General features: G+C 34.2%; 3 protein-coding genes across 3 annotated transcripts; 1 reads left to right on the top strand and 2 right to left on the bottom strand.

Annotated features, from left to right (window-relative positions):
• The first annotated feature begins 12,718 nt into the window (after positions 1-12,718).
• Positions 12,719-15,785, top strand: LOC139857320 (peptidyl-prolyl cis-trans isomerase CYP38, chloroplastic). The gene is made up of 7 exons (XM_071846058.1): positions 12,719-12,973; positions 13,187-13,477; positions 13,572-13,771; positions 14,386-14,621; positions 14,724-14,866; positions 15,174-15,245; positions 15,328-15,785. The coding sequence occupies exons 1-7, from the start codon at positions 12,791-12,793 to the stop codon at positions 15,553-15,555; spliced, it is 1,353 nt and encodes a 450-aa protein (XP_071702159.1). The 5' UTR covers positions 12,719-12,790; the 3' UTR covers positions 15,556-15,785.
• Positions 15,786-16,540: 755 nt separating this feature from the next.
• On the bottom strand, positions 16,541-23,925 carry LOC139857919 (senescence-specific cysteine protease SAG39-like). Its single transcript, XM_071846769.1, has 4 exons — positions 23,915-23,925; positions 18,369-18,421; positions 17,227-17,595; positions 16,541-17,133 (listed from the first exon to the last, which is right to left on the bottom strand). The coding sequence occupies exons 1-4, from the start codon at positions 23,923-23,925 to the stop codon at positions 16,541-16,543; spliced, it is 1,026 nt and encodes a 341-aa protein (XP_071702870.1).
• On the bottom strand, positions 18,725-20,615 carry LOC139856886 (protein NUCLEAR FUSION DEFECTIVE 6, mitochondrial-like). Its single transcript, XM_071845603.1, has 3 exons — positions 20,385-20,615; positions 20,180-20,298; positions 18,725-18,956 (listed from the first exon to the last, which is right to left on the bottom strand). Exons 1-3 carry the CDS (start codon positions 20,546-20,548, stop codon positions 18,937-18,939), a joined length of 303 nt encoding a protein of 100 aa, XP_071701704.1. The 5' UTR covers positions 20,549-20,615; the 3' UTR covers positions 18,725-18,936.
• Positions 23,926-72,089: the final 48,164 nt, after the last annotated feature.

Raw genomic sequence — 72,089 nt, forward strand, 5'->3', positions numbered from 1 at the left:
ACGAAATTAGGGTTCAGATGTGGTCCTGTCAGACCCCTCATGCGACTCGCATGGGGTATAGTTGAAATGCCATGCGACTCGCATGGTGTTCGGATCCAGGCCAAAAGTTGGGCTGCTACAGTACCTTGGCCCGATTATTATTATTATTATTTTTTTTTTTTTTTTTCTGTTTTTCTATTTAATATAAAATATTTATATAGTTTAAATAAAAACTTATATTTTTATAAAACTAAAAATAGAAATATTTGATAATTTTGTAAATAAAAATCTTAAAAATATATATAAGTATATATTTTTTTTTTTTCTTTTCGGTTTTTTAAAAGCTCTTTTTTTTTTTTTTTTTTATTATTTAAACAAAAAATATAAATTTTACAAAAACTAATTATAACTTAAAAATTAAAAATATGGCGTTTCGCTTCGAGCAGTCCCCGGCAGCGGCGCCAAAAATACTTGATGTCGAACGAGGTGTATATAAAATAGCTTATATTTTTCGCAGAAAATACTATTAAATACGATACAATTTTACACAAGATATTTATTTATTTATAGAATGGATATACTTAAACCTTGCTACAACACTTATAGGCAGTGTACCTAATCGTACAGTAGTGTAGTTTTTAGTAAGTCCGGTTCGTTCCACAGGGAGATCTTTAAGCAAAGCTCAACGCTATATTAGTTTACTTTTATTAAAAATACAAATATATATATAAGTAATATTATTATTATAAAGGGGGGTTTTTACCGTTTAATGACCGGTTTGTCGATTTTAAAACTTTAGTCGCAGTTAAAACCTAATGTAAAATATAAAATAAATACAAGACTTTAAATTAAAGCGTAAAGTAAATAACGATAATGAAATTGCGAATAATAAAAATGCGATAAAATAAAATTGCGATAATTAAAAGTACGATAATTAAAAGTGCGATAAAATAAAATAACAATAAATAAAAGTGCGATAATTAGAAGTGCAATTAAATATAAAATAAAGAAAATTAAATATGAAATAAAAGAATTATGCTTATTTAAACTTCCGTAATCATGATGTTTGACGTGTTGATTTTAGTTTTATGCCCATGGGTTAATTGTCCTTTGTCCTGGATTATTCAATATGTCCGTCTGGTTTTTGTCCATAACAGTCCATCAGTCATAAATATAAATTGCAAGTGTCCTTGTCAAATTATTATTATACCCGAAGATAAATATTCCAACTAATTGGGGATTCGAATTGTAACAAGGTTTTAATACTTTGTTTAATGAATACACCAGGTTATCGACTGCGTGTAAACCAAGGTTTTACTACTTTGTTAACAATTACACCAATTACCCTTGAATGTAATTTCACCCCTGTTTTAATTATTCTAGTGGCTATTAATCCATTCCCGTGTCCGGTTAAATGAACGATTATTCGTACATATAAATACCCCGCCCATCGTGTCCGATCGAGTGTATATGGTAATTTATAGGGACGCCCAATTGTAAATCTTTATATCAACATTAACAAACTTTCATTTAGTTAAACAAATATAAAGCCCATTAATAGCCCATAGTCTAGTTTCCACAAGTGTCGTTCTTTTGTCCAAACCCCAATTATGGTACAAAGCCCAATTACCCAATTTTAGTAATTAGCCCAACATCATGATTACTTCGTTTTAAATAAGCATAATAATAACTTAGCTACGAGACATTAATATAAAAAGGTTGAACATAACTTACAATGATTAAAAATAGCGTAGCGTTACACGGACAGAATTTCGACTTACACCCTTACAACATTCGCTAACATACCCTTATTATTAGAATTATAATTAAAATTAAAATATAAATTATAAATATAAATATATATTACTTATGAAGAGGAAGAGAAAAAGGATCATAAAAACTCGTCAGAAAACTGGCTATTTATAGGACCTGACCAGCAATCTCACACCATGCGACTCGCATGGTTTTGTGCTTCTGGCCATGCGAGTCGCATGGCCACCCTGGATTCAGCCAACTACTTTTGTTTTCTTCTTGCCGACGTAATATAATAATAATAATATATATAATATATAATTATATATAATTATATATATATTATATTATATTCTTGTGCATAGTAGACTAGATATTTTTGGTCCGTTGCGTCGGGCGTTTCTTCTTGGCTCAGGTCCCGGTTCCGGATTTTCGGACGTCCTTGCGTATTATTTTAAATCGCGTACTTTGCGTCTTGTAACTTGTACTCTTGTCATTTTGAGACGTTCCTCATCAATATTTTGAACCTTTTTGATTGTATCTTGTACTTTTTAGCTCTTTGGACCTTTTTGTCTTCAATTTGTCGAATCTGCCTTTTGTCTTCACCTTTTATTATTTAAACGAATATCACTTGTAAATAGAACAATTGCAACTAAAAGCTTGTCTTTCTTGAGGAATAATGCTATGAAATATATGTTCGTTTTTAGCATTATCACAAATCAATCTTAAATGTTTCGCTAACCAGTTTAATTTCTCGATTCCGACATATATTATCTGCTGAAATTAATTTACCATTTGCTAATTCGAGTAAAAATTTACTATCCAAAGGCGTCAATGGACAACTTAATTTAGCACAAAAATCTCTACTCATATAGCTTCTATCCGCACCCGAATCAAATAAAACGTAAGCAGATTTATTGTCAATAAGAAACGTACCCGTAACAAGCTCTGGGTCTTCCTGTGCCTCTGCCGCATTAATATTGAAAACTCTTCCGCGGCCTTGTCCATTCGTGTTCTCCTGGTTCGGGCAATTTCTAATAATGTGGCCCAGTTTTCCACATTTATAACAAACTACATTGGCATAACTTGCTTCGACACTACTTGCTTCGCCATTACTCGTTCCGACACCATTTGTTCCTTTCGTTCTATTAACCCCTGGTCCGTAGACCTCACACTTCGCCGCACTATGACCATTTCTTTTACACTTGTTGCAAAATTTGGTGCAGAACCCCGAGTGATACTTTTCACACCTTTGGCATAGCTGCTTCTGATTGTTGTTGTTGTTGCGGTTATTATTGTTGTTGGGATGATTGTTGTAGTTGCTGTTGTTGTTGTTGTTGGGCCGTTTGTTGTAGTTGTGATTGATGTTGCGATTGTTGGGATAATTGTTGCGATTATTGTTGTAATTGCTATTGTTGTTGTATTGGTGATTCTTATCACCGTTTTCCTCCCACTTTCTTTTGACTTGCTTCACATTGGCCTCTTCAGCAGTCTGTTCTTTAATTCTTTCTTCAATCTGGTTCACTAGTTTGTGAGCCATTCTACATGCCTGTTGTATGGAGGTGGGCTCGTGTGAACTTATATCTTCTTGGATTCTTTCCGGTAATCCTTTCACAAACGCGTCGATCTTCTCTTCCTCATCTTCGAATGCTCCTGGACACAATAGGCACAATTCTGTGAATCGTCTTTCGTACGTGGTAATATCAAATCCTTGGGTTCGTAACCCTCAAAGTTCTATCTTGAGATTATTGACCTCGGTTCTGGGACGGTACTTCTCATTCATCAAGTGCTTGAATGCTGACCACGGTAGTGCGTACGCATCGTCTTGTCCCACTTGCTCTAGATAGGTATTCCACCATGTTAACGCAGAACTTGTGAAGGTATGAGTAGCGTACTTCACTTTGTCCTCTTCAGTACACTTACTTATGGCAAACACCGATTCGACCTTCTCGGTCCACCGTTTCAATCCGATTGGTCCTTCGGTTCCATCAAATTCCAAAGGTTTGCAGGCAGTGAATTCTTTGTAGGTGCATCCTACACAATTTCCTGTACTGCTAGATCCAAGGTTATTGTTGGTATGTAGCGCAGCCTGTACTGCGGCTATGTTTGAAGCTAGAAAAGTACGGAATTCCTCTTCATTCATATTCACGGTGTGTCGAGTAGTCGGTGCCATTTCCTTCAAAATAGTCAAATGGAACAAGTTAATCATACAGAATATTAAGAGTGGTTAATAGTATTTCGTAGCATAATATGAACTCATTTATAAAAGCTTTTTCTTCATATTAGCGTTTTATAAGTTTAAATTCGGGTAGTACCTACCCGTTAAGTTCATACTTAGTAGCTAATATACAATTCAACTACTACAATTCTATATGAAAAACTGATTATAATAATATTTCGCGTTCAAACTTTTACACAATATTTTACAAACTTACAATACCGCTTATTTTACATATAGCCTGAAATATAGCACACAATAAATTTGATACATGATGGTTGTGAAGATAATTCTAGCTAGTACACAAGTCGTTCAGCAAAGTCAATAAAGACACGTAATTCATACGTCCAGAAACAAGTCATGCATTCTGGTTTTACTAGGATTACTTCCCATCCTTGGTCTTGTGGAACATAACCGTTATGGCCGTTGATAAGACAGTGTGTTGTAACGTCGTCAAAGGGACGAGGGTTACGTAATGTCCAACAGTCCCGTAACAATCTAAAAACCTCATTTCTTACCCCAATTACCGACTCCGTCACTTGTGGGAACGTTTTGTTTAATAGTTGTAGCCCGATGTTCTTGTTCTCACTTTGGTAAGAAGCGAACATTACTAATCCGTAAGCATAACATGCTTCTTTATGTTGCATGTTAGCCGCTTTTTCTAAATCACGAAGTTCAATATTCGAATATATTGAGTCAAAATAATTTCTTAACCCATTGCGTAAAATAGCATTTGGGTTCCCCGCAATATATGCGTTAAAGTAAACACATCGTAACTTATGGATTTCCCAATGTGATATCCCCCATCTTTCGAACGAAAGCCTTTTATAAACCAAGGCATTCTTGGAACGTTCTTCGAATGTCTTACAAACTGATCTCGCCTTAAATAGTTGTGCCGAAGAATTCTGACCGACTCTAGACAAGATTTCATCAATCATGTTTCCGGGTAGGTCTCTTAAAATATTGGGTTGTCTATCCATTTTGTGTTTTTATACTGTAAAATAGACAAGAGTTAGATTCATAAAAAAAAATACTTATTAATACAAGCAATTTTTACATATATCATAAAGCATAAGCACACTATATTACATATATTACACCACACGAATACAACTATCTTATTCCGACTCGCTTGTTTCTTCTTCTTCGGTTTTGGTTCGTTTTGCCAAGTTTCTAGGGATATATGATGTTCCCCTAATACGAGCCGTCGTTTTCCACATTGGTTTAGAAAAACCTGGTGGTTTAGAGGTTTTCGGGTCATTGTTACAACTTAAGGACTTCGGGGGTTGACGATACATATAAAGTTCATCGGGGTTGGAATTAGATTTCTCTATTTTTATGCCCTTTCCCTTATTATTTTCTTTTGCCTTTTTAAATTCAGTTGGGGTAATTTCTATAACATCATCGGAATTCTCGTCGGAATCCGATTCATCGGAGAATTGGTAATCCTCCCAATATTTTGCTTCCTTGGCGGAAACACCATTGACCATAATTAACCTTGGTCGGTTAGTTGAGGATTTTCTTTTACTTAACCGTTTTATTATTTCCCTCACCGGTTCCGATTCTTCTTCCGGTTCCGATTCTTCTTCCGGTTCCGACTCTTCTTCCGGTTTCGACTCTTCTTCCGGTTCCTCTTCGGGAACTTGTGAATCAGTCCACGAATTATTCCAATTTACATTTGACTCTTCATTATTATTAGGTGAGTCAATGGGACTTGTTCTAGAGGTAGACATCTATCACATAATATCAAACGCGTTAAGAGATTAATATATCACATAATATTCACATGTTAAAAATATATAGTTTCCAACAAAATTTGTTAAGCAATCATTTTTCAAGTAAACACGGTCGAAGTCCAGACTCACTAATGCATCTTAACAAACTCGATAAGACACACTAATGCAAAATTCTGGTTCTCTAAGACCAACGCTCTGATACCAACTGAAATGTCCCGTTCTTATTGATTAAAAACGTTCCATATTAATTGATTTCGTTGCGAGGTTTTGACCTCTATATGAGACGTTTTTCAAAGACTGCATTCATTTTAAAACAAACCATAACCTTTATTTCATCAATAAAGGTTTAAAAAGCTTTACGTAGATTATCAAATAATGATAATCTAAAATATCCTGTTTACACACGACCATTACATAATGGTTTACAATACAAATATATTACAACAAAATAAGTTTCTTGAATGCAGTTTTTACACAATATCATACAAGCATGGACTCCAAATCTCGTCCTTATTTAAGTATGCGACAGCGGAAGCTCTTAATAATCACCTGAGAATAAACATTCTTAAAACGTCAACAAAAATGTTGGTGAGTTATAGGTTTAACCTATATATATATCAAATCATAATAATAGACCACAAGATTTCATATTTCAATACACATCCCATACATAGAGATAAAAATCATTCATATGGTGAACACCTGGTAACCGACATTAACAAGATGCATATATAAGAATATCCCCATCATTCCGGGACACCCTTCGGATATGATATAAATTTCGAAGTACTAAAGCATCCGGTACTTTGGATGGGGTTTGTTAGGCCCAATAGATCTATCTTTAGGATTCGCGTCAATTAGGGTGTCTGTTCCCTAATTCTTAGATTACCAGACTTAATAAAAAGGGGCATATTCGATTTCGATAATTCAACCATAGAATGTAGTTTCACGTACTTGTGTCTATTTTGTAAATCATTTATAAAACCTGCATGTATTCTCATCCCAAAAATATTAGATTTTAAAAGTGGGACTATAACTCACTTTCCCAGATTTTTACTTCGTCGGGAAGTAAGACTTGGCCACTGGTTGATTCACGAACCTATAACAATATATACATATATATCAAAGTATGTTCAAAATATATTTACAAAACTTTTAATACATTTTGATGTTTTATGTTTATTAAGTCAGCTGTCCTCGTTAGTAACCTACAACTAGTTGTCCACAGTTAGATGTACAGAAATAAATCGATAAATATTATCTTGAATCAATCCACGATCCAGTGTATACGTATCTCAGTATTGATCACAACTCAAACTATATATATTTTGGAATCCACCTCAACCCTGTATAGCTAACTCCAACATTCACATATAGAGTGTCTATGGTTGTTCCGAAATATATATAGATGTGTCGACATGATAGGTCGAAACATTGTATACGTGTCTATGGTATCTCAAGATTACATAATATACAATACAAGTTGATTAAGTTATGGTTGGAATAGATTTGTTACCAATTTTCACGTAGCTAAAATGAGAAAAATTATCCAATCTTGTTTTACCCATAACTTCTTCATTTTAAATCCGTTTTGAGTGAATCAAATTGCTATGATTTTATATTGAACTATATTTTATGAATCTAAACAGAAAAGTATAGGTTTATAGTCGGAAAAATAAGTTACAAGTCGTTTTTGTAAAGGTAGTCATTTCAGTCGAAAGAACGACGTCTAGATGACCATTTTAGAAAACATACTTCCACTTTGAGTTTAACCATAATTTTTGGATATAGTTTCATGTTCATAATAAAAATAATTTTCCCAGAATAACAACTTTTAAATCAAAGTTTATCATAGTTTTTAATTAACTAACCCAAAACAGCCCGCGGTGTTACTACGACGGCGTAAATCCGGTTTTACGGTGTTTTTCGTGTTTTCAGGTTTTAAATCATTAAGTTAGCATATCATATAGATATATAACATGTGTTTAGTTGATTTTAAAAGTCAAGTTATAAGGATTAATTTTTATTTGCGAACAAGTTTAGAATTAACTAAACTATGTTCTAGTGATTACAAGTTTAAACCTTCGAATAAGATAGCTTTATATGTATGAATCGAATGATGTTATGAACATAATTACTACCTCAAGTTCCTTTGATAAACCTACTAGAAATGAGAAAAATAGATCTAGCTTCAAAGGATCCTTGGATGGCTTGAAAGTTCTTGAAGCAAGATTACTCACTAGTCACTTACATGTAATTGTCCTAAAAGTTGGTTATTAAGGGTGTGTTCATGGGGATAAGGTGCAAGTATCATGTAACTAGATTCTTTCACATAACTAATCTAGTTAATCCTTAATCTTAATACTTACATGAAGGTAGTGGGTTAATTAATCCATTAAGTGTGTAGTGTGGGCTTCTAAGTCCACTAATCATGAGCCCAAGTCCAATTAAGTAATAATCCAATCAAAAGCCCAAGTAATTAACTAGTAGTCTTAGTTAATTAAAATGATTAATAAAACTTAATCATGAATGTAAATAATATTCTAAAAATATTATTCGTGTAATGTACGTGTGTCACAAAGACGTTTCGGGCATTTAAAGTCAAGTATGGTAATATGTAAATGTATATAAACAATACATTCATTAAATCACAAGTATTAATAATAATAATTATTATTAATTAAACGTTGGAAAATCCAGGGTCGTTACAGCTGGTGCTGGTGCTGGTGCTGGTGCTGGTGTTAGTGTTAGTGTTAGTATTAGTATTAGTATTAGTATTAGTATTAGTATTAGTATTAGTATGTAAATATGTTTATGTATGTATGTTTGCTTACGTATGTAGGTATGTAAAGATGTATATATGCTTATGTATCTTTTTTTTAAACATGTATGTATCTTCATGTTGAGTGATTTGTCTATTTCTAAAAAAATTTCTTTTACCCGGACTTCTTCCTAGTATGTGTTTTGTATGTGTGTGCATGTATGTATGATGTATGTATGGATGTATGTGGTATGTATGCGCGCATGTTAATCTATGTTGTGTTGTATGTATGTATGCTTATGTTTGTTTGTAGGTGGGTATATATGTATGCATGTATGTATGTTTGGTGTATAGGTTTACGTACGTACAGCCTAAATCGACCGTTTGCTTTGAAAAAGAAAAAAGCAGTACAGGGAGATTAGACTCTCGGATGTATGTATGTACGTACGTAATGTACATATGTACTTACGTACGTAATGTATGTATGTACGTTATGTTTGTATATAGGTATGTATGTATGTAGGTATGTATGTTATGTATGTATGTTTATATGTATGTACATAGGTTTGTATGTAAGTAGGTATGTTTCATTTATGTATGCATGTATGTTTTATGTACGGATGTATGTATGTATGTATGTATGTATGTATGTTATGTATGTATGTATGTATGTATGTATGTACGTACGTATATGTATGTATGTATGTATGTATGTATGTATGATGTACGTACGTGATATGACTAAAATGGACGGTTTTATTTGTGCGGTGTCGTTAGGTCGCAAAACGTCAGAATCAGTTACCAAAAGATAGTAGTGGTTTTATTATTTATATTTAGCTGGGTTTCCTGGCTATAGTTCACCTACTTGTCTTTCTTTTAACGAGTAAGTGGTAAATAAAACTCATGTTCGTATTTTTGTATGTTTGCTCAGTAATGTGGGACAAAAGTGCCTATATAGGCAACCCTAGTGACAAGTGGTGATAGATTAAGATTAACTAAAGGTAATATAAACTAGAAAGAATAAAAGGGATAGGTATGAAGAATAGAATCCTAACGGGGGACTATTACGAGAGTTTAACTTCCTAGAATAAACACTAAACCTCAATCAACTGGGCTATGAACCTAATTGATTTGTCACTAAGAGTTTAGGCTTTGAAGATTCTGGCTAAGATGGATATCCCTACTCCCAACGTTAACCTTAGAAGGTTTAAACGACCTTATGGAAAGAATTCTAGGTACATGAATAAAGTGGTATATCCTTAAAGGAAAGTCTCAGCTTTTCTTAATCGTAGTTGGTCTAACTACAGTAATATTCCACCACTTAATACTAAGTTATGCCTTAACATTAACAGATGTGCAATCTTAGATATGCTAAGGTACTGCTAATTGGATTAGAGGTCTATCCTTTGCGATCACTTACTCAAACCCGGATCATCTTACAACATCTCAAGAACATTGCTTCTGACGCGAATCATGCTTTTGAGCAAGCCAGTGTTCACTGAACTCTATATTGCCTACTCTAATCACAATCTAAATAGGCAGCTCTTCTTTGACGAATAAATAATTATTCGTACGTAGGTACTATATCCCTATTGTGTCGTTAAGCACACATAACTACTTACCTCGTATTCTAGGGTTGATCAAGTCCTAATACTAGGTTACAGTCACGTGAATAAGCGGAAAGGGTGATCCGTAAATTAGATTTCTAAACCGTCAAGGTTTCAGCATAACAATAGCATAAGTTTCAGATAAAGTATTCAACGCATAATAAACATTTCCAACGGATAGATAAACATGCAAGATGAAAGCAACTTAAAATAACAAGATAACTTTATTAAGTTAAGGAAAGCGTTCACCGTTTACAGATGAGATCTGGACCATTACAAGTGCTGACATCCTCTAGACCGCTCCTATTACAATCTTCGACGTTCGCCTCCGGGTACTTAATTTCCCCCTCCTCTAGGCCGTTTGGCAAGCCGTTTGCAAGGCCTATTTGGCAAGTCAGCCCGTTTTTTATGGCCATTTGTGTGGGTCGTTTGGCAGGCCGTTTTCAATAGTGACAGGCCGTTTGGCAAACCGTTTGGCCTGCATGTTTCCTGGATCGTAACTTGATTTCTTGTCTTTCACCGTTTTCGCTCTAGAATCTTCGTTTTAGCTCCGATTCTCTTGATTCTTTTTGCATCGTCTTCGTAATAACTTAATCTACAAATTTAACCGAAAAAGCAATTATTTTGCCTACATAGTTTGGAACTTTATGCTTTTTGGGACTCAATATCGGGGGTAAAAACGTGACTTTTTAGCCGATATCAGTATGTATGTATGTATGTATGTATGTATGTATACATGTATGCATGGATGCATGGATGCATGCATGTATGTTTGTTTGATTAGGTCCCGCGCATCGTTCGGTGCATCTTGGGGCCATTATGGTTGAGGGCGACTTTCCTTGCTCCCGAGCTTGGTTGGTTTTCACTTAGTTGTGTGGTTTCGGGGATGTCTACCGTAAAGGTGCATGAGTGGTGTTCGGTTTGTTACCGGTGGTTGGCTCTTTGTTTGCGCAACAACTTCTACTTGGTAGGTCTTTCGAGTTCTGTTTTCATTTCCTAATGGCTCTAGTAATTGAGGCAACAACAAACGACGATTTATTAGTGACTTGACTGCCGCTTAGATCCTAAATTGATTTTCAGGCAGACTTTCAAACTCATGAAATTTGATTCCACTATTTTCATGGCGTCTTTCGTATTTATTTTTTATTTTTATTTTCTTAGTTTTAATTTTTATTATTCTTTAGTCTTGTTTATTTATCTATTCTTTATTCTTTACTTACTTTTCATCATTCTTTATTTATTATGCTTTATTTTTATTTCTTTCATTTTTATTTTAGATTATTTTTATTTTCTTGGTCGGAGGTCCTTACGGAAGCAATCTTTCTACATTAGAGTAGAGAGATGGATGACTTTTTCTTTCTGGTGGGTGGAGGATTTCTCTTAACTCATGGTTAGAGAGACGACTTCTCTTCTATTCTAGGGTAGAGGAATGATTGTCTACATCTCATCTCCCCTATACCTCGCATGTGCAAGATTGAATATTGTTGTTGTTGTTACTGTTGTTGTTGCTGTTGCGTTTTATTGTAGTAAACAAGAGAAGCTTTTGGTATATGAATATCAGCCTAATGGAAGTCTCTTCAAGCTCCTTCGTGGTACCTTTCTTGAATCTTGAAATCTTAAAGCTTGAATCTTGAAATCTTGAACTCCAGAAATCTTGAATCCTGAAATCTAGAAATCTTGAATCTTGATTTTGCGAGAAGAGAAGAAAGCTAACATTTTTTTAAAACAACGATTTGCAGGAATGGCAACGGGTCAAACGTTTGACTAATTGACATTCACATCTAAACAAACCGGACGATATTGAAACAAACATAAAAATTACAAGCAACGAGCACCACCTATCAAAAACCTAAGACATACATATAACTCCGATCTCGTATCCAACCCCACATTCGTCATAACCTGTAAACCGCTCAACCAAAAACGTTCACCGGGCAACCCAAGAACACCTAACCCGAGGCCTGCAAACTAAAGAACCCTCTCGTATCCGATAAACCCCATGTCTACCCCAAGAAAAACCAGAGAAACACCGAGTACATCGAGTAAGTACAAATCACCGTTCGAGCAGACAATACAACCCCGAGAGAAAACCATTGCCACATCAATTTTCCGAAGTCAACCAAGGACAACGTCGACAACGACACCAAGCCCACTCGAATAGACTCGGCGACAGGATAGATGGAATGAACGAACTGCACGAGCAGCAACCGATCGGAACAAAACGCAAAATCACACCGTAAAAAAAACGAGTAACTTCACCAAATTTTCTAAGGACGATAACAAACCCCCGGACCCAAGCAGCCAACAATACAGCGGCCAGCTACCGCCGGTAGCCACCAACAACAGCCAATGACAACCACCACAGCCGACCACTATAATTCGCTGCCTGCAGCTACCAAGAGTCCGGTGGCCACTGTTAGCAGCCACCAACGGCCACCAACATCAGCCACCAACCCTCCAGAGTCGCCGGCTGCATCACGATTACTAATCCTTTTTAAATTAAACACAGTAGAAGTAAGAGATTTTTTTTTTTTTTTTTTTTTTTTTTCCTTCCAAATAATAGCAACATGATCTTCATTCTGATCTCATTATCCACATCTTGAGGCTTATATCCGTTCATGTCTTTCCTCTTCAAAACCTTATCTATACACTCCCATTTCTAAATCCTACTTTTACTTACTTTACTATCTTTGCTACCATTATTATTTTTAAGTTCTTTTGTTTCATCAACAACAAAATGACATCCATTTTCTCATGTTCATCTCTATACACTACTTCTAAATCATCTATTTTTAACAACTCCAACCTTAATCAATCATTTATCAATTACATTCCTTTATCACATTCCCCTTCTACTCGCCGCTTCACCCCAATTTGTTCTTCCCTAAACCCTAATCGGTTTCAAGTCACCGACAAACAGGTTAGTATATAATTGTACCATCCTTTTAAATACTTATTATATGAAATTTGATATGGGTATTTTATTATTTGTGTAATTAATGAGAAAAGTTTCAAACTTTATATGAATCTTGAAGTAAAAGGTGTTTCTTGTTACTTTCTAGATTAGGATTTTATTGATTGTTAATGAATTGTTTTTTTTTTTTTTTTTTCCTTCCTTTTTTCAAATGGGCAGAAGGATAGGTTCTATGGGATAAAAGAATGTGTGATATCTGTAGCTTTGGCAGTTGGACTTATAACTGGGGTGCCAACATTGGGTTTCCCTTGCAATGCTAATGCCGTTAATCCGGTTATGCCCGATTTAGCAGTGCTTATATCCGGGCCTCCGATTAAGGATCCGGGAGCTTTATTGAGGTATGCTTTGCCAATTGATAATAAAGCTATCAGGGAGGTACAGAAGCCTTTAGAAGATATTACTGAGAGTCTCAAGGTTTCTGGAGTAAAGGCTCTCGATTCTGTCGAGCGTGTAAGAATCTCATTCCTTTGTTTCATTATTTTTGTATTTTTTTTTACCAATAAGGGAAATGCTGATATAATTGATAAATTATAATTGATTGTAGAATTTGAAACAAGCGTCGAGAGCTCTTAAGCAGGGGAAGAGCATGATTATAGCAGGATTAGCTGAATCAAAGAAAGATCATGCAATCGAATTGCTTGGAAAACTCGAAGTTGGAATGGAAGAGCTTCAGAAAATCGCAGAGGATAGAAAACGAGAAGCTGTAGCACCTAAACAGAAGGAGCTTCTGCAGTACGTTGGAGGGTGAGTTTAATGCATTATGTTTTCGGCTATTTTGATGCGGAACATAACCATAGATGTAAATCATGATTGCTGCTGATTATATCATAGTAATAGTAATATACCATATAGTTCTCCCAATTAGTGCCTTATAAAGATAACTACCGACCAGAATAGTGGTACTTATAACTCCAAGCTGGACTTGAGTTGGCAATATGGGTGGGTTTTTAGTACGGGTCACAAAGAGTTGGGCCAGATACTGCTAACAATTCAAATTTTGTGAATTTATGATACTTTCTATTAAATATGATGATTACACGATTTTTCTAAATAAAACAACTTAGGAGTTTGAATACACTTACGGGGACCTTAAACCCGTGTGGCTCATTTAAACCCTTTTGCTTTTAGCCAATATTCAAATTCTTACAAATTTGACCTTTTACATGTAACAGAATAACTCAAATAAATCCTTTTAAGATTCTTGAATCGATAAGATTCTTATTAACAATAAGATTCCAACAGGGTAATTTCGGAATCGTGCTTGTTACATTTCGATATAGGGAAAAGCACGTCTCTAAAAATAGCAATTTTCTTATTACACCCTTGTCATTGACTGCAGGTGCATTGCATTTCTGCAGTGTTGAAGAGGACATGGTTGATGCTTTCCCATACGACGTACCAGAAGAGTATCAAAACATGCCTCTTTTGAAGGGCCGAGCTACCGTGGATATGAAAGTCAAAGTCAAAGACAACCCTAACCTTGAAGAATGCGTGTTCAGAATCGTCCTGGACGGTTATAACGCACCAGTAACTGCTGGAAATTTTATAGATTTGGTGGAAAGACATTTTTATGATGGCATGGAAATTCAAAGAGGTAAGACGCTTTTTCTCAATCTAATATAGGTTTATATTTAATTTCCCGTAGCTTGTTTCGATCACGTTATTCAAGTTTCTAACATGTCAATTTTTTTTCTAGCTGATGGATTTGTAGTTCAAACCGGAGATCCGGAAGGTCCTGCAGAGGGTTTTATCGACCCAAGTACAGAGAAAACACGTACAATACCTTTGGAAATTATGGTAGAAGGTGAAAAAGCACCTATATATGGAGAGACCCTGGAAGTAAGTTAATTAACAAAATTATGATATAAATGAAATAATGTTAATTTTTAAGTTGTAAATACTAGTGTATTCATAGAGTTCATTCAAATGATTAATAAAAAGGTTCTTGTCATTCAGATCAGGTTCAATCTCAATCAGAACCTTTGAATCATTCATATTTTGAACCATTCAACACCTAATCATTATGTTCTATCAAACGCCCCGTTTAACTTTTTGGCTCACTAGTAATAAACGACAACCTAAAATGACCAACTTTTACATATGTTTGCTTCTCTATTAAATTTGGTGTTATCGGCATATCATGCAGGACATTGGTCTTTACAAAGCTCAAACGAAACTGCCTTTCAATGCATTTGGAACTATGGCCATGGCAAGAGAGGTACGACTACTAAAGTACCATCTTTTATAATAATAATCACATAAAAAGATTGCTAGATTTTATTGTCTGTTTTCATTAACAGGAATTTGAAAACAACTCGGCCTCAAGCCAAATATTTTGGCTTTTGAAAGAGAGTGAATTAACGCCAAGCAATGCTAACATTTTGGACGGTCGTTATGCTGTCTTTGGATATGTAACCCAAAATGAAGACTTTTTGGCCGATTTGAAGGTTGGGGATGTTATTGAGTCGGTCCAAGTAGTTGATGGGCTGGATAATCTGGTTAATCCAAGCTATAAGATTGCAGGCTAATTCGTCAACTTTCGTTGCTTTCTGAGGATTGGTTTCAGAAGTATGAGTGTAAGATTATATTGAGTAAATTAGTTGTTGTAAGGTATTGTATTCATGTAAGATCTTTATTGCATCATTGTACAATAATGGTCAAGATATTTGACATTTTTCTACAGAAGTGTTTTTTTTTTATGTCTCTTGATTCAAATCAACGATTGATGTTAACTTAATTGAATTGAAATTAAACGCAACACGTTGTCTTGTTTTGTAGTTGCTAAGATAATTATGTCTTACTAAAAAGATTTAACTTTATTAGGATGCCTTCCTATTGGAGAGTGACACCACCAGTTTTTAACCAAACACAACTTATTATGCTTTATGATGTATTTGTACAACAATTTAAAGCATATTTATTTGTGTATGGCAAAAAATTAGATGTGTACGGATCATCACCGCTTCCTATTTTTACCCCTTCGGAACTCTTGGCTAAGGTAATTTTTTTAGCATCTTGTTAAAAATTCACCGTCAAAATTTGATGAATTTTTCCCCGCCAGTTACGTGGAAGGGCGAGTATTATTATTCTGGTGTACACGGTCTTACCAAATCACATTAATCCATAACCGTTTTCAAACCCTTCATTGTTACCTTATGTACATGTCTCTGTTATCGTTCAACTCAGACATGCACTAGCCACATCCTCATGTAGCTAATTATAATCTTGACATTTACATCCACATTTTCATGTGTCTAATTATTATAAATTTGACATTGACATTGACATTTACATAATATGAAAAGACTAGCTCACAACTTTTTTTTTCATGTACATAATATGTTAATTGCAGCTCATACAACAATTTAACTATTTAAATACATACTATACAAGTTCCCTTGTATTAACATAATCATAAATATGTATACTGTTCAAATATATACTATACGAGTTTCCTTGTATTGACATAATCATATGTATATTGTACAATAATTACTTTCGGTCGTCCTCTAATCACGCAGTAGGATAGGACGCCTGCATGGCGATGCCACATATGCCTTCTTTAGCATCAACATCTCTTTGCATCATTATGTAACCCTCTTGACCCCAACTTGTTCCCCATGAGTTCTTCACCAGCCAATACTTAATCCCGTCAGCACTCGTTCCATAACCAACTGCTGTAACACCATGGTCCAGTTCCGTACCACATTCTCCAGTGAATACACCACTAGAGTAGAACTGGAAATCAGACCCACTAGCATCAATGGCTACAGATACGGGCTGACTCGCTACAGCTTTCAACAATGCACTTTCACTATTAGCCGGGACATTTTCATAACCCGTGATTGTTGCAACGTTATTAGATTCCTCGTTGCTATTGCAGGTGCCGTCAACTCCTTTGTATGGGTAGTTGCTCTCTGTAGTAAGGCCTTTATTGCTTATGATGAATTTAAAGGCGTTGTCCATAAGCCCGCCCTCACATCCTTGATCTACACCGCTAGTGTCACAGTCCACGAGCTCTTGTTCAGATAGTGACATTAATTTACCCGTTTTCAGTTGAGTTATTCCTTCCATGGCCTCCACTGCCGAAAACGCCCAACAACACCCTGCATATCATCATCAAAAACCGATGTAAACAAATCTAGAATTATGTATCGTATCATGTTTAATTTATATAGTTCTCAAATAATGTTGCTTACCACATTGGCCTTGGTCTTTGATAGGTGTTACCGCGCCTTTTTTTCTCCAATCCATTGATGATGGAATTGCGGTTACATTTTCATACATGAAAGCAGAGTTTGATGGGGAGCATTCATGTGCCAAGAATCGGTTTCTTGCACTCGTGAATTCTTCATTTTTAAGGTCTGCAAACTCGTTGACTGCTAGTTTGTAAGTTTTACTCATGTCATTGTTGAAAGATTGTATGTACCGAACGTTCTCTTGAAAAATTTTAGAACGTAGTTCTTTCTCATTAGCGTCCTTGTATACACGTCCATAACGAGCCATCCATTGTTCATGGTTCTCGTAAATTGAACTTTCTGGTAACAATCGGGATGCAGCTCGTGAGACTAAGATTGTGGACATGAATAGTAAAATCAAAGAAGATAGGGTAGTTTGGCTTTTGGATGACATAGTGTTGGAGGTAAGAGACTCAAAAGAATTGTATGTGTTTTGGTGAGTTGTTCTCCAAAAGATTGGGTTTATATAGAATAAATGGTTTTGTCCTCGTATAAAAGTTAGAATAATTCTCTTCAAGTTCGTTTAGTAAAAAGTTAAAATAGTTCTCTCTTCATGTTCGTGGAAGACAATATGATTTGAAAATGATATATCAAATAGCATGTTTATATAACGTAGGTTGGATGTTTAGATTGATGATTTATTAATGTAAATTGCTTGGATTTTCTTATGGATTGTACTACTTGGACTTGTTAATATAATTTGCTTGGATTTGACTAAGGTTTTGTATATTTGTTTCTTTTTAGTCCAATTTAAGATATGTGTAAACGTCTTAAATTTGGTTTTGTATGTATTAGAATCAACTTTTACTTCCCTTTGATTGCATCTTCATTGATACATTGATTCAGTTTCCAATAACTGTTTTCAACTTTTCAAAGTGGATAATCTTGAAAGTTAATCATCCTGTTGAAGCAAATATATTTATTAACGATTTAAGGATGAGAACTAATTATAATTAACACTAAATGTATTTATGCGCGGTCAATATAAGTTTATAATTCGATATACAGTAGTAAATAACGTTTTGTGTTAATTCTAGTGTTAGATGTTGTGTCTGGCAGACTAGCCATCACAAGACTAGTAGGCAACAACAATGTATTTCTGCAGGTGAACCCAACATCGAAAAGAATTAGCACAACTAACACTTGGTTTCGAAACCTTCAAAAATGGCCAATCAAGAACGCAATAGCTAAATGCTTGCAGTAATTCTAACTTATTGTGAAACTACAGAAACGAGCGAAAAATAAATGCACCCACACCAACAATTCCAATGGAGGCAAGAGTTGAAAAGGCTCTTGATGCTATACATGTTTGTTATTTTGGATGAGATCCTACAAAAGATGATGTGAGAGTATTGTTTATCATGATCAAACTTGTTTCCCTTATGTTGCACAACAATAGATAGATAAGCTTGTGAAAACCAATGCTGAAACAGTTGCTAAAAGAGGCGAAAAAGAAAGGTACTCAGACTCTAAACTTTTGTCTGAAGAAGACAAATAGTAGATTTTCTAAAATGATATCATGAATGTACAACAATTAATTTAAGAAAATTTTGGAAGCAAACATGTTCCGTTACAAAAGCGTATTTAGTTGTGAGATTATTTGGAAATTGGAATAGAACGGCTTCAACTTGCATCTGTCTCGGGAGACTCATTTGTTTTGTGGAGTCCATGTTATAGTGGTGTCGCAAATCCTGTCACAGAGAACTGATATTAGAATGCATAAAACTGAAAGTTATAAAAATAAGAAAAAATTGAAACTAGAGCAGTTCACATGTGTTGAATGATATATTCGTGCCAAGAGTAACTACATAATAGTTAAGTGCTTTTAAAATGACTTTTACTTATGTATCCTACTTTAAAACTTGTTACTTATGAGCATACCTTTAAATTATTTCTAATTTATGTACCCCATGACTTATTATCAATACCTTGTATTTCTAATGACTTGGCAACCATATAAATTCCCACATCATCAAAACCGGTGCCACCAAATAATACAAGGTCAGATACATCATCATACATACTAGCGCTTACCGAAAGTTTGGTACATATTAGTAATTTTTTAGAGATGGATATGGATACGGACAATAGACTTTTAGGTAAGGTTAGATAAATTTAACAACAGTTACCAATTTTATATCTAGATACCACATTCGCAATATAATTTCTGTCTGCCATCATAAAGATTACCACTTTCCTCTTTCTATAAGGATCTTCTACTAAGCAGAAAGTGTTACTATCGAATTACTACTGCTACTAGTCTACTACTACCTATTCGCAGATGATTCTAGTCTCAGGCACATAGAATGTGTATTGCATCGTAGATTTCAATGCAATTGAAATTGTGTAAAGTTTGGTGATGGACTGATGGGCCATGTGAAAAGCATTACACATGCTACATACATTCATTCAAAATGAATTAGTACTCCTTCATAGCAGTTACCGTGGACTGTCATGTCTTCCAATCACAAGTTGATACCTTCATATTAGTTTCACTCTTTATTATATGTTAAGAGTCAAAGCTCATTTTATAAAAATATCCTCGACCTATAAATGGATAACAGGTTCAAGTGCTCACAATCTCTTATAAGTTACGACTCACACTCTACAATTTGTGAAGCATTACATGTCAAAACCCTTTTTAGCTTAATTACAAGTTTATAACTCCGTTAGTCTATAACAGAAAGATAACATCAGAGATAGAATCCATTCATCATCTGCAAATGATACATATGCAATCACGTGTTTCTAAGTCACCCACGTATATAGTTCTAAGTGAAACTACCAGCAACACTATAGAATATTTTGTGCATACAAGACTCTAACATTAACAATTGCACATTGCAACATCGTGTTACCAAAATCAAGGGCCTTAAAAGACAAATAATATGAAGAATCAAGGTTAAAAAAGCACCTTCGGATAAAGTACCCCACTGGCCAACCTTTGAAGACAGCATAGATTTAAGCAACGATGAGGCCGTAGCAGAATGAAGAGGCATCAGAGACTGTGCGCAGCTCAGCTCCACAGGTTCCCTACATCACAGAACACATCACAAATACAACTTAATAAATGATTGTATAAATTTATGAATGAATGAATGAAATGTGTAAAAATGAACCTGGAAGAAAAAATAGGTTTCCGGCGAGACGAAAAGCGAGATGACGGATTACGAGTCGCCGCCGGTGAGGTTCCGATGAAGGTGGACTGAGATTGAATCCTGCGTGTGGAGCTGATGAATGACCTAGCTCTCTGTAGAACTTGCCTTCCCGAACTGGACGCCATTATTGTTGAAATTGAGATTTCAGAACCAGCGTCTTAACCCTAAAACCTGCTTACACGAATGATGACGTGTCGCGGGTGAGAGCGTGACGTGGTTAATGTTAATGGGCCTGTAGGTCAGTGACAAGGCCCAATGCACATTGAAAGGTTTTGTAATCTGTATCAATCCTTGAACCGTATGGAGGACCCCAATCGTACGGATGAAACCTAACGGTACGGATTGACCCTTTTGTTAATAGACGTTTAAGTGTTGTTGAATTGTTTAATAGTTGGTATATATATAACCGGTATATGATTACTTACTTGAATTGTATTATTCTCAGATGATAAGAGTAAGCAGAAGACTCAGTAATATTAGACCACTGAGTACTTGAGGATATTGGTGAGTGTAACTATCATTTCGGATATTAATATAGAGTAGCAAGTTGTGCTACTATCTTTATGATCACCTGACCAGATTTTCATGATTGTGTATTGTTGATATGCGGTGTTAATTATATGACTGTATGTGCACAAGTTAATTCGACCTTGATTTGTGAGGTTGGATACCAGGAGTCGGTCTTGATTTGTGAGGCTGGACTCATGAGGTCAACCTTGAATTATGAGGTTGGGTTCGAGTGTTACTATTTGTGTAGTATAGCTTTGAATGACGCATACGTTGCATCTGGATTAGTATGCAAAGGAGTCAGTAAGAGGAACTATCGGTAGACTAGCCTAATCCGTTAGGGTCGTAGGTCAGGTCTGGCAGCCGGTCCTCTAAGAGGCAAAATTTGTTGTGATTGTTGTTAGTTGTTACCCATGGTTGTATGATTTGATACCGTAATGTTAATGTTGTTAGTATAAATTTTATTCACTTAGCTTCGTGCTAATCTCACACATCTTTCCTGCAGGTTGTTGATTATTGCATGCTAGTTTTTGGGAGAAGATGGGATCTCTAGTGGATATGTTTGACAACCTTTGGAACTCCGATGTCGTGATGTTGTAATAATAAAACCGTTTTGTTAAGTAACACCATATTGTGGGTTTTTGAATAATAAGTACTTGTGTTTAATAAATAATTATGTTATGGTTGTTTTAATTACTTCCGCTATGATTAAAAAAAACCTAGGGTGTTATAAGTGCATATGAGATACTTAGGTGTTCCATTGCTTGCTAAAAGATTGTGCATTAATGATTGCAAGCATTTAGGCTGTATTCTCGAGTTTTTTTCGGTTGAAAAGAGGGAGTGGAAAAGAGTAGAGAGAAAAATGATAGAAATGAATGTAATGTAAAATATGTCATGTGTATTCTCGAGTTGGAAATAAAGTAAATGAAAAGAAAGGTGAATAATTACTTATTATATTTAGAATTGAATAAAAAACATAAAATAATTAATTTCTTAGAAAAGTATTGGATAAACCGACGATAATAACCGGCCAATCCGAGAAAACTTCGGATTTCCGTAGGCGTAGTCGGCCGTTCCCAACTCTTCACCGTCTCTATCTTCCCCGGATCCACTTGAATACCGTCCTTGTTCACAATGTGACCAAGGAATTTCACTTCCCTTAGCCAAAATTCACACTTGGAAAGTTTAGCATACAACTTCTCCTTCCGCAACGTCTTCAATACTTCGCGCAAATGACGTTCATGTTCCTTCATACTTTTCGAATAGACAAGTATGTCGTCGATGAACACAATTACCGACTTGTCCAACATAGGTTGGCACACTCGGTTCATAAGGTCCATGAATGTCGCCGGTGCATTCGTAAGACCAAAAGGCATAACTACAAACTCATAATGTCCATAACGCGTTCAAAAAGCCGTTTTCTCAATATCTTCCTCACGGACCAGCATTTGATGATAGTCGGACCGCAAGTCAATCTTAGAAAAATACGTTGCACCTTGGAGTTGGTCAAACAAATCATCAATCCAAGGCAATGGATAACGATTCTTGATCGTCACTTTGTTCAACTCCCGATAATCGATGCACATCCACATACTACCATCTTTCTTTTTCACAAATAAAACTGGAGCGCCCCATGGCGAAGCACTCGGTCGGATAAAACCCTTCTCAAGTAACTCTTGGGTTTGATTTAACAACTCTTGCATTTCCGTTGGTGCTAATCGATAAGGAGTTTTAGCAATGGGGTAGCCCCCGGAACCAACTCGATGCGAAATTCAACTTGTCTTTCCTCCGGAACACCAGGTAATTCATTCGAAAAAACGTCTTCGAATTCATTAACTACCGAAATTTAACGAATGGATGGTGGCTCTTCACGAGTATCAACCACATGGGCAAGAAAAGCCATGCCACCACTACTAAGAAAATGACGTGCCCGTGCAATAGTGCATAATGGCACAAGTCTTCTACGTTTCTCGCCATGAATAATTAACTCTCCCCCACTTGGGGTCTTCATAAGAATAGACTTTTCATGGCATGCAATATCGGCCCTATAAAGATCGAGCCAATCCATACCAACGACAATATCAAACTCACCCAAAGTCATCGGAATGAGATCAATTTTAAACGTTTCGGCACCAAATACAATATTACAATCATTACACACATCAACCCTTAGCACCGTCTTACCATCCGCTATTTCAACTTCTACCGGATGACTTAACTTAGCTAGCGGTTTATCAAGCTTAGACACAAAACGCGGAGACACAAACGATAAATTAGCACCGCTATCAAATAGTATCCTTGCCGGATTAGAGTTAACCATGAAAGTACCTGAGACAACTTCATTGGATTGCTTGGCTTCATCATTGGTCATTAAATAATTTCGTCCTCTAGCCGTACCCGCCACCTTCTCTAACCGTTTAACATGATCGGTGTTCAAATCGGGACACTCCGTCCTTCGATGCCCCTCCTTTTGACAATTGTAACAAGTAAGCTTGTTCGGCGCCTTGGTACAATCACGGGCCATGTGCCCTCTTTGGTTACAATTAAAACACGTGTGCCTGTAACTCGGAGTACCACCCTTCTTCACACTATTCACATTTTCGGAACCCTTTTTGTACTTTTTGTTTGTAAGGTTCGAATGACTAGAACCTTCGAACTTTCTCTTGGAAAAAGAGAAATCACTTCTTTTCGGGACTTCCGGCTCAAAACCCCGAGCCAACTCATACAACTCTTCAAAAGACTTAGCCATTCCCAGACTAATCTTACGTTTCAACTCATCGCTCAATGTGCGGTAGAAATCTAGCATCAACATTCGGACATCACCAACATACTCCGGACAAAAACGAGTCTTTGACAAGAATGTAGACTTAAGAGTAACCAAGTCCATAGAACCTTGTCGCAAATCGCGCAACTCGTCCCGAATTATGTTTAGGTCAGCTTGAGTTCGATATTCAACAAAGAACTCCTTTTTAAACTCCTCCCACGTCAAGCTCATACATTGTTCCTCCCCATACAATTGAATTTTATCATCCCACCACAACTTCGCCTCTTCACGCAACATGCTAGAACCGTACCTCGTTTCCTTCTCGGGAGGACATTCCGCGGTACGGAAGGCCCCCTCGATGTCGGAAATCCAACACGTGCTCTTCAACGGATCTCTCACTCCATTGAACATAGGAGGTTGAGCGTCCTTGAAGTTCTTATAATGGAAGTCTCGCCTTCCATGTCCACCATTACCATTACCCCCTTCGTCATGAGAATTTAAGTTTCTAGCCTCGAGTGCCTCTTGGATTACGGCATTCATTCGTTCATTAATTAATTCGGTTACTTGCCCATCAACCGAGTCTTGGAAAAATTTTCGAACATCGTCGAGAAATTCCGCTTTTTGCTTTTTAATGATGGCCTCAACTTTGGTCTTGAATTCGGAGTCCTCGCTCGGGCCTCCATTTTCGGTATCAAGACCATTTCTCATCTTCATTCTACAAAACGGAATAGGTTAAACAACGAAACGAAGGATAAATATACCACACCGCTCCATCTTGCTCAACAATCGTCGTACATCGCTTGCTTGACACGACTTGAACCCGTAACAATGGTAGCTAATCATTATTACTCGAGCACGTCGCACTAACTTGCTAGTACAATGTCTATCACGCTTGATGATTGCAAACACAACACAAAACAATTAGCGCAAGGTTAGTTCACATAAACCTAGGCAATAACCAATCCCGGTCCGACCCGTCTCCTACAAGTCCCGCATAAAACGCATACACAATAAAGTCTAAGTCTAGGCACCTATCTCAAGTCGCCTAAATCCCTTAGACCATGCTCTGATACCACTTGAAACAACCCAACCCGTAATCAACAGGATAATTTTTAAAAAAAAAAATTAATAAACCATTAACGCCCAATTAAATGGTTACATAACGTAAACCGTTCCATACAATCCGTTTAAACCAATACAACAAGTTTAATGTTTACAAAGGAGGAACGAAGGCCCTTAATCAAATGTAATATAAGTTCGACCCATTAACATGGTAGTTTTAATCCAAACAACACACGAGCATGGTTTGGGGATAAACTACCCAAAACGCTAGGTTGACTTCCAAAAGCTTCAACAAGCATCCAACAAGGGGAAACTAGTTCCCAACAACCCCCTTCCCTTTCTTCGCACCTGCATCTAAAAAGTGAACAACGAGAGGGGTAAGCTAACGCTTAGTGAGTGCAACATTTATACATACACATATATAACCCATCTATTTGCAAGTACACCCACCGAATACCTCATACAAACTTATAACTCAAATAGCATGTCATCATACTCATAATGCTAACAATTGGTATCATCTCACAAAACCGCATTAGCATATATTCATCACAATATATATAATATGCTAAACAATCAACAACAACAACACAATATGGTTAACCATAAACGCTATGGTGCTAACGGCTCCATACGTAATGCTATGACGCTTGATGTTTGTGAGGTGTAGTACGAAATAGATTATATTTTACTACGAAATACTATTAAATACGATACAATTTGCACAAGTTATTTATTTATTTATTGAATGGAATATACCTAACCTTGCTACAACACTTATAGGCAGTGTACCTAATTGTAGAGTAGTGTAGTTTTTAGTAAGTCTGGTTCGTTCCACAGGGAGCTAGCTGAGTTTAACGCTATATATATTTTAAACTATATTTGTATAATATATATATATATATATATATATATATATATATATATATATATATATATATATATATATATATATATATATATAAGTAGTATTGTTATTATTATAAAGGGGGGTTTTTACCGTTTAGTGACCGGTTTGTCGATTTTATGTCTTAAGTCACAATTAAAACCTAATGTAAAATATTAATATAAATATAACTTAATTTAAAGCGTAAAGTAAATGACAATAAATAAAAATGCGATAAAATAAAAGTACGATAATTAAAAGTGCAATAAAATAAAAGTACGATAAATAAAATGACGATAAATAAAAGTGTGATGAGATATAAAATAAAGAAATTATGCTTATTTAAACTTCCATAATCATGATGTTTGACGTGTTGATTTTAATTTATTACCATGGGTTAATTGTCCTTTGTCCTGGATTATTCGATATGTCCATCTGGTTTTGTCCATAATAGTCCATCGGTCATAATTATAAAGTGCGAGAGTCTTCGTCAATTTAACCTTATACCCGAAGTCAAATATTCCAACTAATTGGGGACTTAAACTGTAACAAGGTCTTAATACTTTGTTTAATGAATACACCAGGTTATCGACTGCGTGTAATCCAAGGTTTTAATACTTTGTTAACAATTACACCAATTACCCTTGAATGTAATCCACCCCTGTTTTAATGAGTCCAGTAACTATTAATCCATCCCCATGTCCGGTCGAATGAACAATTATTAGTATTTATAGATATTCCGCCTACCGTACCCGATCAAGCGTATGTGGTTATATATAAACATGTCAAATTATAAATCTCTATATTAAATCAATGAGATATCATTTAATTAATATAAAGCCCATTAATAGCCCATAGTCCAATTTCCACAAGTGTCGGTCTTTTGTCCAAACCCCAATTATGGTTCAAAGCCCAATAACCCCGTCTTAATATTTAGTCCAACATCATGATTACTTCGGCTTAAATAAGCATAATAATAACTTAGCTACGAGATATTAATTTAAAAATGTTGAACATAACTTACAATGAGTATTAATCGCGTAGTGTTACACGGACAGAATTTTGACTTACAAACTTAAAACATTCGCCACTATAACCTTATTATTATTAACTTAATATTAAAATTATAATTATAAAATATAAATATAAATATTTCGTATGTGATCAGACAAAGGAAAAGAAAAAGGTGTACATAAAACGTCGAGCAAACTGCCTTTTTATAGCACCTGGCCTCACTGTTACAGTTATGCGATCGCATGGCTTTTCTTTGCATTCTCCATGCGATCGCATGGACAGGCTGTCTGTGACAACCCGGAAATTGCCAACCAAATTTAAACTTTAATCTTTATATGTTTCCGACATGATAAGCAATATTTGTTAAGTTAAATTTCAAGAATTTTAAACTATGTTCATACATTCATTCAACCTCGACCAAGTTCCAACGATTCGCGAACCATTAAACGAATATGATTATATATGTATATGTGTATATATATTATAACTTGAAACGTAAACAAAATATTAGATTAAATACTTTATATGATTGTATCTGTTTCAAAATATTTATCAATGGAATTAGAAGATAAGATCAAATGATTGAATTATCAGATATATTGAATTATGATTACAAGTCTCTGTTGAAAGGCCCACGTTGATTTGAGAAATCTTTCCATTTTAACAATATTCGAAAAATGGTAAAGTGATTTATAAATAAGAACAAATTATCAATCATTGAGAACTAGACAAAGGATAGTGGAAGATTGAATCTCATAAAGACTCGATTGATCTATTTAGTTTCAAACGTACAAAAACATTTTCTGTTTAAAAAGAACTTTATTATTAAAACGTATATAACTTTTATAAATATTTAGAATCACTTTTGACAACTCATTACTTAACTAGTATGATAAAGATAACGATATTTATATTTTATTTTATTAAATATATATAACGATTTAAATTAATATTATATATATTTATACGCGTATTATACGTACATAGTTTTTATACTTTTAATATACTTAAACTTTACCTTTACTTTATTTTTACTTTACTTTAACTTTAATAATTCATACTTTAATAATTCACTTTAATAATTCATACTTTAATAATTCACTTTAATAATTCATACTTTAATAATTCACTTTAATAATTCATACTTTAATAATTCACTTTAATAATTCAAAAATCTATTATAAATAGAATTCAATAGGTTTCATTATTTCATAGAAACTTGAAAATATTTTTCTCTAAACTCTCTCAATCGATTTACATATATATATTTACTCCGTATTATTTCAAGATATTATTAGTATACATAAAATATTAGGACAGAGTGCTATCCGAGTAATTTCGAAATTGTTTTTCGAGTAGGATAGGATTAAGGAAATTATGGGTTATAGCTATGGAGGTAATTGAGTATGGTTCATGGGTATGCTCGTGAGGTCAATATAGTGTTTATCATTTCCGTTGCGTCTACGTACCTTTCCTGCAATATTGAATCTCAATATTGATACGTGAGTACTCATAATTTAACTTTTACATACTAATAGTGTATCCCTGACTAGTGCTCGAGTATTTAGGATTATGCATGCTTGTACTTTTGATATTGCCCTTAGACAGGTTATGTTGAATCTTGAATTAGTTACACTTGCGGTTGAGATAAGGTATAAGATATGCATGTCCTTGGAAAGCTAGCGAAAAATTAAGAACTTTTCCTTTAAATATCGAATGGTTTCGATGAACAGATTAGAAGTTATAATCAATTGAATTTTCAATATTTTTATTAAAAATGATTATTATTATCGTCGTTTTTATCGTCGTTCTAGTTTTATCTTATTATTATCATTATTATTATCTTTATCAATAAAAGGGATTTATCATTAAAAATTGTTATTTTTTTATTATTACTATCGTTATTATCGTTAAAGTTATAATTAGTATTATTATTATTATCTAATTATTATTATTAGTATTATTATTATTATTATCATTATTAATATATATATCATTATTTAAAAATGGTTATTATTATTGTTATTATTATTATTACTATATTATCATTAAGATAATTATTAGTATTATCGTTAATAATGTTATAGTAACTATCATTATTAATATTAGTGTAATTAAAACAAATATTTGTAACACCTAATTATTTTGATTACTATTATTATCATTATTATGAATGCGATATAAAAGACGATTAAAAGCTATTAAACGAAATGATTAGGAAATAATGAGTAAGAGTGTCATGATGAAATTAAAATATTATAAGATATTGATTTAGATAAAATTATCGTTCTTATTATTTTTATCATTACTATTATTATTAAAAGTATCGTTAGTATTAAAACTATCATTTTAACAAAAATTATCATTTTAATAGAAATGTCATTGTTACTATAAAATATCATTATTATTATTATTTTAAATAGAATTATTATTTTAAAGATAATATTAAAAATTATCGTAAATATTAAAGTTATCATAATTAGAATTATCGTTTTATCATAATGTCATCTTAGTAATTATAAATATTGATATTTTTATAATAATAATTATTATTACAAAATAATACAACTTTTACTTACTATCATTATAGATATTATTTTATCAAATAAATATGTGATACAAACATATTTTACTACGTGTAATAACTTATTTTAATAATACATATCATATTATCTTTATGATATTAAATGAACCCTATAAATTTTATTACTTAATATATATAAAAGTATATTTTATTATATAAATTTAATATAAAATTTTATTTATTAATAAATAAATTATGTTATTTACTCTAATAAATCTTTAAAAATATTTAAAAATATAAAACGACGATATTTAAACTATATATTAATCATGTATAGATTTTTGGAAATTATTTTGAGTCAAATTTACTTTTGTTGACTTTTGCATATTAGTCTCGAGCATTAGGATTGTGGTACACTATGACTTGACCTAATTTGTTAGACAAATATTGACCAACACATAAATATATATATAATTAATTTAGGTTCGTGAATCCGAGGCCAACCTTGCACTTGTTCAATGACGTTATATGTATTTTTACTACGAAATACAGTATGGTGAGTTTCATTTGCCTTTTTACCCTTTATATTTTTGGGACTGAGAATACATGCGCTTTTATAAATGTTTGACAAAATAGACACAAGTAATTGAAACTACATTCTATGGTTAAATTATCGAAATCGAATATGCCCCTTTTTATTAAAGTCTGGTAATCTAAGAATTAGGGAACAGACACCCTAATTGACGCGAATCCTAAAGATAGATCTATTGGGCCTAACAAACCCCATCCAAAGTACCAGATGCTTTAGTACTTCGAAATTTATATCATGTCCGAAGGAGGATCCCGGAATGATAGGGGATATTCTTATATGTATCTAGTTAATGTCGGTTACCAGGTGTTCACCATATGAATGATTATTTTTGTCTCTATGCATGGGAAGTATATTTATGAGAACTGGAAATGAAATTCTTGTGGTCTATTAAAATGATGGAAATAAATGATTATGATAAACTAATGAACTCACCAACCTTTTGGTTGACACTTTAAAGCATGTTTATTCTCAGGTGTTAAAGAAATCTTCCGATGTGCATTTGCTCATTTTAAAGATATTACTTGGAGTCTTTCATAGCATATTTCGAAGAACGTTGCATTCGAGTCATTGAGTTCATCAAAGATTATTATTAAATCAATTTATAGGTGGATAGTGGATATTATGAAATGGTATGCATGCCTGTCAATTTTCAATGTAAAAAAAGTTTGTCTTTTAAAAACGAATGCAATGTTTGTAAAATGTATCATATAGAGGTCAAATACCTCGCAATGTAATCAACTATTGTGAATCGTTTATAATGTATATGAACGGGTCCTTTCAGTTGGTATCAGTGCGGTGGTCTTAGCGAATCAGGTCTGCATTAGTGTGTCTAACTGATAAGTCGATAGGATGCATTAGTGAGTCTGGACTTCGACCGTGTCTGCATGTCAAAAGTTTTGCTTATCATTTTGTGTCGAAAATTAACTACTTATCATCCTCAGGAAATTACCTGCTTATCATTTTTAGTCTAAGACACGTCTTGTTGCATTGATTGCATGAATAGTGTATAGACAAAAATTCATATCTTAGCATATCTGCTAAATCATATCTTATCGTATCTGTTAATTTAAACTTTGTCTGACATATCCCGCAAAGTCCTCCGTAATCTATGAAATCTTTTGATCTATATATCTATATATATATATATATTCTATGTAATTAGAATACCATCCGTTAGCCAAAATCATTTCATATAAGAAAAAAAAAATCCTTTATCCAATCGTACGAAATGGAATTCGTCATCAGTTCAAGTCACTCAGGTTCTGAAATGGAATCACATTCAAGCTCCAAAAACAGTGTGACCGGAATAGATCAACCAATCAGTCATCACATATTCTAGATAAATTGGGGATGGGTTCGTAGCCTCCTCAATCATTAGAGATAAGAAGAAGGTGATCCCTTCCATCCACCACATTGCCCTCTTGACGAAGAACCTGAAACACTTACCGGCGAACCTGTCCGAAACACCATTTTCTCGCTCATTTCCAGAGTATCTCGTCACGATTATATATTACATCAAATTTTTGATTTTATTCATCCGCTCGTCCGAACCGACAATCACCCCGGTGTAATAGAAGAAGTCAACGAGCTTAGCGCTCGGGTAGTGGCTTTGGAGAATATGGTGCAGAGATTACAAACACCAGCAGCAGCATCAGCAGCATAACCAATACCACTATCATCAACGCCAACAGTACCATTACCACCTCCAACCACAACCGCGTCGTAAACCTCAACTTCACAATCTGTCCCACGAGCATCAACGTCATACGCACCATAGATACCAAGGAGTACCAACAACAATAACTGACGAAGTATTAATTCATAACTTCATTGGAGAAATATTCCGCGGCGATTATGTAATCTCTAAAGTCTTAGAGATTATCTAATCTAGCCCTAACCATAAATCAGTTAAGCGAACCAAAATGATAGAAGGAAGAGTAAAAACCCTGACAAAAATGGTGTGTGATTAATAAGCTAAACTTGCTTTACCAACAGCATCAACAGTACTGTCAGCGTTACCAGCATCGTCAATACAGTCAACATCCGAATCAACAACACCGATAACATCACAAACTCCGTCAGTTCAAGAATCACTGTGGACATCATTACGAATCAATAACGTGTATATTTTATCAACTTGTTATGAAGAATTAACTAATTCCCTCTGAAGAAATTATATGTATATTATATATATATATATATATATATATATATATATATATATATATATATATATATATATATATATATATATATATATATATATATATATATATATATATTGAAATAAATCTTTCCGTGCTAAGCTATTGTGTGTGAATCTTAACTACTCGGTTAATTCATATTACAAATATACAATAATGTACGTCCTTCGGCCGCAACTTAACCAGCGTTAACTACAATCTCTGTCGCAATTCAACAAATTCCAATTCATAATAAATCAAGTATATATTTGATTTTACACTTTCATCATCGATGTACCCGAATCTTTTCAGATAACATCATTCGTACTTTACGAAATTCACAAGAATTCCACGAACCGAACATCATACATCAACAAATAACGAAGTATTGATTCATAATTTCAATGTCATTAAAGAAATACTGCGTAAAAGTTATGTACTTTTTAAAGCCTTTAGGGATTATTCAATTCTAGTTTCAACCGTAAATCAAATGAGTTTAATTTAACATTAACTCATTAAATCTATGTTACATCTGAAGAAAATATACATATATATATTTTCATAAAGACTGTAATAAAATTCTTTTGTACAAAATATTAATTGTGAAATTTTTTTTAACGGGTAGGTAATACCCGAGAGATATATAAATTCACAATTAATATGTTACATTCTTCGAATCTGATTCAGCAAATCATCCATTATACTCCCTACTTTCACAACAATATACATTCTTTTATAGAAATCAAAACAACCATACTCATTCAAAATTTAATTACATATTCTAATTTTGAAATCTCAAAATTCAACTTGAGATATGACCAAAATCATCACTCATAGATCCTTACATCTTTCACAAGCTATATTTTGACTTCAAAACTGTGTTAGAACATCAAATGTATGTTAACGATTACAATCTGTGTTCAAACCCTTCGAAAATTTCTGAAGACACTTCGAATGATGAGCAATCGAGATGATCCAACCACATGTTACCCACAGTTATGTACCCGAAAAACTCTTGAAACCAAAGTAAAAGTTTAAACAACGTACCCGCATCAGATTCTTTGGCATTTATTAGCAAAAATAACTTTGCGACTCCTATTCAAAGTAGCTAGTTTTGTCACAGCTCCAGCAAGTCAACTTTGACTTTTCAGTCAGACTAACCTTATTATAACCTTGAGATATACACCATCGTTACCAGGGAACCTTTTACATTCCACCACATTATTAGCAGATGTACCAACAACTTCATTACCCTTTGACTTTAGCCTCTCCAAAAAGTCATTATAATTATTCATTGAAACCCCGTCATTTACTCATTCGCATCTTGTAATGAGAATTGCCATACGAATCATTGAGAATTAGCAATCAGTATTTTGAAATCTCGCAGCATGTCTACGCCAACAGTTATATGTGTATATATAACGTCTATCTTCTGGACTTAATTTGAATGTGAAGTTTCTGAAAAACACTCCGAACTACGAATTGGTTCTCCGAAAATGAAAAAAAAAATACTGATGAAGCAGCAAAAACTATAAACGACTTTAAACGATAAAAGCTGGATGATAATGATGAAGTGTGTTGGCAAAGCGTAGAAAAATAGAAGTTTTGGAACTGGAAAACGGATTGAGCAAAGTAGAAAGGAGGCTGTGGACAAATTACAAAGACTGAACCTGACTTCAAAGGATTCAAATGATTCAGTACCTGCTGAAGTCATTAACGAATACCTTGCTCCTGACTCTAAACCCCTGCGGACAATATTCTTCATCATCCTCTGATATTAGAAATTCTAAAATATCATCATATCTTTCATTATAAATATCCTCCATATTTCTGAAGGTATTTTCTTAATTTTTCTTATTTGAAATCATTTACCTCTTCGCGCTATCTGTATTACATCATAAAAGAAACTATTTTAGTTTCTAAATTCTGAAACATTCAAGTTTAAAATAGGAATATTTTGAAGTAGTGTTGGGAACTGAAGCATGAATTAGTATAATATAATGACACTTGATCAATGTGATTATATTACAGTAAGTCATGCTGAGTTTCTAAATGGAACGTGATGATTCACAGATCATAACATCATTATGTGCCATGTTATACGACTCTTGTATTCTATTTAACCTCTAAAATATCAAGAAAATATTTCTTGATGATTCGGCCTTTTTCAAGGTATTCTAGTAATTTGACAAGTCAAGATCGTGCCATCACAATTTCCTTCCTAGAACATTAACAATGTTCATTCCGAAATTCATATCTGTGAATTCTGGACCATTACAAGCGGTGCTTAATCGCAAGAAGAATAAAACGAAAGGACAAAACTCCGAAATAGAAAGTGGGGTATAAATTGCAGCAAATAAAAGAGAGCATTAACTGTGAATGATAATGATTATAGAAGACAGAAGCAGAGACTTTGAAATATAAGGGAACATATAAAGCCCAACGACAAACCAGAAATTATAAACCATATATATCGATGCATATAGCAATATAAAGACACGGGAGAACTAGAAACACTATAAACCCAAGAGTATAGTAGAAGTAAATATATTCTTCCGGTGGTAGATGAAAAAGAAGAATGACCGATATGAAAGTTAGAAGTATATCGAGAATCAGAACTGGATGGAGCATATTGATGAATACTTTAAAATATGAGTTGAGGGGGAAAGAATAGAAGGTGATGAAACATGACTAGGAACTTAGAAATCAACAGATTTAACTCACACAATGGCGGAACAAGTGAATCAAACCCTCTAGTGAATAGGTTAAGTTTTTTTTTGATTAATTTAGTCAAACCACAACTAAATCAAGTGTGATTAGATCAACACCTAGAGCTATTATTCACCACCTGGGTGATTTGGAATGAGAGAGAATCGGAGGAGCTCACTAGATCTGAGTGTGTGTAACAAATGAGAGGCTTAACCTAAAATGAAGAACATAAGACTTTATATACCCCTACTGTTGACTCACCCATACGATTCATTCATCACACATACGAGTTGGCTTCATCAGCCGTACGGGTGATCACTCACTCGTGTCTTCTCATTTAGGTTATAATTGTGACTTAGCTCAGCATCAACCGTGCGTATGAGCCTGTTAGCCGTACTAGTGAGGCTTCACTCGTACATCTGACTAAGTCTAACATAGTCAAACATCTAAATCTCGTTCCTGTAGTTCCTGTAACCACATACAAACATGGATAGGATAATAACGAGCAATCATGGTGGCCTGTAAACTGTTGTACCTGCAATGGACGTGGGTAAATGTCTAGGGACTTGTATAAAATGCATCAACAGAAGGTGTGAGTTGTAAGGAAACGAAGGAGGTGAATTTATAAGAAAATCTTCGACAGAACAATTAAAATGGACGATCGCATTTAAAGCGGATCCTAATTCCCTTGATTACCGGAGAGTCAAATCTTATTAAGAAGATTTTCTTCAAATCCCTTGAAATCTGGGAATCAATCATATCTACGTCAAATGATAAGATGAATCTACACTTACTCATTTCACTCTTCTTTGTTAGCTTCATTCGTACTCTTCATATAAATGAATTGTTTATCCAAATTATTCGCTGATGATAAAACTCCAATTTTCAGCCCGTATGCATCATGAAAACATACTTATTATCATTCATGACCTTTCCACTCAAATTTCGGGACGAAATTTCTTTAACGGGTAGGTACTGTGACAACCCGGAAATTTCCAACCAAATTTAAACTTTAATCTTTATATGTTTCCGACACGATAAGCAATATTTGTTAAGTTAAATTTCAAGAATTTTAAACTATGTTCATACATTCATTCAACCTCGACCAAGTTCCAACGATTCACGAACCATTAAACGAATATGATTATATATGTATATGTGTATATATATTATAACTTGAAACGTAAACAAAATATTAGATTAAATACTTTATATAATTGTATCTGTTTCAAAATGTTTATCAATGGAATTAGAAGATAAGATTAAATGATTGAATTATCAGATATATTGAATTATGATTACAAGTCTCTGTTGAAAGGCCCACGTTGATTTGAGAAATCTTTCCATTTTAACAATATTCGGAAAATGGTAAAGTGATTTATAAATAAGAACAAATTATCAATCATTGAGAACTAGACAAAGGATAGTGGAAGATTGAATCTCATAAAGACTCGATTGATCTATTTAGTTTCAAACGTACAAAAACATTTTCTGTTTAAAAAGAACTTTATTATTAAAATGTATATAACTTTTATAAATATCTAGAACCACTTTTGACAACTCATTACTTAATTAGTATGATAAAGATAACGATATTTATATTTTTATTTTATTAAATATATATAATGATTTAAATTAATATTATATATATTTATACGCGTATTATACGTACATAGTTTTTATACTTTTAATATACTTAAACTTTACCTTTACTTTATTTTTACTTTACTTTAACTTTAATAATTCACTTTAATAATTCATACTTTAATAATTCACTTTAATAATTCATACTTTAATAATTCACTTTAATAATTCATACTTTAATAATTCATACTTTAATAATTCACTTTAATAATTCAAAAATCTATTATAAATAGAATTCAATAGGTTTCATTATTTCATAGAAACTTGAAAATATTTTTCTCTAAACTCTCTCAATCGATTTACATATATATATTTACTCCGTATTATTTCAAGATATTATTAGTATACATAAAATATTACGACAGAGTGTTGTCCGAGTGATTTCGAAATTGTTTTTCGAGTAGGATAGGATTAAGGAAATTATGGGTTATAGCTATGGAGGTGATTGAGTATGGTTCATGGGTATGCTCGTGAGGTCAATATAGTGTTTATCATTTCCGTTGCATCTACGTACCTTTCCTGCAATATTGAATCTCAATATTGATACGTGAGTACTCATAATTTAACTTTTACATACTAATAGTGTATCCCTGACTAGTGCTCGAGTATTTAGGATTATGCATGCTTGTACTTTTGATATTGCCCTTAGACATGTTAGGTTGAATCTTGAATTAGTTACACTTGCGGTTGAGATAAGGTATAAGATATGCATGTCCTTGGAAAGCTAGCGAAAAATTAAGAACTTTTCCTTTAGATATCGAATGGTTTCGATGAACGGATTAGAAGTTATAATCAATTGAATTTTCAATATTTTTATTAAAAATGATTATTATTATCGTCGTTTTTATCGTCGTTCTAGTTTTATCTTATTATTATCATTATTATTATCTTTATCAATAAAAGGGATTTATCATTAAAAATTGTTATTTTTTTATTATTACTATCGTTATTATCGTTAAAGTTATAATTAGTATTATTATTATTATCTAATTATTATTATTAGTATTATTATTATTATTATTATTATCATTATTAATATATATATCATTATTTAAAAATGGTTATTGTTATTGTTATTATTATTATTACTATATTATCATTAAGATAATTATTAGTATTATCGTTAATAATGTTATAGTAACTATCATTATTAATATTAGTGTAATTAAAACAAATATTTGTAACACCTAATTATTTTGATTACTATTATTATCATTATTATGAATGCGATATAAAAGACGATTAAAAGCTATTAAACGAAATGATTAGGAAATAATGAGTAAGAGTGTCATGATGAAATTAAAATATTATAAGATATTGATTTAGAAAAAATTATCGTTCTTATTATTTTTATCATTACTATTATTATTAAAAGTATCGTTAGTATTAAAACTATCATTTTAACAAAAATTATCATTTTAATAGAAATGTCATTGTTACTATAAAATATCATTATTATTATTATTTTAAATAGAATTATTATTTTAAAGCTAATATTAAAAATTATCGTAAATATTAAAGTTATCATAATTAGAATTATCGTTTTATCATAATGTCATCTTAGTAATTATAAATATTGATATTTTTATAATAATAATTATTATTACAAAATAATACAACTTTTACTTACTATCATTATAGATATTATTTTATCAAATAAATATGTGATACAAACATATTTTACTACGTGTAATAACTTACTTTAATAATACATATCATATTATCTTTATGATATTAAATGAACCCTATAAATTTTATTACTTAATATATATAAAAGTATATTTTATTATATAAATTTAATATAAAATTTTATTTATTAATAAATAAATTATATTATTTACTCTAATAAATCTTTTAAAAATATTTAAAAATATAAAACGATGATATTTAAACTATATATTAATCATGTATAGATTTTTGGAAATTATTTTGAGTCAAATTTACTTTTGTTGACTTTTGCATATTAGTCTCGAGCATTAGGATTGTGGTACACTATGACTTGACCTAATTTGTTAGACAAATATTGACCAACACATAAATATATATATATAATTAATTTAGGTTCGTGAATCCGAGGCCAACCTTGCACTTGTTCAATGACGTTATATGTATTTTTACTACGAAATACAGTATGGTGAGTTTCATTTGCCTTTTTACCCTTTATATTTTTGAGACTGAGAATACATGCGCTTTTATAAATGTTTGACAAAATAGACACAAGTAATTGAAACTACATTCTATGGTTGAATTATCGAAATCAAATATGCCCCTTTTTATTAAAGTCTGGTAATCTAAGAATTAGGGAACAGACACCCTAATTGACGCGAATCCTAAAGATAGATCTATTGGGCCTAACAAACCCCATCCAAAGTACCGGATGCTTTAGTACTTTGAAATTTATATCATGTCCGAAGGAGGATCTCGGAATGATAGGGGATATTCTTATATGTATCTAGTTAATGTCGGTTACCAGGTGTTCACCATATGAATGATTATTTTTGTCTCTATGCATGGGAAGTATATTTATGAGAACTGGAAATGAAATTCTTGTGGTCTATTAAAATGATGGAAATAAATGATTATGATAAACTAATGAACTCACCAACCTTTTGGTTGACACTTTAAAGCATGTTTATTCTCAGGTGTTAAAGAAATCTTCCGCTGTGCATTTGCTCATTTTAAAGATATTACTTGGAGTCTTTCATAGCATATTTCGAAGAACGTTGCATTCGAGTCATTGAGTTCATCAAAGATTATTATTAAATCAATTTATAGGTGGATAGTGGATATTATGAAATGGTATGCATGCCTGTCAATTTTCGATGTAAAGAAAGTTTGTCTTTTAAAAACGAATGCAATGTTTGTAAAATGTATCATATAGAGGTCAAACACCTCGCAATGTAATCAACTATTGTGAATCGTTTATAATGTATATGAATGGGTCCTTTCACTGTCCAGTTCCCAAACTTGCTTAAAACGTGGGCTGCTGCGATTATTTATAATATAATATAATATAATATAATATAATATAATTTTAGATAATTATATATATATATATATATATATATATATATATATATATATATATATATATATATATATATATATATTATATTCTTGTGCAATGTTGACTTGTAATTTTAGGCCCGTTGCATCGCGTGTTGATAGTTGGTTCATGTCTCGGTTCCGGATTTTCAAACGTCCTTTCGTACGATTTAATATCTTGTACTTTGCGTTTTGCGGCTTGTACTCTTGTAATTTCTAGACGTTTCTCATCAATAATTTGAACCATTTGGATTGTACTTTGTACTTTTTAGCTTTTTGGTCGTTTGCGTCTTTAAATCGTCGAATCTGTCTTTTGTCTTCGCCTTTTATTATTTAAACGAATATCACTTGTAAATAGAACAATTGCAAATAAAAGCTTGTCTTTTTTGAAGGATAATGCTATGAAATATATGTTCGTTTTTAGCATTATCAAATATTCCCACACTTGAGCGTTGCTTGTCCTCAAGCAATATAGAACTTGAATATAACTTTACTAGAATCACTTCTTTATTCTTCACACTTTGTACATCAGTGATTTTGATACGGTGATATGAACAATGATAGTAACGATGTGGTTTACAGTCCCACATGACTATAAAAATTTAGATCCTTTAGGAAATTGGATCTTTATGAAAACATTTGATCTTTTAAAAATTCAATCTAGCTTTTACCCTAGATAAGTTTTCCGGAATAACCCTTCACCGGTGTTCGCAAATTGTTTTTGTGGGTTTTGTGGGTTTCAGATTTGAAAATTTTAGCTCAAAACTTGTGGTTTTGTGTCATCCACTTGCTAACCTTGTATTATGAAAGCAACACGTCCAGTATACTTGCTCCGTATATTACCTTTCTGTAAACTACCGTCCAGTTGTAAAGGAAAGCGTCGAACAAGCCACTGTTAAGGCAATTACTATCCTTTGTAGGAGCAATAGTAAAGATCACCCTATAGTTTTTTGATCTGGCACAAGGTACTGTCTTCGACCATGCTATGCAACCACCGTTCTTACGGTTGACACCCAATTTGGTTCAGGTGACCTAATGAATTCTGGTGAATTCTTAGGATTTTACGTTCAATGGTAATGAACGCATTGAAAATAGGTTTTCAGAAAACAAATCGGTTTGTAATTTGATCAAAATACTTTCTCGTTCAAGCTCGAGTTTAGATATCATCGAATTCCATGAGTTCGAATTCTCAATCTTTAAGGTCAATCTCAAGGATTGAGTAATATCAGGCTTAAAAGCTGATTTTTGATCTTTTAAGGAGATTATCCTTTCTGGGGATCTGATTCATTAGTCTTATAAGCTAATTTGCAAGGTGCCCCCCTCCAATTGTACGAGACAGATCCTCTCATGGTTAGGATAAGTCTGACCACTTTGCGACCCTGTTTGATGCTGAGGTTCGTGGATTTCCAGCTGATTTTCGAGAAAACTTTTTAAGGTTTTTCGTATACTCTACAACTGGTCTGGACAACAAGTTCCTGACCTAAATTAAGAAGCGCGTGTCTTTTTCTCAGAAGACTTTACTTCCTTTTAAATTCCATTTATATTACAATAAACTGGGTAAAACTGATTATTATTGTCCAAAATAAAAGTATCTTTAATTATTTGTAAAAAAAATATGTGATATATGTTATAAATAACTTGGTAAATATTTCCCACACTTGGCTTTTATTTTTCTTTCTTTGCCTTTTTATTCTATTCTATTCCATTTTAAATGAATTCAAGCGTTTTGGGTTGTTTCTCAATTTATGTCCTTTCCGAGGTAACAATAATTTCGGTGTTAACACCTAGTTTTATCGTTCATAAATATGTATAAACATGATTTTGAGTTCATTTAGTTGAAAATTTTTGAAAATTTTACTAGAAGTGGGTAGTCAGTATATAAGACTAGGGCTGTTCTTTATTATCAGAGAGCACTAGATTATAATACAACTACTGTTTTACTAGTAAAATTTAACGGTAGCTATTAAACCAAGTGTATAAGTCAATTTTTTTTTTAAAACCGAAAGAATTTAATCCTTTCCCATACTTAAGATCTTGCAATGCCCTCATTTGCAAGAAATCAGTAACAATTTAAATTATTGAGGGTGATTAGCGTAGAAAAATGATTAAATTTTACCAAAGTTTCCAAACATATTGTTGTTTGTTCGATTGATAAATGGTGCACTTCATTTGTTCATTCATGCAGTTGTTATATCACATTTATTTTGCATCTTGTCGTCAAAATTAGTTGCTTTTGCTGAACTTAATGTCAGTCTTTGAAAGTTCGTTGTTTTACCCTGTTGTGTACATGAAATAAAATACATACAATACAAATATAAACATGTATGGTATTTTGAAATGGGACTTAATATCCCACTTTCAAATTACAAAAATGAAATATTAGTACAAAATAATAAAAATGTTAAACATTACATAAAAGTATCAAAATGTTAAATGTTTAACATAAATAGATAAAAATAATAAATGATAAGAAATCACCAATGGAACACTATTGATTTGGATAGGGATTCCAGTTCATATCATCGCTCGGGTTCCATGGTTGGTGATAGGAGTCCTGGTAGGCTTGATTGGGGTCGTACAGGTTAAAGGGTGGTCGCATGTCGGGCTGATGTGGTGGATAAAAAGCAGGCCGAGTCGGGATGTAGTTATGTGGTACCTGATATGATAGTTGGCTCATGATTTGGTGCTGATGAACTTTCCAGCTATCGTTTTGGCATCGCCTGGATTGCTCATACTCATCCGCGGCTCTCCACTGCTCATACTGATGATGCCTAGCCTGGTTATTTATTTCCACCTCATCTACATGCTGGAAGACATCAGTATAACTATCCTTAATGACATCCCTAATGTCATCTGCTTCCTCCATCTCCTCATCCGAACCCCTCTCTACCTGTGGATGGGTGCCCTGATATGGTATTGGCATATTGTGCCTCCGTTTTAGTACCTTTGCACCTTGATAAACCTGCAAGCCTATGCTCTCGGCTTGTTCCTTAATCTCTACCATCGGACCCCCATGCTCTTTATCTACACCTAAGTACTCTCCAATGAGAGTAACAAAAATACCTCCCCCTATAATACTTCCTGCTTGCATACCCTCAACAACTTTAGACAAATAGTGGCCTACGCAATAAGGAATGTTAACAAAGCTCCTCGGGTCTCGAATACACTTAAGGTAAAATAAATCGTTTAAGGTCATTTTTTTCCTTATTTCTACCCTTTGTGTAATTGAGTTTGCTAAGAATCTATGTATTACCCGGAGCTCTGCTCTATCAATATCTAAGTATGAGTGTCTTCCACCCCGCGTAAATTCCCTAAATCTTGACATACGCCTCCATATGGCGTTAGCGTCAAGATTCCTATCTACTCTTTCACCTTCAGCAATTAAACTATTACAATCAGGTGTAATAATCTCAGCGGGGGTGTAGATTAATGAAGCTCTAGCCATGTCCAACATGGACATTCTGTACATTGTACCTCCTAAAAGAAATCTAATAAAACTTTTATCTCCTAACATAGTAACTTCATTAGTTAACTCTATAGTGCTAAGCAATTCAACACTCTATTCTTTATATATAGTTCTACGTGTAGTAAATAAGTGAATCTAATCGTTAAATGCAGAGTTACCATACCTCTGAACTAGTAAATCCCTAACCGGTTCAGCTAGGTTAACCGCTTCCAAAGGCTCCCAATCGATTACCCGAGGCATTTCAATATTTTTGTGGTAAAGAATGTGCATGTTCTTTTGAAATTTCGGGTATTCTGTCCAACAACGATCGAATCTTAGGTTGGGATGTAACTGTTGTTCATCGATAAGTGGGTGCATAATCCTCGGGTGAGGCTGAAATTGACGATAATGAGTGTAGCTCATAATATAGCATGTGTTGATCATAATGTTGTTGTTGTTCAGGTTGTGGTTCCGATTGTGGTTCTTGATCAGGTTCTTGTTCAGGTTGTCTAGACGATGATGCAATGTCTGTATCTGTATTTCTCTGCAAAACACATTAAACACAAAATTTGTGCATCCAAATATGCATTAGTGTTAGCAAAATAACAAATTAAAATAATTACAATAACATGTTTAATCCATATTAAACTTATACTCATTTTCATATTTTTATCAATTCTACAATTTTTTAAATAAGCATATATGAAAAGGTATACAAAGTTCATAAGCATTCAACTCAAATAACATGTTAAAATAACCATTACTTGCAATTAAACAAGTTTTAAATGGCAATTACATCAATTTAATCAAGTTCATGAATTTTAGACTTAAAAAGTCCACTTTGATGTTCAAAAATCATGTTTAGGATCAAAGTTTGGATCATTTAGCTACCTAAACATGTTACACTACTTAATTTAGCAATAATTCATAACAAAAATCAGCCATAACCTGTTTATATCAAAAAACCCCAAATTGCTCAAGAACACAAACCCTAGATTTCTAAAAAATTTAAGTTTAAGGCTTCAAATTATGATAAATAGCATCAATCTAGGTTATACAAGCATAATATACTAACAATTTAACTCTAATTAAGCTAGAAATCATCAAAATTAAATTAGGACAATTAATTATAATTATCACAAAAATTAGGAAATTTAGGAGTTTAGGGGTGAAATTTCTACCTTTTTGCTTCCCCATCTGAAGAAAGGCACGATTATAGCGGATTGTAGCAACAAATTTGGTAAATTTTGGTGAAAAATGGAGATTTTAGAGAGGATTTATGAGTGTGTTCATGTATTTGTGTGTGTATTTTGTGTGGACAGAAGACAGTCGACTTCCTTTTGATCCTGTCCAGTTTTCCCAGCCCATGAGACCGCATGGATATGTAGGGTAAACCCCATGCGATCGCATGGGGTCCCGGTTTTTTTTTTATATAAAATCTTTCACTTATAAAATAATTAATTAATTAATTTTTAAAATTTTGTTTCTTTTTAGATTGAGGTCGTTTCGGTACGTTTACCTAGTTCCTCCCTCTACAAAATTTAAAATTTTGTCATTTTAAAGCGATTGCTTTAAAAGCAAAGATTTTTGGATTTTTTTAATGTTTTTGGCATACTTTAGATCAATAAAATTAAAAATAATGATAATAAAATTTCTCGCCCCGCCCTCGGGTAAAGCAGTTTCGGTTCAACGACCTAGTCTTCAACTCACGATGAATTTTAGAAATCATATTTTTAACTTAATGAAATAAAGTACATTTTTGTTTTTAAATTCACACCAAACTTAAATTTAAAATTCATAAAATTTTATATAAATATTATTACTTTTTCAAACTTACATTTAAAATATTATAGTTATATATTAATTTTAAAAACAAGGTAAAAACAAAAATAAAAATCTTTTTGGTCTTTTATCCCACTTTAATCAATCAAATATTAACAAAAGTATACGTCCCTCTTTTGGGTAAAGTAATTTCGTCTATATTACCTAGTTTTACTCCTGACGAATTTCTGAAATATTTTGGATTGATTGATTAAAGATATTTATACCTTATGAATAAACGGTAAATTTCGCAGTGATGAATTAAATTTGTGTAGGATATTAATAATTTCGGTTTATTATACCTAATTTTATTGAATATCAATTTAATACTTTATAGCGAATGATTCAGCGTTTATTATCAAAAGGTTAAAAGCAATAAAAAAAACTGTACATACTTACCCGTGAGATAGAATTCTCAGAGACCTGCTTTAGTTGACTCATAAGAGAGTCGTTCGATTTGGTTTTCCATTGCTACATAAGCATAACCTCAAATTTTCAATAACTTTTATTCTAAACATATGAATGGTCCTTCTCTGCATAGAGTAACGAATTCAGAATTGGAATGTGTTTGATTGTTCGAACATTTCCCTTCGTGTGACCATTTTCCGCATTTATGACATCTTTCATGGTGTCGTGCTCTTCTTTTTGTTGCGGATTTTGATTTTTCCTTTACCAAAATGTGTCTTATTATGATTCTTCCCGAGTTCTTTCCTCACTTCGTCCATTTTGCCTCTTATGAATGATACCAGTTCACTCTAGAAGATGTTATTATTACGTTTAGTAATCATAGCGTGTAGTAGTAGACCGTGGTTCAGATCAAAGGAATTCTTCATCTCGTAAAACCTAAAAGAAATAAAAATTCAGAATGGAGGGAGAAGACTAGTTCTTTAGGGTCTGCTAGGGAAAGACCATTCGGATTCCATTTTCGAGAACTACACGAAAATAGAAAATCTAACCCTAGACAGCATTATACTATCATTTGAATCTCCCCACACTTAGCTAGCTGTGGTGTCGAACTTGTGATTAACTTCATTATTAATTTCAATTGGAACATCAACAACTTGCATATCTCTGACTTTTGCTTCAAGCCATTTGTTGATTTCCTCTGTAACATTCACAAATTCAATTAACATCGCCGTTTCTTTAGGCGAAAAATTGGATACTAATCGGTTACATAACTTAAAGTTCCCCTTAATCCTAGTATCTTGAATCCGTTTATAAAGTTTCTTCATTGAACTGTTAAAAACGGGTCCATCTAATTTTGTATCAACAACGGGATTCTTTGTTATCAGGTTTTCATTGGGTGTTGCTTCATATTCCCCACACTTAGGCATTTTTATTGGTTCAACAGTTTTGGTTGGTGAAGATTGAAACTTTCGGTTCACAAAGGTGACCGATTTATCACCATGCCTAAGTGTCATTCTACCTTCTCTTACATCAAAGAACGCCTCGGTGGTTGCTAAAAATGGGCGACCTAAAATTAGAGGAATATCAAGGTCTTCCTCCATATTAATAACTATGAAATTTGTAGCAAAGGTCAAACTTCCCACTTTAACAAGTAAATTGTTGGCTATTCCAACCGGGTGTTTAATGGTTTGGTCAAATAATTGAACACCTATTCTGGTTGGTCTTAATTTACCCACACCTAGTCTTTTGTATAAGGAAAGAGGCATAACATTTGCACTCGCTCCTAAATCTGCAAGCCCATTATACATAGCACCATCATTAAGCAAGCAAGAAATGATAAATTCACCTGGGTCTCCTACTTTAGTAAGTAAAGTTGGTTTGTTAACCTTTTTCGGGTGATCTTTTCTTGGTTCTTTCACTTCTACTTGAACTTCTTGTTCATATTTTTCTTCGTTTCTTGGAATGGAAGGTTTATATAGAAATTCTTCTTCATCACTCCAATTTGAAATCTCTCCATCTTCCACTTTGGGTTTTTCATAAGTCGTTGAAAACATATTTATGTTTTCATTCTGAGGGTTTTCTTTGGTGGTGAAATTATGATTAACTTCATTATCAACTTCCATCGGACCATGTATATAATGTTTAACTCTGTGACCATTAACTTTAAATTCAATCTCATTTGAATTTATTAACTCTATTGTCCCGTATGGGAAAACTCTTTTGACTATAAATGGTCCAGAACATCTTGATTTCAGTTTTCCAGGAAATATCTTGAATCTTGAATTAAAAAGAAGGACTATGTCTCCTTCCTTAAATTCTTTTGAACTTCTGATTCTTTTATCATGCCATTTCTTCCTTCTTTCCTTATAGATTAACGAATTTTCATATGCATCATGTCTTAATTCTTCTAATTCGTTTAGTTGACTTAACCGTAGACGTCCGGCTTCATGTAAGTCAAGATTACATGTCTTCAAAGCCAAAAATTCTTTGTGCTCAATTTCTACTGGAAGGTGACATGCTTTTCCGCAAACAAGTTTAAAATGTGTGGTTCCAATTGGAGTTTTGTAGGCTGTTCTCAAAGCCCAGAGTGCATCCTTCAATTTCATGGACCATTCCTTCGGATTTGATCCTACGGTTTTCTCTAGAATACGTTTTAAAGCTCGGTTGGTGTTTTCAACTTGTCCACTTATTTGTGGATGATAAGCGGTTGAGATTTTATGAGTTACTCCATATCTTTTGAGAACTTTCTCAAGTTGATTATTACAAAAATGAGTACCCCGATCACTTATTAAAGCTTTCGATGTTCCGAACCTAGCAAAAAGATGTTTTAGGAAGTTGACTACAACTCGTGCATCATTAGTTGGGAGAGCTTGTGCTTCCACCCATTTAGATACATAATCAATGGCAACGAGAATGTAGAGATTATTATGAGATTTTGGAAATGGACCCATAAAGTCAATACCCCAAACGTCAAATACTTCACATACTTGAATGACATTTTGTGGCATTTCATCACGTTGACTTATTTTTCTGGCCTTTTGACAAGCATCACAGGATTTACAAAGAAGGTGTGCGTCTTTGAAAATTGTAGGCCAATAGAATCCAGCGTCGTAGACTTTTCTTGCTGTGAGTTGAGGCCCATAGTGCCCTCCTGTTGGTCCTGTGTGACAATGGTTTAAGATTTGACTAGCTTCATCCCCGAATACACATCGGTGTATTATTCTATCGGGATAACTTTTGAATAAATGTGGATCTTCCCAAAAATAGTGTTTTATATCACTAAAGAATTTCTTTCATTTTTGGTACGACAACCCTTTTTCAAGGAATCCACATACTAAGTAGTTTGCATAGTCTGCAAACCATGGAATTTCACTATAATCGATCTTCAAAAGATATTCATCAGGAAAGTTATCTTGTATAGCCGATTCATTTAGAACTTCTAATTCAGGATTTTCAAGGCGAGAAAGATGATCAGCTGCGAGATTTTCTGCTCCCTTTTTGTCTCGAATTTCAATATCGAACTCTTGTAAGAGTAAGATCCAACGGATTAATCGTGGTTTGGCATCTTGTTTTGAAAATAGGTATCTAAGAGCAGAATGGTCGGTATAGACCACCGTTTTAGCTAGATCGAGATATGAACGAAATTTATCAAAAGCAAAGACAATAGCAAGGAGTTCTTTTTTAGTAGTTGTGTAATTCGTTTGTGCTCCTTGTAACGTCTTACTAGCGTAATAGATAGGTTGAAATCGTTTTTCAATCCTTTGTCCTAAAACGGCTCCCATTACAAAATCACTTGCATCGCACATGAGTTCAAATGGTAGATTCCAATTTGGAGTTATCATGATCGGCGCATTAGTGAATTTTTCTTTAAGAATATTAAAAATTTGATGCATTCATCCGAAAAAATAAATGGAGCATCCTTTTCTAGGAGTTTATTCATAGGAGTGGCAATTTTAGAAAAGTCTTTTATGAAACTTCGGTAAAAACCGGCATGCCCTAGAAAACTCCTAACTCCTCTAACATTGGTGGGATGTGGAAGTTTAGCAATTACATCTACTTTAGCTCTATTCACTTGAATTCCTTCACTTGAAATTTTATGACGAAGAACGATGCCTTCTCTAACCATGAAATGGCATTTCTCCTAATTAAGTACTAGATTTGATTTCTCGCATCTAATAAGCATTCGTTCAAGATTAACTAGACATGTTTCAAAAGTATCACCGAAGACTGAAAAGTCATCCATGAAAACTTCCATGCATTCTTCTATCATGTCGTGAAAAATCGCCATCATGCACCTTTGAAAGGTTACAGGGGCGTTGCAAAGTCCAAATGGCATGCGTTTGTAAGCAAAAGTACCATAAGGGCATGTGAATGTGGTTTTCTCTTGATCCTCGGGTGCGATTGGAATTTGAAAGTATCCGGAGAAACCGTCAAGAAAACAATAGTAACTATTCCCAGCTAACCTTTCCAACATTTGATCAATGAAAGGTAAGGGAAAGTGATCTTTTCTGGTGGCGTCATTTAATTTTCTATAATCAATACAGACACCATCCAGTTACAGTCCTAGTAGGAATAAGCTCATCTTTTTCATTTGTGATGACAGTCATGCCACCCTTCTTAGGTACGCATTGAACTGCGCTTACCCATGGACTATCAGAGATTGGATAAATTAAACCTGCATCTAGCAGTTTAATTATTTCTTTCTTAACAACATCTTGCATATTTGGATTTAGTCTTCGTTGGTGTTGCACATAGGTTTTATGACCTTCTTTCATAAGGATTTTATATGTGCAATACGAAGGACTTATACCTTTAATGTTATGAATTTTCCATGCAATAGCTGGTTTATGAGCTTTTAACACAGAAATGAGTCGAGATTTTTCATTTTCAGTAAGAGAAGACGATATTATTACAGGTAATTCAGATTTACCATGTAAATAAGCGTATTCCAAATGGTTTGGAAGTGGCTTTAACTCTAATATCGGTGGTTCTTCTATCGATGATTTGTATTGATATATGTCTTCCTCTTTTAGCATTTGAAGTTCTTCTATTATTGGTTCATATTCATTAGCCATAAGTGTAGCTAACATTTCAGCTTCATCAATTGGTTCAGTTCCTTCTCCTAAAGAACATTCTCCTGTTCCTTGTAATTCTGGAAATTCTTCTAACAATTCTGCATGTGAATCTATAGTTTGAATATAATAACATGTATCATCTGCAGATTGCGGTTATTGCATGGCTCTATCAACAGAAAAAGTAACACTCTCGTCCTCTATACTTAGGGTCAGTTTCTTACCGAACACGTCTATTATTGCTTTAGCCGTGTTTAAGAATGGTCTTCCTAATATGAGAGGAACTCGAGAATCTTCTTCCATGTCCAGAATAACAAAGTCTACTGGAAATACTAAAGTACCAACTTTAACTAGCATGTTCTCCATTATCCCTCTAGGATATTTTACTGATCGATCTGCTAGTTGTATGCTTATTCGTGTTGGTTTCAATTCTCCGAGGTCTAGTTTAGCGTATAGTGAATACGGCATTAAATTTATACTAGCACCTAAATCTGCCAATGCTTCTATTGAACTAAGACAACCCAGAAAATATGGAATTGTGAAACTTCCTGGATCAGAGAGTTTTTCTGGTAGTTTATTCAATAGCACTGCAGAACAATTAGCATTCATTGTAACAGCCGAGAGTTCTTCCATTTTCTTTCTATTTATGATTAGATCTTTCAGGAATTTAGCATATCTTGGCATTCCTGAAATCACATCAATGAAATGAAGGTTGACATTTAATTGTTTAAACATATCCAAGAATTTGGATTGCTCGGCTTCAAGTTTTTCTTTTCTCATTTTACTCAGGTAAGGAAGCGGTGGCTGGTATGGTTTAACATAAGGCTTTGCCTTAACTGTATTATCTTCATTAACCTTTTCAACTACCGGTTCTGTTTCCTTATCTTGCTCAGGCTGTGGTGCCTGTGTAGTAGAAATAGAGTCATCAGAAATTACAGGTATTTCAGGTGGTTTAAGTGTAATACCACTTCTTGTGGTAATGGCTTTAGCTGTTTCATTCCGGGGGTTAGCATTTGTATCGCTTGGTAGACTCCCCGGTTTTCTTTCACCTATCAACCTTGCTAGGTTGCTCACTTCTTATTCCAGATTTTGGATTGAAGCTTGTTGATTTCTAAATGCTTGAGCATTTTGTTCATTGGTTTGTTTCTGAGATGTGAAAAACTGCGTTTAAGATTCAACTAGCTTTGACATCATATCTTCTAAATTTGGCTTTTTATCATCGGTTTGTGGTGGTTTATTTGGAAAAATAGGTATTTGCTGGTTGTAAGTATTATTGGATACTTGTTGATTGCTAGGACCTTGTTGGTTGTTGTATGGAACATTTCGGTTATAATTCTAATTTTGATTGTAGTTTGGTCTTGGCGGTTGATAATTATTCTGATAATTATTTCCAGGCCTTTGGTTCATGTATGAAACATTCTCTCTTTGTTCCATTGTTTGTTTAATACTGAGACAATCTTTTGTCAAATGCGGTCCTCCACACTGCTCACAACTAATTCGTATTGCGTGAATATCTTTAGTAATCTTTTCCATTCATCTCTCAAAAGCATCTAACTTTGCGGAAATGGAATCAAAGTCATGGCTAGAATCGGCTCTAGCCGCTTTAGATGATCTAACAATGTATTTTTCTTGATGCCACTCATGTGAGTGGGAGGCTGTGTTATCAATAATTTTGTAAGCTTCAGTTGCGGTTTTCTTCATAATGGAACCACCAGCTGCTATGTCGATGTCTTTTCGTGTAGTAATGTCGCATCCTTGGTAGAATATTTGTACTATTTGATAAGTGTCTAAACCATGTTGAGGACATCCTCTCAACAACTTTCCAAATCTTGTCCACGCTTCATATAAAGTTTCATTTAGCTTCTACGCGAACGTAACAATTTCTCCTTGAAGTCTCACGGCTTTAGATGCCGGAAAGAATCTTTTAAGAAATTTTTCAACTAAAACATCCCATGTATCAATCGCCCCTTCAGGTAATGATTCTAACCAATCTTTGGCTTCTCCCTTTAAAGTCCAGGGAAATAACATGAGATAGATCTGTTCATCCTCAACTTCTCTGATTTTGAATAGAGTACAGATCCTATTAAAGGTACGAAGATTTTCGTTTGGATCTTCCTTCGGCGTACCACTAAATTGGCATTGATTAGTTACCATGTGTAGGATTTGTCCTTTGATTTCATAATCTGGCGCATTAATGTCTGGTTGAGTAATTGCGTGACCTTGGCTAGTGCTGTAGCTCTCATTCGATCTTCCATACTTAGAGGTTCCTGATTTTCCATGATTAAATTTGTTGAATCTGAATCACTAGAGGATTTTGATTTAATGGTTTCTTCCTCTACAATCTCCGGTTGAATGATTTGTGGTTCAGGAGGAATAATTAGTGGTTCAGGATCTCTGAATTGTCCTTGAATATCCTCTGAGTTCTCAATTGTGAGGTCGGGTTCAAAAAATGGACTATCGGAAATTTGAATTGGAGTACTTGGTCGACTAGATGATGATTCTAAAGAAAAATCAACGGCAACAATATTTGCTAGATATCTTGATCGAGTTACAGGTGGTGAACGTATAAAAAGTGGTGAACGTTTTGCTTGGTGCATTCACTGAATATCTTATTAGTTATAACAATAAAAAAAATTATATAAGTTATCAAATTAATAGACTTTTCTGATTTTACCCACATTTCGAATAGCCAATAGATGCAGCAGGTAGCCAGGACCCTTTTAATCCAAACAACACCCGAGCATGGTTTGGGGCTAAACTACCCAAAACGCTAGGTCGACTTCCAAAAGCTTCAACAAGCATCCAACAAGGGGAAACTAGTGCCCAACAACCCCCTTCCCTTTCTCCGCACCTACATCTAAAAAGTGAATAATGAGAGGGTAAGCTAATGCTTAGTGAGTGCAACAATTATACATACACATATATAACCCATCTATTTGCAAGTACACCCACCTAATACCTCATACGAACTTATAACTCAAATAGCATGTCATCATACTCATAATGCTAACAATTGGTACCATCTCACAAAACCGCATTAGCATATATTCATCACAATATATATAATATGCTAAACAATCAACAACAACACAATATGGTTAACCATAAATGCTATGGTGCTACCAGCTCGTGATTCACACCATACGTAATGCTATGACGCTTGATGTTTGCGAGGTGTAGTACGAAATAGATTATATTTTACTACGAAATACTATTAAATACGATACAATTTGCACAAGTTATTTATTTATTTATTGAATGGAATATACCTAACCTTACTACAACACTTATAGGTAGTGTACCTAATCGTAGAGTAGTGTAGTTTTTAGTAAGTCTGGTTCGTTCCACAGGGAGCTAGTTGAATTTAACGCTATATATATTTTAAACTATATTTGTATATATATATATATATATATATATATATATATATATATATATATATATATATATATATATATATATATATATATATATATATATATATATATATATATAAGTAGTATTGTTACTATTATAAAGGGGGGTTTTTTACCGTTTAGTGACCGGTTTGTCGATTTTATGTCTTAAGTCACAATTAAAACCTAATGTAAAATATTAATATAAATATAACTTAATTTAAAGCGTAAAGTAAATGACAATAAATAAAAATGCGATAAAATAAAAGTACGATAATTAAAAGTGCAATAAAATAAAAGTACGATAAATAAAATGACGATAAATAAAAGTGCGATGAGATATAAAATAAAGGAATTATGCTTATTTAAACTTCCGTAATCATGATGTTTGACGTGTTGATTTTAATTTGTTACCATGGGTTAATTGTCCTTTGTCCTGGATTATTCGATATGTCCATCTGGTTTTGTCCATAATAGTCCATCGGTCATAATTATAAAGTGCGAGAGTCTTCGTCAATTATAATAGTCCTTTCGTACGATTTAATATCTTGTACTTTGCATTTTACGGCTTGTACTCTTGTAATTTCTAGACGTTTCTCATCAATAATTTGAACCACTTGGATTGTACTTTGTACCTTTTAGCTTTTTGGTCGTTTGCGTCTTCAAATCGTCGAATCTGTCTTTTGTCTTCACCTTTTATTATTTAAACGAATATCACTTGTAAATAGAACAATTGCAGCTAAAAGCTTGTCTTTCTTGAAGGATAATGCTATGAAATATATGTTCGGTTTTAGCGTTATCAACGCTACCGGCTCGTGGTTCACGCCACTACACATTTGAGTTATACTCTTTTATAGTGCTACCGACTCGTGGTTCACACTTTGGCGCTACCGGATCGTGGTTCACGACTCATTTTATAGTGCTACCGGCTCGTGGTTCACACTTCATTTTATAGTGCTACCGACTCGTGGTTCACACTTCATTTTATAGTGCTACCGGCTCGTGGTTCACACTTGACACTCGTCACACACACGTGCTATGGTACTACCGGCTCATGGTTCATACCATAACATTCACAAATAAATATGCCATATACATATACACATAATTATTCCACTCACCTTATCGACTAGGCGATGGATTAACAACTCCGCAAGCTTCACGCAAAGTACCTAATACATTAGGTACTCATTTCAATATACAAACTAGTGGAACTAACCACCAACACTTAACTCTTGAGCATTTAATGACTTGCTTGCATTAAATGATCCTTTACACCAAAACCGCCCATTTATGGCCAAGACTCATCATAAATCACTAAAAGCTAGTGATTAAAGTCACACAACAAGGACTAACACTATTTATACATACAACACCAACTTACAAGACCAAACCCTAGATTACAAAACCTTAAGGTTTCTTTACATCAGTTTAACCCAAGTTCACCCATTTAACCCACAAATGGGTCTTACAAGTCCCAAATGAACAAGCCCTAGCCATAAATCAATTAAAACTCAAAACACGGAGTTAAGACTTACCAATACTATCACGACGTAGCTAGAGACGTAAGGAACAACTTTAAAACTTAGATTCGGGTGAGATTTGGTCTCCTTCTTCTCCAAGTGAGCTTTCTCTCACTAAAACCTTAACTCTCTCTCTAAAATTGAATGTGGTGTAGGTGAAAGGATGATAACTGAATTAGGATAACCCTTGCATCAGTTTTCTAGATCTAAAACTGTCCACAAGTAAAAAGACCAAAACACCCCCAAAGATGCCATTTTATTTGGGTCAAAAATGTAAAACAGCGACATTTGTCGCGTTTCACAACACCGGGTCGCGTTTCGCTACACCCATACGCGACACACCTAAACCAAACACGATAAATTGACAGAAGTGGGGTTTCAGAACTCATCGCGTTTTGGTCGACCACGTCGCGTTCCGCGACAACCCCTAACGCGACAATACCCCCTCAGACGTGATAAGTCAGACAGGAGCTGGTTTCAGAAGACATCACATCCCAGCGTCATCTGTCGCGTATCGCGACGCACTCAAACGCGATAGAGCTATTTGAAACGCGACAGAAGGCCTGATCAAACCATTTTCTACATTTTCTAACTTCTAAACTATACACAATCAAACATGGTTAATATACTAAACATTTGCGAGATTAAGTATGCACCTTAAATCATATACAAGGAAAGCGGGGTGTTACAACTCTCCCCCACTTGAATCGGAGCGCGCCCTCGCGATCCAAGCCGCATGACAAGTCGGAAGATACACCAATACAAACTCTTCGGGTTCCCATGTAAACTCAAAACCTTTACTACGACTCCATTGAACTTTAAAAGTTCTCACCTCTTTATTTTTCAACCTCTTTACCTTTTCATCGAGTATAGCAATCGGCTTCTAAACATACTCTAATTTGTTGTTTAGTTCAATCTCGTCTAATGGCACACATGAAGAATCATCCGCAAGACACTTACGGAGATGGGAAACATGAAATGTATTATGGATCCCCGCAAGCTCTTCTGGTAATTCCAAACGATACGCAACTTCACCAACACGAGCTAAAATTTTAAAAGGTCCAATGAACCGAGGAGCTAACTTTCCTCGTTTTCGAAACCGAATAACACCTTTCCATGGCGAAACTTTACGCATCACCATGTCACCTTCCTGAAACTCAATCAGTTGCCTTCATTTATCGGCATAAGATTTTTGTCTATCTTGCGCCGCCTTGAGTCGAGTCCGAATCATCACAATTTTACTATTCGTTTCTAGAACCAAATCGGTACTCCCGATTTCTCTTTGTCCTACTTCACCCCAACATATAGGAGTTCGACACCGATGCCCATAAAGCATCTCATACAGTGGCATTCCAATAGTAGCATGATAGCTATTGTTGTACGAGAATTCTACCAAAGGTAAGTGCTCATCCCAACTACCACCAAAATCGATAATACACGCCCGTAACATATCCTCTAATTTTGATTCGTACGTTCGGTTTGACCGTCCATTTGAGGATGGTACGCCGTGCTCATTCTCAATTGTGTACCCATATCTTCATGAAACTTATTCCAAAACCAAGATGTGAAACTAGTATCCCGATCCGAAATAATAGATATAGGAACCCCATGTCTCGATATAACCTCCTTGATAAACAACTTTGACAAAGTCTTCGACGATATCGTTTCCCGAATGGGAAGGAACAAAGCGCTCTTCGTCAACCTATCAACTATCACCCAAATTGTATAAAATTGGGTTCTCGCCGTCTTTGGTAGCGTTGTATTGAAATCCATGGTAATGTGCTCCCATTTCCATTTCGGGACTTCCAACGGTTGTAGCTAAACGTACGGCTTTTGGTGTTCGGCTTTAACTTGCAAACGCGTGACGCATTGTTCAACATACTCAACAACATCACGTTTCATGCCCGGCTACCAATACTCTTTTCTTAAATCAAGGTACATCTTTGTTGCACCCGGATGAATGGAATACTTTGACTAATGTGCTTCATCAAGTAGCACTTGTCGGAAATCTCCCATTTTAGGCACCCACACTCGTCCTTGAAAGGACAACAAACTATACGGGCCTAAGGTAATAAACTCCGTTTGCCCCACAATTCGTTCTTCATGCTTGTTATGAACGAACGCCTCAATTTGTATCTCACCAAGCTTTACAAGAAAATAATTAGTAATAATCATGCGTAACGATCCTACTCGTATCACCGAATGTTGACTCTTTCGACTTAACGCATCCGCGACCACGTTCGCCTTACCCGGATGATAAAGTATCTCACAATCATAATCCTTTACGACATCCATCCACCTACATTGACGATAATTCAAATCTTGTTGATCAAAAAGATGTTTTAAACTTTTATGATCCGAATAAATCGTACACTTGACACCATACAAGTAATGTCGCCAAATTTTCAACGCATGCACCACCGCCGCCAAATCAAGATCATGAGTCGAATATCTCTTTTCGTGTTCCTTTAATTGTCGAGAGACATAAGCGATGAATTTATCTTGTTGCATTAGAACACACCCGAGCCCATTTAAAGAAGCATCACAATAAACCGTCATATCTTCTACACCTTTCGGTAACACCAAGACCGGAGATTGACACAATTTCTCTTTTAACAATTGAAAAGCGATTTCTTGCTCGTTCTCCCAATTGAATCTCACGTTCTTCCTCGTCAACTTCGTCAATGGAGAAGCGATTTTAGAAAAGTCTTGGATAAACCGACGATAATAACAAGCCAATCCAAGAAAACTTCGGATTTCCGTAGGCGTAGTCGACCGTTCCCAACTCTTCACCGTCTCTATCTTCCCCAGATCCACTTGAATACCATCCTTGTTCACAATGTGACCAAGGAATTGCACTTCCCTTAACCAAAATTCACACTTAGAAAGTTTAGCATACAACTACTCTTTCCGCAACGTCTTCAATACTTCGCGCAAATGACGTTCATGTTCCTTCATACTTTTCGAATAGACAAGTATGTTTTCGATGAACACAATTACCGACTTGTCCAACATAGGTTGGCACACTCGGTTCATAAGGTTCATGAATGTCGCCGGTGCATTCGTAAGACCAAAAGGCATAACTACAAACTCATAACGTCCATAACGCGTTCGAAAAGCTGTTTTCTCAAGATCTTCCTCACGGACCCGCATTTGATGATAGCCGGACCGCAAGTTAATCTTAGAAAAATACGTTGCACCTTGGAGTTGGTCAATCGTCAATCCGAGGCAATGGATAACAATTCTTGATCGTCACTTTGTTCAACTCCCGATAATCGATGTACATCCGCATACTACCATCTTTCTTTTTCACAAATAAAACCGGAGCGCCCTATGGCGAAGCACTCGGTCAGATAAAACCCTTCTCAAGTAACTCTTGGGTTTGATTTAACAACTCTTGCATTTCCGTTGGTGCTAATCGATAAGGAGTTTTAGCAATTGGGGTAGCCCCCGGAACTGTAGTGACCCAAACTTTTCCATGTTTATATATATTAAATGAAATTGTTATTTACATGATTAAGTGTTTCCAACATGTTAAGCAATCAAACTTGTTAAGACTTAATTAATTGAAATAGGTTTCATATAGACAATTGACCAACCAAGTTGACCGGTGATTCACGAACGTTAAAACTTGTAAAAACTATATGATGACATATATATGGATATATATATATATATATATATATATATATATATATATATATATATATATATATATATATATATATATATATATATATAGTTAACATGATATTATGATAAGTAAACATATCATTAAGTATATTAATAATGAACTACCTATGTAAAAACAAGACTACTAACTTAATAATTTTGAAACGAGACATATATGTAACGATTATCGTTGTAACGACATTTAATGTATATATATATCATATTAAGAGATATTCATACATCATAATATCATGATAATATAATAATTTAAAATCTCATTTGATATTATAAACATTGGGTTAACAACATTTAACAAGATCGTTAACCTAAAGGTTTCAAAACAACACTTACATGTAACGACTAACGATGACTTAACGACTCAGTTAAAATGTATATACATGTAGTGTTTTAATATGTATTCATACACTTTTGAAAGACTTCAATACACTTATCAAAATACTTCTACTTAACAAAAATGCTTACAATTACATCCTCGTTCAGTTTCATCAATAATTCTCCTCGTATGCACCCGTATTTGTACTCGTACAATACACAGCTTTTAGATGTATGTACTATTGGTATATACACTCCAATGATCAGATCTTAGCAGCCCATGTGAGTCACCTAACACATGTGGGAACCATCATTTGGCAACTAGCATGAAATATCTCATAAAATTACAAAAATATGAGTAATCATTCATGACTTTTTTACAAGTAAACAAAATTACACATCCTTTATATCTAATCCATTATGAACGACCAAAAACACCTACAAACACTTTCATTCCTCAATTTTCTTCATCTAATTGATCTCTATCAAGTTCTATCTTCAAGTTCTAAGTGTTCTTCATAAATTCCATAAGTATAGTTTCATAAAAATCAAGAATACTTCCAAGTTTGCAAGTTTACTTCCAAGCTTTCTAATCCATTCCAAGTAATCATCCAAGATCAAGGAACCTTTGTCATTTACAGTAGGTTATCTTTATAATTCAAGGTAATATTCATATTCAAACTTTGATTCAATTTCTACAACTATAACAATCTTATTTCGAGTGAAAATCTTACTTGAACTGTTTTCGTGTCATGATTCTGCTTCAAGAACTTTCAAGCCATCCAAGGATCCTTTGAAGCTAGATCCATTTTTCTCATTTCCAGTAGGTTTATCCAAGGAACTTGAGGTAGTAATGATGTTCATAACATCATTCGATTCATACATAAAAAGCTGTCTTATTCAACGTTATAAACTTGTAATCACTAGAACATAGTTTAGTTAATTCTAAACTTGTTCGCAAATAAAGTTAATCCTTCTAACTAGACTTTTAAAATCAACTAAACATATGTTCTATATCTATATGATATGCTAACTTAATGATTTAAAACCCGGAAACACGATAAACACCATAAAACTGGATATACGCCGTCGTAGTAAAACCGGGGGTTGTTTTGGTTAGGATAATTAAAAGCTAGGAAGAACTTTGATTTAAAAGCTATACTTCTGGAAAAATGATTTTTCTTATGAACATGAAACTATATCCAAAAATCATGGTTAAACTCAAAGTGAAAGTATGTTTTTCAAAATGGTCATCAAGATGTCGTTTTTTTCGACGGAAATGACTACCTCTTTAGTAATTGACATGTAACTTAAATTTCTGACTATAAACCTATACCTTTTCTGTTTATATTCTTAAAATAGAGTTCAATATTAAACCATAGCAATTTGATTCACTCAAAACGGATTAGAAACGAAGAAATGGCGAGTAAAACAAGATTGATAAAAACTACTCATTTTACCTACGTGAAAGTTAGTAATAAATCTATTCCAACCATAACCTAATCAACTTATATTGTATATTATGTAATCTTGAGATACCATAGACACGTATACAATGTTTCGACCTATCATGTCGACACATCTATATATATTTCGGAACAACCATAGACACTCTATATGTGAATGTTGGAGTTAGCTATACAGGGTTGAGGTTGATTCCAAAATATATATAGTTTGAGTTGTGATCAATACTGAGATATGTATACACTGGGTCGTGGATTGATTCAAGATAATATATATCAATTTATTTCTGTACATCTAACTGTGGACAACTAGTTGTAGGTTACTAACGAGGACAGCTGACTTAATAAACTTAAAACATCAAAATGTATTAAAAGTATTGTAAATATATTTTTGAACATACTTTGATATATATGTACATATTTGTTATAGGTTCGTGAATCGATCCATGGCCAAGTCTTATTTCCGAGGAAGGAAATATCTGTAAAAGTGAGTTATAGTCCCACTTTTAAAATCTAATATTTTTGGGATGATAATACATGCAGGTTTTATTAATGATTTACAAAATAGACACAAGTACGTGAAACTACATTCTATGGTTGAATTATCGAAATCGAATATGCCCCTTTTTATTAAGTCTGGTAATCTAAGAATTAGGGAACAGACACCCTAATTGACGCGAATCCTAAAGATAGATCTATTGGGCCTAACAAACCCCATCCAAAGTACCGGATGCTTTAGTACTTCGAAATTTATATCATATCCGAAGGGTGTCCCGGAATGATGGGGATATTCTTATATATGCATCTTGTTAATGTCCGTTACCAGGTGTTCACCATATGAATGAGTTTTATCTCTATGTATGGGTTGTGTATTGAAATATGAAATCTTGTGGTCTATTATTATGATTTGATAATATATAGGTTAAACCTATAACTCACCAACATTTTTGTTGACGTTTTAAGCATGTTTATTCTTAGGTGATTATTAAGAGCTTCCGCTGTCGCATACTTAAATAAGGACGAGATTTGGAGTCCATGCTTGTATGATATTGTGTAAAAACTGCATTCAAGAAACTTATTTCGTTGTAACATATTTGTATTGTAAACCATTATGTAATGGTCGTGTGTAAACAGGATATTTTAGGTTATCATTATTTGATAATCTACGTAAAGCTTTTTAAACCTTTATTGATGAAATAAAGGTTATGATTTGTTTTAAAAAAATGAATGCAGTCTTTGAAAGACGTCTCATATAGAGGTCAAAACCTCACAACGAAATCAATTAATATGGAACGTTTTTAATCAATAAGAACGGGACATTTCAGTTGGTATCAAAGCGTTGGTCTTAGAGAACCAGAAAATTTGCATTAGTGTGTCTTATCGAGTTTGTTAGGATGCATTAGTGAGTCTGGACTTCGACCGTATTTTCTTTAAAAATGATTGCTTAACATTTTTGTTGGAAACTATATATTATTAACATGTATATATTATGTGATATATTAATCTCTTAACATGTTTGATATTGTGTGATAGATGTCTACCTCTAGCACAAATCCCATTGACTCACCTAATAATAACGAAGAGTCGAATATATATTGGACTGATTCACAAGTTCTCGAAGAGGAACCGGAAGAAGAATCAGAACCGGAAGAAGAATCAGAACCGGAAGAGGAGGAACCGGAAGAAGAAATAGAACCGGTGGGGGAAATAATAAAACGGTTAAGTAAAAGAAAATCCTCAACCAACTGACCAAGGTTAATTATGGTCAATGGTGTTTCCGTCAAGGAAGCAAAATATTGGGAGGATTACCAATTCTCCGATGAATCGGATTCCGACGAGAATTCCGATGATGTTATAGAAATTACCCCAACTAAATTTAAAAAGGCAAAAGAAAATAATAAGGGAAAGGGCATAAAAATAGAGAAATCTAATTCCAACCCCGATGAACTTTATATGTATCGTCAACCCCCGAAGTCCTTAAGTTGTAACAATGACTGGGGAACCTCTAAACCACCAGGTTTTTCTAAACCGTTGTGGAAAACGACGGCTCGTATTAGGGGAACATCATATATCCCTAGAAACTTGTCAAAACGAACCAAAACCGAAGAAGAAGAAATGAGCGAGTCGGAATAAGATAGTTGTATTCGTGTGGTGTAATATATGTAATATAGTGTGCTTATGCTTTATGATATATGTAAAAATTGTTTGTATTAATAAGTATTTTTTTTATGAATCTAACTCTTGTCTATTTTACAGTATAAAAACACAAAATGGATAGACAACTCAATATTTTAGAAGACCTACCCGGAGACATGATTGATGAAATCTTGTCTAGAGTCGGTCAGAATTCTTCGGCACAACTATTTACGGCGAAATCAGTTTGTAAGACATTCGAAGAACGTTCCAAGAATGCCTTGGTTTATAAGAGACTTTCATTTGAAAGATGGGGGATATCACATTGGGAAACCCATAAGTTACGATGTGTTTACTTTGATGCATATATTGCGGGGAACCCAAGTGCTATTTTACGCAACGGGTTAAGAAATTATTTTGACTCAATGTATCCGAACATAGGACTTCATGATTTAGAAAAAGTGGCTAACATGCAACATAAAGAAGCATGCTATGCATACGGTTTAGTAATGTTCGCTTCTCACCAAAGTGAGAAAAAGAACATCGGGCTACAACTATTAAATAAAACGTTCCCACAAGTGACGGAGTCTGTAATTGGGGTAAGTAATGAGGTTTTTAGATTGTTACGTGACTGTTGGACATTACGTAACCCTCGTCCCTTTGACAACGTTGTAACACAATGTCTTAGCAACGGCCATAACGGTTATGTTCCACAAGACCAAGGATGGGAAGTAGTCCTAGTAAAACCAGAATGCATGACTTGTTTCTGGACATATGAATTACGTGTCTTTATTGCCTTTGCTGAACGACTTGTGTACTAGCTAGAATTATCTTCACAACTATCTTGTATCAAAGTTATTGTGTGCTATATTTCATGCTTTATGTAAAATAAGCGGTATTGTAAGTTTGTAAAATATTGTATAAAAGTTTGAACGCGAAATATTATTATAATCAGTTTTTCATATAAAATTGTAGTAGTTGAATTGTATATTAGCTACTAAGTATGAACTTAACGGGTAGGTACTACCCGAATTTAAACTTATAAAACGCTAATATAAAGAAAAAGCTTTTATAAATGAGTTCATATTATGCTACGAAATACTATTAACTACTCTTAATATTCTGTATGATTAACTTGTTCCATTTGACTATTTTGAAGGAAATGGCACCGACTACTCGACACACCGTGAATATGAATGAAGAGGAATTCCGTACTTTTCTAGCTTCAAACATAGCCGCAGTACAGGCTGCGCTACATACCAATAATAACCTTGGATCTAGCAGTACAAGAAATCGTGTAGGATGCACCTACAAAGAATTCACTGCCTGCAAACCTTTGGAATTTGATGGAACTGAAGGACCGATCAGATTGAAACGGTGGACCGAGAAGGTCGAATCGGTGTTTGCCATAAGTAAGTGTACTGAAGAGGACAATGTGAAGTACGCTACGCATACCTTCACAGGTTCTGCGTTAACATGGTGGAATACCTATCTAGAGCAAGTGGGACAAGATGATGCGTACGCACTACCGTGGTCAGCATTCAAGCACTTGATGAACGAGAAGTACCGTCCCAGAACCGAGGTCAATAAGCTTAAGACAGAACTTAGAGGGTTACGAACCCAAGGATTTGATATTACCACGTACGAAAGACGATTCACAGAATTGTGCCTATTGTGTCCGGGAGCGTTCGAAGATGAGGAAGAGAAGATCGACGCATTTGTGAAAGGATTACCGGAAAGAATACAAGAAGATATAAGTTCACACGAGCCCGCCTCCATACAACAAGCATGTAGAATGGCTCACAAACTAGTGAACCAAATTGAGGGAGGAATTAAAGAACAGGCGGCCGAAGAGGCCAACGTGAACCAAGTCAAAAGAAAGTGGGAGGAAAACGGTGATAAGAATCACCAATACAACAATAACTGCAATTACAACAATAATCGCAACAACTATCCCAACAATCGCAACATCAATCGCAACTATAACAAATGGCCCAACAACAACAACAACAACAACAACAACAACAACAACAACAACAACAACAACAACAACAACAACTACAACAATCATCCCAACAACAATAACAACCGCAACAACAACAACAATCAGAAGCAGCTATGCCAAAGGTGTGAAAAGTATCACTCGGAGTTCTGCACCAAATTTTGCAACAAGTGTAAAAGAAATGGTCATAGCACGGCGAAGTGTGAGGTCTACGGACCAGGGGTTAACAGAAAAAAGGAACAAATGGTGTCGGAACGAGTAATGGCAGAGCAAGTAGTTTCGGGGCAAGTAATGCCGATGTAATTTGTTATAAATGTGGAAAACCGGGCTACATTATTAGAAATTTCCCGAACCAGGAGAACACGAATGGACAAGGCCGCGGAAGATTTTTCAATATTAATGCGTCAGAGGCACAGGAAGACCCGGAGCTTGTTACGGGTACGTTTCTTATTGACAATAAATCTGCTTACGTTTTATTTGATTCGGGTGCGGATAGAAGCTATATGAGTAGAGATTTTTGTGCTAAATTAAGTTGTCCATTGACGTCGTTGGATAGTAAATTTTTACTCGAATTAGCAAACGGTAAATTAATTTCAGCAGATTATATATGCCGGAATCGAGAAATTAAACTGGGTAGCGAAATATTTAAGATTGATTTGATACCAGTAGAGTTAGGGAGTTTTGATGTAATAGTTGGCATGGACTGGCTGAAGAAGATGAAAGCATAGATTGTATGTTACAAAAATGCAATTCGCATTGTACGAGAAGAAGGAGAACCCTTAATGGTGAACAGAGAAAAGGGAAACACGAAACTACATCTTATTAGTAATTTGAAGGCACAAAAACTAATAAGAAAAGGTTGCTATGCTGTTCTAGCACATGTCGAGAAAGTACAAACTGAAGAAAAGAGCATCAATGATGTTCCCGTCGCAAAAGAATTTCCCGATGTATTTTCGAAAGAATTACCGGGACTACCTCCACATCGATCTGTTAAATTTCAAATAGATCTTGTATCAGGAGCTGCACCAATAGCTCGTGCTCCTTATAGACTCGCACCTAGCGAGATGAAAGAACTGCAAAGCCAACTGCAAGAACTATTAGAACGTGGTTTCATTCGACCAAGCACATCACCATGGGGAGCTCCTGTTTTGTTTGTCAAGAAGAAGGATGGTACATTTAGGTTGTGTATCGACTACAGAGAGTTGAACAAACTTACCATCAAGAACCGTTATCCACTGCCGAGAATCGACGACTTGTTTGATCAACTACAAGGCTCGTCGGTTTATTCGAAGATCGATTTACGTTCTGGATATCATCAAATGCGGGTAAAGGAGGATGATATTCCAAAAAATGCTTTTAGGACGCGTTATGGTCATTACGAGTTTATGGTTATGCCGTTTGGATTGACTAACGCACAAGCTATGTTCATGGACCTCAAGAACCGAGTGTGTGGGCCATATCTTGACAAGTTTGTCATTGTTTTCATCGATGACATACTTATTTACTCAAAGAATGATCAAGAGCACGAAGAACATTTGAGAAAAGTGCTAGAAGTATTGAGAAAAGAAAAACTGTACGCTAAGTTTTCAAAGTGTGCATTTTGGTTGGAAGAAGTTCAATTCCTCGTTCACATAGTGAACAAAGAAGGTATTCAGGTGGATCCAGCAAAGATCGAAACCGTTGAAAAGTGGGAAACCCCAAAAAACTCCGAAGCATATACGTCAATTTTTAGGATTGGCTGGTTACTACAGAAGATTCATCCAAGATTTTTCCAAAATAGCAAAACCCTTGACTGCATTAATGCATAAAGGGAAGAAATTTGAATGTAAGGATGAACAAGAGAAGGCGTTTCAATTGTTGAAGAAAAAGCTAACTACAGCACCTATATTATCATTGCCTGAAGGGAATGATGATTTTGTGATTTATTGTGACGCATCAAAGCAAGGTCTCGGTTGTGTATTAATGCAACGAACGAAGGTGATTGCTTATGCGTCTAGACAATTGAAGATTCAAGAGCAAAATTATACGACTCACGATTTGGAATTGGGTGCTATTGTTTTTGCATTAAAGACTTGGAGGCATTATTTATATGGGGTCAAAAGTATTATATATACCGACCATAAAAGTCTCCAACATATATTTAATCAGAAGCAACTGAATATGAGGCAGCGTAGGTGGATTGAATTGTTGAATGATTATGACTTTGAGATTCGTTACCACCCGGGGAAGGCAAATGTGGTAGCCGACGCCTTGAGCAGGAAGGACAGAGAAAACATTCGAGTAAAATCTATGAATATAATGATTCACAATAACCTTACTACTCAAATAAAGGAGGCGCAACAAGGAGTTTTAAAAGAGGGAAATTTAAAGGATGAAATACCCAAAGGATCGGAGAAGCATCTTAATATTCGGGAAGACGGAACCCGGTATAGGGCTGAAAGGATTTGGGTACCAAAATTTAGAGATATGAGAGAAATGGTACTTAAAGAGAAGCTCATAAAACCAGATACTCAATACATCCTGGAACAGGGAAGATGTACAAGGATCTCAAGAAACATTTTTGGTGGCCGGGTATGAAATACGATGTTGCTAAATATGTAGGAGAATGTTTGACGTGTTCTAAGGTTAAAGCTGAGCATCAGAAACCATCAGGTCTACTTCAACAACCCGAAATCCCGGAATGGAAATGTGAAAACATTACCATGGATTTCATCACTAAATTGCCAAGGACTGCAAGTGGTTTTGATACTATTTGGGTAATAGTTGATCGTCTCACCAAATCAGCACACTTCCTGCCAATAAGAGAATAAGACAAAATGGAGAAGTTAGCACGACTGTATTTGAAGGAAGTCGTCTCCAGACATAGAATACCAATCTCTATTATCTCTGATAGGGATGGCAGATTTATTTCAAGATTCTGGCAGACATTACAGCAAGCATTAGGAACTCGTCTAGACATGAGTACTGCCTATCATCCACAAACTGATGGGCAGAGCGAAAGGACGATACAAACGCTTGAAGACATGCTACGAGCATGTGTTATTGATTTCGGAAACAGTTGGGATCGACATCTACCGTTAGCAGAATTTTCCTACAACAATAGCTACCATTCAAGCATTGAGATGGCTCCGTTTGAAGCACTTTATGGTAGAAGGTGTAGTTCTCCGATTTGTTGGAGTGAAGTGGGGGATAGACAAATTACGGGTCCGGAGATAATACAAGAAACTACTGAGAAGATCATCCAAATACAACAACGGTTGAAAACCGCCCAAAGTCGACAAAAGAGCTACGCTGACATTAAAAGAAAAGATATAGAATTTGAAATTGGAGAGATGGTCATGCTTAAAGTTGCACCTTGGAAAGGCGTTGTTCGATTTGGTAAACGAGGGAAATTAAATCCAAGGTATATTGGACCATTCAAGATTATTGATCGTGTCGGACCAGTAGCTTACCGACTTGAGTTACCTCAACAACTCGCGGCGGTACATAACACTTTCCACGTCTCGAATTTGAAGAAATGTTTTGCCAAAGAAGATCTCACTATTCCATTAGATGAAATCCAAATCAACGAAAAACTTCAATTCATTGAAGAACCCGTCGAAATAATGGATCATGAGGTTAAGAGACTTAAACAAAACAAGATACCAATTGTTAAGGTTCGATGGAATGCTCGTAGAGGACCCGAGTTCACCTGGGAATGAGAAGATCAGATGAAGAAGAAATACCCGCATTTATTTCCAGAAGATACGTCAACACCTCCAACTGCTTAAAATTTCGGGACGAAATTTATTTAACGGGTAGGTACTGTAGTGACCCGAACTTTTCCATGTTTATATATATTAAATGAAATTGTTATTTACATGATTAAGTGTTTCCAACATGTTAAGCAATCAAACTTGTTAAGACTTGATTAATTGAAATAGGTTTCATATAGACAATTGACCAACCAAGTTGACCGGTGATTCACGAACGTTAAAACTTGTAAAAACTATATGATGACATATATATGGATATATATATATATATATATATATATATATATATATATATATATATATATATATATATATATATATATAGTTAACATGATATTATGATAAGTAAACATATCATTAAGTATATTAACAATGAACTACATATGTAAAAACAAGACTACTAACTTAATAATTTTGAAACAAGACATATATGTAACGATTATCATTGTAACGACATTTAATGTATATATATCATATTAAGAGATATTCATACATCATAATATCATGATAATATAATAATTTAAAATCTCATTTGATATTATAAACATTGGGTTAACAACATTTAACAAGATCGTTAACCTAAAGGTTTCAAAACAACACTTACATGTAACGACTAACGATGACTTAACGACTCAGTTAAAATGTATATACATGTAGTGTTTTAATATGTATTCATACACTTTTGAAAGACTTCAAGACACTTATCAAAATACTTCTACTTAACAAAAATTCTTACAATTACATCCTAGTTCAGTTTCATCAACAATTCTCCCCGTATTTGTACTCGTACAATACACAGCTTTTAGATGTATGTACTATTGGTATATACACTCCAATGATCAGCTCTTAGCAGCCCATGTGAGTCACCTAACACATGTGGGAACCATCATTTGGCAACTAGCATGAAATATCTCATAAAATTACAAAAATATGAGTAATCATTCATGACTTTTTTACAAGTAAACAAAATTACACATCCTTTATATATAATCCATTATGAACGACCAAAAACACCTACAAACACTTTCATTCTTCAATTTTATTCATCTAATTCATCTCTCTCAAGTTCTATCTTCAAGTTCTAAGTGTTCTTCATAAATTCCATAAGTATAGTTTCATAAAAATCAAGAATACTTCCAAGTTTGTAAGTTTACTTCCAAGCTTTCTAATCCATTCCAAGTAATCATCCAAGATCAAGGAACCTTTGTCATTTACAGTAGGTTATCTTTCTAATTCAAGGTAATATTCATATTCAAACTTTGATTCAATTTCTACAACTATAACAATCTTATTTTGAGTGAAAATCTTACTTGAACTGTTTTCGTGTCATGATTCTGCTTCAAGAACTTTCAAGCCATCCAAGGATCCTTTGAAGCTAGATCCATTTTTCTCATTTCCAGTAGGTTTATCCAAGGAACTTGAGATAGTAATGATGTTCATAACATCATTCGATTCATACATAAAAAGCTGTCTTATTCAACGTTATAAACTTGTAATCACTAGAACATAGTTTAGTTAATTCTAAACTTGTTCGCAAATAAAGTTAATCCTTCTAACTAGACTTTTAAAATCAACTAAACACATGTTATGTATCTATATGATATGCTAACTTAATGATTTAAAACCTGGAAACACGATAAACACCATAAAACTGGATATACGCCGTCGTAGTAAAATCGGGGGCTGTTTTGGTTGGGATAATTAAAAGCTAGGAAGAACTTTGATTTAAAACCTATACTTTTGGAAAAATAATTTTTCTTATGAACATGAAACTATATCCAAAAATCATGGTTAAACTCAAAGTAAAAGTATGTTTTTCAAAATGGTCATCAAGATGTCATTTTTTTCGACGGAAATGACTACCTCTTTAGTAATTGACATGTAACTTAAATTTCCGACTATAAACCTATACCGTTTCTGTTTAGATTCTTAAAATAGAAGTTCAATATGAAACCATAGCAATTTGATTCACTCAAAACGGATTAGAAACGAAGAAATGGCGAGTAAAACAAGATTGATAAAAACTACTCATTTTACCTACGTGAAAGTTAGTAATAAATCTATTCCAACCATAACCTAATCAACTTATATTGTATATTATGTAATATTGAGATACCATAGACACGTATACAATGTTTCGACCTATCATGTCGACACATCTATATATATTTCGGAACAACCATAGACACTCTATATGTGAATGTTGGAGTTAGCTATACAGGGTTGAGGTTGATTCCAAAATATATATAGTTTGAGTTGTGATCAATACTGAGATATGTATACACTGGGTTGTGGATTGATTCAAGATAATATATATCGATTTATTTCTGTACATCTAACTGTAGACAACTAGTTGTAGGTTAATAACGAGGACAGCTGACTTAATAAACTTAAAACATCAAAATGTATTAAAAGTGTTGTAAATATATTTTTGAACATACTTTGATATATATGTACATATTTGTTATAGGTTCGTGAATCGATCCGTGGCCAAGTCTTATTTTCGAGGAAGGAATATCTGTGAAAGTGAGTTATAGTCCCACTTTTAAAATCTAATATTTTTGGGATGAGAATACATGCAGGTTTTATAAATGATTTACAAAATAGACACAAGTACGTGAAACTACATTCTATGGTTGAATTATCGAAATCGAATATGCCCCTTTTTATTAAGTCTGGTAATCTAAGAATTAGGGAACAGACACCCTAATTGACGCGAATCCTAAAGATAGATCTATTGGGCCTAACAAACCCCATCCAAAGTACCGGATGCTTTAGTACTTCGAAATTTATATCATATCTGAAGGGTGTCCCGGAATGATGGGGTTATTCTTATATATGCATCTTGTTAATTTCCGTTACCAGGTGTTCACCATATGAATGATTTTTATCTCTATGTATGGGATGTGTATTGAAATATGAAATCTTGTGGTCTATTATTATGATTTGATAATATATAGGTTAAACCTATAACTCACCAACATTTTTGTTGACGTTTTAAGCATGTTTATTCTTAGGTGATATTCAAGAGCTTCCGCTGTCGCATACTTAAATAAGGACGAGATTTGGAGTCCATGCTTGTATGATATTGTGTAAAAACTGCATTCAAGAAACTTATTTCGTTGTAACATATTTGTATTGTAAACCATTATGTAATGGTCGTGTGTAAATAGGATATTTTAGATTATCATTATTTGATAATCTACGTAAAGCTTTTTAAACCTTTATTGATGAAATAAAGGTTATGATTTGTTTTAAAAAAAATGAATGCAGTCTTTGAAAAACGTCTCATATAGAGGTCAAAACCTCGCAACGAAATCAATTAATATGGAACGTTTTTAATCAATAAGAACGGGACATTTCAGGAACCAACTCGATGCGAAATTCAACTTGTCTTTCCGCCGGAACACCCGGTAATTCATCTAGAAAAATGTCTTCGAATTCATTAACCACCGGAATTTCACAAATGGATGGTGGCTCTTCACGAGTATCAACCACATGGGCAAGAAAAGCCATGCCACCACTACTAAGAAAATGACGTACCCGTACAATAGTGCATAATGGCACAAGTCTTCTACGTTTCTCGCCATGAATAATTAACTCTCCCCCACTTGGGGTCTTCACATAAATAGACTTTTCATGGCATGCAATATATGCCCTATAACGATCGAGCCAATCCATACCAACGACAATATCAAACTCACCCAAAGTCATCGGAATGAGATCAATTTTAAATGTTTCGGCACCAAATACAATATTACAATCATTACACACATCAACCCCTAGCACCGTCTTACCATCCGCTATTTCAACTTCTACCGGATGACTTAACTTAGCTAGCGGTTTATCAAGCTTAGACACAAAACGCGGAGACACAAACGATAAATTAGCACCGCTATCAAATAGTATCCTTGCCGGATTAGAGTTAACCATGAAAGTACCTGAGACAACTTCATTGGATTGCTTGGCTTCATCATTGGTCATTAAATAATTTCATCCTCTAGCCGTACCCGCCGCCTTCTCTAACCGTTTAACATGATCGGTGTTCAAATCGGGACACTCCGTCCTTCGATGCCCCTCCTTTTGACAATTGTAACAAGTAAGCTTGTTCGGCGCCTTGGTACAATCATGGGCCATGTGCCCTCTTTGGTTACAATTAAAACACGTGGGCCCGTAACTCGGAGTACCACCCTTCTTCACACTATTCACACTTTC

Source organism: Rutidosis leptorrhynchoides, chromosome 7 (genome assembly GCF_046630445.1).
Source record: "Rutidosis leptorrhynchoides isolate AG116_Rl617_1_P2 chromosome 7, CSIRO_AGI_Rlap_v1, whole genome shotgun sequence".
NCBI classification, from domain to species: Eukaryota; Viridiplantae; Streptophyta; class Magnoliopsida; order Asterales; family Asteraceae; genus Rutidosis; species Rutidosis leptorrhynchoides.

Coding starts and splice junctions, on each gene's coding strand:
- LOC139857320 (XM_071846058.1), top strand. CDS start 12,791: ATGACATCCATTTTCTCATGTTCATCTCTATACACTACTTCTAAATCA. Junction 13,478..13,571: donor CTCTCGATTCTGTCGAGCGT/GTAAGAATCTCA, acceptor AATTGATTGTAG/AATTTGAAACAAGCGTCGAG. Junction 14,622..14,723: donor TGGCATGGAAATTCAAAGAG/GTAAGACGCTTT, acceptor TTTTTTTTCTAG/CTGATGGATTTGTAGTTCAA.
- LOC139856886 (XM_071845603.1), bottom strand. CDS start 20,548: ATGGCGTCCAGTTCGGGAAGGCAAGTTCTACAGAGAGCTAGGTCATTC. Junction 20,299..20,384: donor AAACCTATTTTTTCTTCCAG/GTTCATTTTTAC, acceptor TCTGTGATGTAG/GGAACCTGTGGAGCTGAGCT. Junction 18,957..20,179: donor GTGGGGTACTTTATCCGAAG/GTGCTTTTTTAA, acceptor TCTCTGTGACAG/GATTTGCGACACCACTATAA.
- LOC139857919 (XM_071846769.1), bottom strand. Junction 17,596..18,368: donor TTTCGATGTTGGGTTCACCT/GCAGAAATACAT, acceptor CCACAATCTTAG/TCTCACGAGCTGCATCCCGA. Junction 17,134..17,226: donor CAAAGACCAAGGCCAATGTG/GTAAGCAACATT, acceptor GATGATATGCAG/GGTGTTGTTGGGCGTTTTCG.